This window comes from Dendrobates tinctorius, unplaced genomic scaffold, assembly GCF_039654945.1.
Source record: "Dendrobates tinctorius isolate UK_male_01 unplaced genomic scaffold, ASM3965494v1 ptg000083l, whole genome shotgun sequence".
Classification (NCBI taxonomy): Eukaryota; Metazoa; Chordata; class Amphibia; order Anura; family Dendrobatidae; genus Dendrobates; species Dendrobates tinctorius.
Genome location: NW_027361751.1, coordinates 15,197,466 through 15,269,554, shown reverse-complemented (window position 1 = coordinate 15,269,554; position 72,089 = coordinate 15,197,466).

Sequence of the window (72,089 nt, the reverse complement as noted above, 5' to 3'; positions counted from 1 at the left end):
ACGGGAAGGGCAGTCTCCAATGAAGGAAACCACCTATGCCAAAACATGGTATCCATCCACAGACAGCTGTTTCGGGGTATTGCCCCTCATCAGTGTGGAGTAGGAAACTGGCTAGTAGGAGCAATGCCTAGTGGAAGACTATGAAAAAGGAGGATGATTGACCTCATGGAGATCAACATCCGACACTGCGGAGACACCATCACGTGTTTCTCATAGTCTTCCACTAGTCTTCCACTAGGCATTGCTCCTACTAGCCAGTTGCCTACTCCACACTGATGAGGGGCAATACCCCGAAACAGCTGTCTGTGAATGGATACCATGTTTTGGCATAGGTGGTTTCCTTCATTGGAGACTGCCCTTCCTGTGGCTGTTCCTTCCCGGTGAAAGACCTGGCTAGTCATTGCTTGCGTTGAGAAACATGTGATGGTGTCTCCGCGGCTTCTGTTTTTGCATGGTTTACATATTTCCCATAAGGGATGGGGGCAGTGCTCTAGAATCACTGCGTTGAGAAACACGTGATGGTGTCTCCGCAGTGTCGGATGTTGATCTCCATGAGGTCAATCATCCTCCTTTTTCAGTGTGTTTGTGCAGACATGGAGAATGGTCACATCTGCTGATGTGACTGTTCTCCATGTCAGATCGTCGAGGGACACTCGTTTAATGGACTGCGACGGAACGGTAGGTATCTAATTGGTTTGTTTTTTTTACTTTTGTATAGGTGATCGAGGGCGTCGCAATGGATTGAACGTGCAATAAAATATTTGTCAAAAAACATGTTTTTTATTTCATTAAATTTTTCTTTAAAAATGTGTCTGTGTTTTTTTTTTCTATTCTTTAATATTGGATTAATAATGGATCGGCGTCTAATTGACGCCTCTCCATTATTAACCGGGCTTAATGACACCGATGAAAGGTGACATTAACCCCTTTATTACCCCACATCCCGCCACCGCGGTGCGGGAGTGGGAAGAGAGGGACTAAGTGCCGGAATTGGCGCATCTTCTTGATGCGCCGCTTCTGGGGCGGCTGCGGGCTGATATTTGTAGCTAGGGGGGAGGCAATATCCATGGCCTCTACCTAGGCTATGAATATCAGCCCGCAGCTGTCTGCGTAGCCTTTCTGGCCCTGAAATGTAGGGGGACCCCACGTCAAATTATTTTTGGGGGTCCCCTGCATTTTAGAGCCAGAAAGCTTACGCAGACAGCTGCGGGCTGATATTACGGAAGAGGCCATGTTTATTAACCCCTACCCTGCCTCCATTTACAATCCCGCAGTTGTCTGCTTAGCCTTTCTGGCCCTAAAATAGAGGGGGACCCCACGTCAAATTTTTTTGGGGGGTCCCCTGCATTTTACAGCCAGAAAGGTTACGCAGACAGCTGCGGGATGATATAACGGAAGAGGCTGTGTTTATTAACCCCCACCCTGGCTACATGTATCATCCCGCAGTAGTCTGCTTGGCCTTTCTGGCCCTAAAATATAGGGGTAACCCACGTCAAATTTTATTTTGGGGGTCCCCTGCATTTTACAGCCAGAAAGGTTACGCAGACAGCTGCGGGATGATATAACGGAAGAGGCTGTGTTTATTAACCCCCACCATGGCTACATGTATCATCCCGCAGTAGTCTGCTTGGCCTTTCTGGCCGTAAAATATAGGGGTACCCCACGTCAAATTTTATTTTGGGGGTCCCCTGCATTTTACAGCCAGAAAGGTTACGCAGACAGCTGCGGGATGATATAACGGAAGAGGCTGTGTTTATTAACCCCCACCCTGGCTACATGTATCATCCCGCAGTAGTCTGCTTGGCCTTTCTGGCCCTAAAATATAGGGGTACCCCACGTCAAATTTTATTTTGGGGGTGCCCTGCATTTTACAGCCAGAAAGGTTACGCAAACAGCTGCGGGATGATATAGAATCATAGAATCATAGAATCTTAGAGTTGGAAGGGACCTCCTGGGCCATCTGGTCCAACCCCCTGCTCAAAGCAGGATTCGCTAAATCATCCCAGTCAGATGTCTGTCCAGCCTCTGTTTGAAGACTTCCATTGAAGGAGAACTCACCACTTCTCGTGGCAGCTTGTTCCACTCATTGATCACTCTAACTGTCAAAAAGTTTTTTCTAATATCTAATCTGTGTCTCCTCCCATTCAGTTTCATCCCATTGCTTGTAGTCTTTCCTTGTGCAAATGAGAATAAAGTTGATCCTTCTACAATGTGACAGCCCTTTAGATATTTGTAGACAGCTATTAAGTCTCCTCTCAGTCTTCTCTTTTGCAAACTAAACAATCCCAAATCCTGCAACCTTTCCTCAAAAGACAGGGTTTGCAGACCGGTCACCATTCTGGTTGCTCTTTTCTGAACTTGCTCCAGTTTGTTGATGTCTTTTTTAAAATGTAGTGCCCAAAACTGGACACAATGTTCCAGATGAGGTCTGACCAAAGAGGAGTAGAGGGAAATAATGACTTCACGTGATCTAGACTGTATGCTTCTGTTAATACATCCTAGAATTGCATTTGCTTTTGCTGCTGCATCACACTGTTGACTCATATTCAGTCTGTGATCTATTAGTATACCCAAGTCTTTTTCACATGTGCTGTTGCTTAGCCCTATTCCTCCCATTCTGTATATGCTTTTTTCATTTTTATTGCCCAGATGTAGTACTTTGCATTTTTCCTTGTTAAAAACCATTCTGTTAGTTGCTGCTCACTGCTCCAGTTTATTTATGTCTTTTTGAATCCTCTCTCTCTCTTCTCTAGTATTAGCTATCCCTCCTAGCTTTGTGTCATCAGCAAATTTAATCAGTTTACCCTCAATTCCTTCATCTAAATCATTGATAAAGAAGTTGAACAATACAGGGCCCAGCACAGAGCCCTGTGGTACCCCACTTGAGACATTCTTCCAACTGGATGTGCAGTCATTTACGACCACTCTTTGGGTCCGATCACTAAGCCAGTTATGAATCCACCTAACAGTTGCCTTGTCCATTCCATACTTAGTCATTTTTTCAATAAGGATTGTATGAGATACTTTGTCAAATGCTTTGCTGAAGTCAAGATATACTATATCTACAGCATTTCCTTGCTCCACCCAATCAGTGATTCTGTCATAGAAGGAAATTAAGTTAGTCTGACATGACTTATTAGTTGCAAACCCATGCTGACTCTGTTTAATCACTTCATTCTTATCCAGGTACTGACATACATGTTGTTTAATAATTTGTTCAAAGATCTTTCCTGGTATAGAAGTCAGACTCACCGGCCTATAGTTGCCTGGGTCCACAGTCTTCCCCTTTTTGAAGATAGGAACAACATTTGCTCTTCTCCAGTCTTCTGGGACTTCTCCTGTTCTCCAAGAATTTTCAAAGATTCTGGAGAGGGGTTCAAAAATTTCTTCTGCTATCTCCTTCAGTACTCTGGGGTGTAATTCATCTGGACCTGGAGACTTGAATTCATTTAGGTTAGCTAAGTGTTTCCTTACTATCTTTCTGTTTATAGATATCCTGGATTCTTCTATTCCCTTAATAGGACAGTGAAGAACAGTTGATGTTACATTTCCTTTCTGAGAGAAAACAGATGCAAAATAGGAATTTAAAAGTTCGGCCTTCTCAACATCCTGTCTTACCATTTCATCATTTTCATCCTGTAAAAATCCTATAGCATCTTTGACTTTTCTTTTACTTTTGACGTATCCCCAAAATCCTTTATTATTGCTTTTGACATCTCTTGCAAGCCTCAATTCATTGTCAGCTTTAGATAATCTGATTTGTGCCCTGTAGGTTCTGCAGACAGCATTATACTCTTCTTTAGATATGCCTCCCTCTTTCCATTTTATAAACATTTTTTTCTTCTTTTTTAGCATGTGCTTAAGTTCTGTGTTCATCCATCCTGGCTTCCTTAAATGCTTCCTATTCTTCCCTCTTTTCGGAATTGTTAACAATTGTGCTTTGAGAATTTCATTTTTCAAGATTTCTCATCCTTCCTGGACATTTTTGTCTTTAAGGATATCCAGCCATTGGATCCCTCCAATTCTCTTTCTGAATCCCTTAAAATCTGCCTTTCTGAAATCTAACCTTGACGTCTGAGTCTTCACAGGTCTTCCTCCTCTAGTTATCCAAAATTCTAAAATAGCATGGTCGCTACCTCCTAGGATCCCAGCCACTTTTACCTCCTCAACCATTTCCTCCCTGTTTATAAGGATTAGATCCAAGGTAGCGGTTCCCCTTGTTTTCTCCCCTACCTTTTGAAAGATAAAGTTGTCAGCAAGAGAGGATAAGAATTTCCTTGACCTGTTAGTTTTGCCTGAGGGAAATTCCCAACAAATGTCTGGATAGTTGAAATCTCCCATGACAACTATGTCATATTTTTTGGAGAACTTGGCCATTTGATGCATAAAGAGTTCATCCATATCTTCAGCTTGCACAGGCGGCCTGTAGTAAATGCATACAATGGTGTCCTTTCCATTGTTCTGTCCTTGTATTCTTACCCAAACAGTTTCCACAGAACTCCCAGTCTCTGAAGCTTCAATCTCTGTGCAGATATATACGTTTCTAACATACAATGCGACACCTCCTCCTCGTTTATCAAGTCTGTTTCTTGCAAATAAGTTGTATCCTTCCAGTCTTGTATTCCAATCATGTGTATTGTCCCACCAAGTTTCAGTGATTCCAATGACATCATATTTCTTTTCCTGTGTTAGTAGTTCCAATTCTCCTTGTTTGTTGCCCATGCTTTGTGCATTAGTATAGAAACATTTTAGTTTGTGATTGGTTTCTCTTTCTCCAATATTTTTATTATTTAGATTCTTTTGTCTTTGTTCTTCCTTTCCACTTCTAATAGCAGAGTTCTCAATATCATTTGTCAGGTCTATGGCTTTTTCTGGTCTTTTGCTTCCCTTCCCATGTTGTTCTAGTTTAAAGCTCTCCTTACAAGTGTAGCAAGGCGACTTCCAAATACATGTTTTCCAGTCTTCGTAAGGTGCACCCCATCTCTAGCAAGTAGTCCATTGTAAAGGTAATTCACTCCGTGATCCATAAATCCAAATCATTGCTGACGGCACCATCGACGTAGCCAGTTGTTCACCTGCAGAATCTTATTCCACCTCCTTGTTCCATGGCCATCCACTGGGAGGATGGAAGAGAAGACCATCTGCGCTCCCAGTTCTTTCACTTTCTTGCCTAAGTCTTCAAAGTCTCTGCAGATGGTTTCCAGGTCATTTCTTGCGGTGTAATTTGTCCCCACATGTAGTAGCAGGAATGGGTAGTCATCTGTAGGTCTGAAGAGTCCTGATATCCTGTCAGACACATCTTTAATTTTTGCACCTGGAAGACAGCACATTTCTCTTGAAGTTATATCCGGTCTGCAGATAGCGGTCTCTGTTCCTCTCAACAGGGAATCCCCCATGACCACCACTCTCCGTTTCTTCTTCACAACATTTTTCTTTCTCCATCCAGGAGGACTCTGAGGGCGTACAAGGTTGCTGTTTGTGGGCAAAATCTTATCCTGATGTATTTCTTCATCGTTTTCCTGCGTGAGAGCCTAGTACTGGTTCTTGAGAAGTATGGGTGCTGACTGCCTCCTGATCCTCCTGCTTCTCTGGGTCACATGTCTCCATTCCTCTGTTTCTTCAGGTGCACTTCGAATTTCTTCTCTTTCTGTAACATGAAGAGATAATTCTGCTCTGTCTAAGAACTCTTCACCTTCCTTAATGATCTTCAACGTAGCTAACCTCTCTTCGAGATTTTGCAACTTTTCTTCCAACAGAGACACAAGCTTGCATTTGTGGCATGTGAAGTTTGGCTTTTCCACTGGTAAGTCTGTGAACATGTAGCAAGAAATGCAGCTCACCAAATGGCTCCTGGCTAGAGTTGAGCGACTTTTGGTTTTTTAGGGTCTCGTTTCGTGAAACCCGACTTTTCCAAAAGTCGGGTCGAGCAAGATCGTCCGATTATAGGGAAAAGTCGGGGTCGTACCGAAACACGAAACCCAATGTATGTCAATGGGGAATAAAAGTCGGCAGTGAGAGGAGGACAGGAAACACACCAACAGTGCCCATTTGAATGCCAAAAGCATCAATTCTTCTTACTTAAGCTTGTCAACCTTAATTAACTTCATAATATAAGTTACGCACTGAAAAATGGGGGTTATTTGGCTACAGTTGTGGGGGGGGAGGGCTGGCTCTAGGTTTTCATGTGCCCTGGGCGAAAGAGCGCCCCTTTAACACATACCACAACTCATCATGCTCCGATACGGCAGAGAAATAGCGGTATAGTGCAATGAAAAATACTTCACTTTTTACATCTCATGACGAGGCCCATCTATTTCTCCATACAGAATCATTGGTCCCATATAATGTTTGAAACAGTATATGATGAGCTCCACATAATGCTACAGTATATGTTGGTCCCCATGGATGAAGCTCCACTGTCTTATGGGCCCAAATAATGCTCCAAACATAATGGGCCCCATTTCTAATGCTCTAGTGTATAATGGGCCCTGTAAATGCTGCTCCAGTGTCTGATGTCCACCTTTGGAATGTTCCAGTGTATGGTGGGCCCCATCTATCATTCTCCAGAGTATAGTGCTCCCCAAAAATTGCTGTCCCAACATTGAAAACAATCAAATAAGTCTCCTCGCTAGGGAATCCCTGTACTTGTCTGGACTCCTCGTCGTCCCCATCTTCCATCTCACTGCACAGTATTTCAACTTTGCAAGTGCTGTGATCCTGAGCAAGCAGGGGGGGCCCACTCGTTGGCGACGGCACTGGCACAGGGCCCCTGATAGTACGGTGGTGTGTCTGATGGCGGGTGGGCCGAACCTGCACTTTCATCTGCAGCTTCCTCTTTGTCACCGTGTAAGATGGAACTGTATATGGGAAGGGTAACCTGAGTTTCATCAGGGTCAGATTCAGGCCGTGTAGCGTGCGAGGGGAATGTAGTGGTCTGGGTCAATGTACCAGCAGATTCATCGAGCAATGGCTGGGCATCAGTGCACTTGTGTCGCCCCCAGGAGTACGGTCGCCACAGTGGCATTACCTTCTTCCTAGGGAGTGTGATGTCATGCTTAGGAGCAACGAACGATCTCTCTAGCAGGTTAACTGATTGGGCGGCGTTATTCGCACGAGTCATGACCCTCCAAACAGCGTTCATGAAGGCAGTGTTTGTTTTACGTGGGCAGTATGGTTGCAAAGCTGATCCTTAAAGGAATGTCCAGAAGGGCACCACCAGGAGTGGAGCCTACGGTTAAATTCGACTCCACCTGGGAAACCTCAACCATACCAGCTACAGAACAGATGCACACATTGCAAGCTTAATTCCGTTAACGAACGAGACTCCGTCATGCCCCGCGGTCCGAGTGCGGCTTACTAGAGGGACACGTGAGGCTCTGGCACATGAGATTGGCCAATAACTGGTGTGTCATGCCCTTACATGTCCGTGGCTGCATGTGCTCTACACTGAAAAGGCCAGCGTTTGTCGCTTACAGGTGCAGATAACCCGCTGAACAACGTTAGTGATGGGGATCACTGATTACAATTATTACCCGCGAACAATGATTTCCCAGTAAGTGCAGGTCAACCGCAGTTCCGGAATTAGGCCTAACCGTCATTCCTGAAAAAATGAAAAACTTACGTATGCAAACCACAGGTGCTGTAGCTTGCTTAACAGCTCGCCAGCCGTTCTCACGCCCAGTATGGATTACACGTGATTGCACAAAGGTTAGAAAGGGTACCGTATCCCCAAATAACATGTATGGATAGCGTACACATTCAAAATATATGTCTATACATCAGGAGGCAGGCTCAGACGGTGTTAGGCCCAGTATGGATTGCACGTGATTGCACAAAGGTTAGAAAGGGTACCGTATCCCCAGATAACATGTATGGATAGCGTACACATTCAAAATATATGTCTATACATCAGGAGGCAGGCTCAGACGTGTTAGACCCAGTATGGATTGCACGTGATTGCACAAAGGTTAGAAAGGGTACCGTATCCCCAGATAACATGTATGGATAGTGTACACATTCAAAATATATGTCTATACATCAGGAGTTAAACTAAATAGCAAAGCCATTGAAGAAGAAGACTCAGGTCTTCAAAAATTCATTTATAACAACAAGCAAAAAGGCAGCAACACTTACCTGCCCAGGTCTAGAACAAATGCACTGCAGGGTGCAGCCAGCCCATATAGCAAGATGTCAGCAACACAGGTGCAAAATACCAGATTAACAGCCACTCTCCACATACCCATTCCTGGAGGGGGTGACTGCCCAGTATACAATTGCACAATGAGGGTCCGCATAGGGTACCGTTCACACAAAGGGAATGCATGGTGTCTGGTTCACAGCCTATTAGTAACGCCCCTACTATTCGATTAGGCGGGCTGGCCAGCACCCTCTCATTGCATCCCAGTGTGAACACCCCTCATACGAGACCAAACGTGTCTGGGCTCGGCTGCACCCCGAATCATATAGTGCAAAAAATTTTTTACCAATTAGTGAGGTATTAGCTGATATTTTGGCCAAAATACTTGAGCCCGTAAACTGCGCCAAAGTTCCTCACGCTTACGGGTCCCTACACTAAACTAAATAGCAAAGCCATTGAAGAAGAAGACTCAGGTCTTCAAAAATTCATTTATAACAACAAGCAAAAAGGCAGCAACACTTACCTGCCCAGGTCTAGAACAAATGCACTGCAGGGTGCAGCCAGCCCATATAGCAAGATGTCAGCAACACAGGTGCAAAATACCAGATTAACAGCCACTCTCCACATACCCATTCCTGGAGGGGGTGACTGCCCAGTATACAATTGCACAATGAGGGTCCGCATAGGGTACCGTTCACACAAAGGGAATGCATGGTGTCTGGTTCACAGCCTATTAGTAACGCCCCTACTATTCGATTAGGCGGGCTGGCCAGCACCCTCTCATTGCATCCCAGTGTGAACACCCCTCATACGAGACCAAACGTGTCTGGGCTCGGCTGCACCCCGAATCATATAGTGCAAAAAATTTTTTACCAATTAGTGAGGTATTAGCTGATATTTTGGCCAAAATACTTGAGCCCGTAAACTGCGCCAAAGTTCCTCACGCTTACGGGTCCCTACACTAAACTAAATAGCAAAGCCATTGAAGAAGAAGACTCAGGTCTTCAAAAATTCATTTATAACAACAAGCAAGCGTGAGGAACTTTGGCGCAGTTTACGGGCTCAAGTATTTTGGCCAAAATATCAGCTAATACCTCACTAATTGGTAAAAAATTTTTTGCACTATATGATTCGGGGTGCAGCCGAGCCCAGACACGTTTGGTCTCGTATGAGGGGTGTTCACACTGGGATGCAATGAGAGGGTGCTGGCCAGCCCGCCTAATCGAATAGTAGGGGCGTTACTAATAGGCTGTGAACCAGACACCATGCATTCCCTTTGTGTGAACGGTACCCTATGCGGACCCTCATTGTGCAATTGTATACTGGGCAGTCACCCCCTCCAGGAATGGGTATGTGGAGAGTGGCTGTTAATCTGGTATTTTGCACCTGTGTTGCTGACATCTTGCTATATGGGCTGGCTGCACCCTGCAGTGCATTTGTTCTAGACCTGGGCAGGTAAGTGTTGCTGCCTTTTTGCTTGTTGTTATAAATGAATTTTTGAAGACCTGAGTCTTCTTCTTCAATGGCTTTGCTATTTAGTTTAGTGTAGGGACCCGTAAGCGTGAGGAACTTTGGCGCAGTTTACGGGCTCAAGTATTTTGGCCAAAATATCAGCTAATACCTCACTAATTGGTAAAAAATTTTTTGCACTATATGATTCGGGGTGCAGCCGAGCCCAGACACGTTTGGTCTCGTATGAGGGGTGTTCACACTGGGATGCAATGAGAGGGTGCTGGCCAGCCCGCCTAATCGAATAGTAGGGGCGTTACTAATAGGCTGTGAACCAGACACCATGCATTCCCTTTGTGTGAACGGTACCCTATGCGGACCCTCATTGTGCAATTGTATACTGGGCAGTCACCCCCTCCAGGAATGGGTATGTGGAGAGTGGCTGTTAATCTGGTATTTTGCACCTGTGTTGCTGACATCTTGCTATATGGGCTGGCTGCACCCTGCAGTGCATTTGTTCTAGACCTGGGCAGGTAAGTGTTGCTGCCTTTTTGCTTGTTGTTATAAATGAATTTTTGAAGACCTGAGTCTTCTTCTTCAATGGCTTTGCTATTTAGTTTAGTGTAGGGACCCGTAAGCGTGAGGAACTTTGGCGCAGTTTACGGGCTCAAGTATTTTGGCCAAAATATCAGCTAATACCTCACTAATTGGTAAAAAATTTTTTGCACTATATGATTCGGGGTGCAGCCGAGCCCAGACACGTTTGGTCTCGTATGAGGGGTGTTCACACTGGGATGCAATGAGAGGGTGCTGGCCAGCCCGCCTAATCGAATAGTAGGGGCGTTACTAATAGGCTGTGAACCAGACACCATGCATTCCCTTTGTGTGAACGGTACCCTATGCGGACCCTCATTGTGCAATTGTATACTGGGCAGTCACCCCCTCCAGGAATGGGTATGTGGAGAGTGGCTGTTAATCTGGTATTTTGCACCTGTGTTGCTGACATCTTGCTATATGGGCTGGCTGCACCCTGCAGTGCATTTGTTCTAGACCTGGGCAGGTAAGTGTTGCTGCCTTTTTGCTTGTTGTTATAAATGAATTTTTGAAGACCTGAGTCTTCTTCTTCAATGGCTTTGCTATTTAGTTTAGTGTAGGGACCCGTAAGCGTGAGGAACTTTGGCGCAGTTTACGGGCTCAAGTATTTTGGCCAAAATATCAGCTAATACCTCACTAATTGGTAAAAAATTTTTTGCACTATATGATTCGGGGTGCAGCCGAGCCCAGACACGTTTGGTCTCGTATGAGGGGTGTTCACACTGGGATGCAATGAGAGGGTGCTGGCCAGCCCGCCTAATCGAATAGTAGGGGCGTTACTAATAGGCTGTGAACCAGACACCATGCATTCCCTTTGTGTGAACGGTACCCTATGCGGACCCTCATTGTGCAATTGTATACTGGGCAGTCACCCCCTCCAGGAATGGGTATGTGGAGAGTGGCTGTTAATCTGGTATTTTGCACCTGTGTTGCTGACATCTTGCTATATGGGCTGGCTGCACCCTGCAGTGCATTTGTTCTAGACCTGGGCAGGTAAGTGTTGCTGCCTTTTTGCTTGTTGTTATCTATACATCAGGAGGCAGGCTCAGACGGTGTTAGGCCCAGTATGGATTGCACGTGATTGCACAAAGGTGAGAAAGGGTACAGTACCCCCAGATAACATGTATGGATAGCGTACACATTCAAAATACTGTATATGTCTATACATCAGGAGGCAGGCTCAAACGGTGTCAGGCACAGTATGGATTTGACGGCCCAGACTACACAGCGGAGGAGCAGGGAGAGGTAAAGATTGCAAATGCTGGGGCCCTGCCCAAGCAAGGGGGGCCCACTCGTGGGCGTCGGTACTGGCACTGGGCCCCTCATAGTACGGCGGTGTGTCTGACGGCGGGTGTGCACCACCACCATCAGAGACACTTGATTGCACTATGAGGGACCCTGTGCCAGTGCCCGCGCCCAAGAGTCGGCCTACCCACCTGTCCAGGGCAACGGCACTCGCACGGTGTCGTGCGCTAGGTGGTGACCCCGGCCATGGGGGGGGAGGCAGCACAGTTAGGGAGTTTTAGAAAGTGGCATATGTTGATGTTGGACATTCAGCTGATGCAAAAGGTGAAATAGGTCAAGTCCCAGGAAGAGGTGGACCAAAGCAAGCCATTTTTCTGTCACCCTATGTGTCATCAGGGGAAGGTGGGACAATATCCTTGGAAACCCATGCGTGGTTCATTTTAATGAAGGTTAGATCATCCACATTTTGGGTTGACAGACGGGTCCTTTTTTCTGTCAGGATTGATCCAGCTGCACTGAAGACTCTTTCCGATAGCACACTTGCAGCTGGGCAAGCGAGCTCCTGTAAGGCATATTGTGCCAATTCAGGCCAGGTGTCCAGTTTAGCGGCCCAATAGTCAAAGGGGAATGACCTGTGTGGGAGAACATCGATATGGGAGGAAAAGTAGTTTGTAACCATAGTTGACAACTGCTGTCTCCTGTCACTTTCCATCGATGCAGTATTACCAGTTGTGTGAGCGGTACTTGAAAAATCAGTCCACAACATTGTCATGAAACCCCTGTCTCCAACGCCACTTCTGCTGTGTGCACCACGAACACCTCTGCCAAGCTGACCCCGGCCCGTACGGCTCGTGTGAGAACCATCACCGCTGCTGTGTGCTGGGAATGCCTCAAGCAACCGATTTACCAGAGTTGCTTGTTTATTAGCCAATATTAGGTCAAGGTTCTCCTGTGGCATGATGTTTTGTAATTTGCCTTTATAGCGTGGATCCAGGATGCTGGCCAACCAGTAGTCGTCATCGTTCATCATTTTGGCAATGCGGGGGTCCCTTTTTAGGATCTGCAAGGCATAATCTGACATGTGGGCCAATGTTCCCGGTGTCAATGATGCACTGCGAGTGCTGGTTGGAGGAGCACTTTCTGGCAAATCCACATCCCTCCAGTCACGCACAAACCCTGTACCAGACCTTGCCACGCCAACATTTTCACTTGCCCCACGAGATGCATCCTCCTCCCCTAAGTAATCATCCCCATCATCCGCCTCCTCCTCCTCCTCTTCTTCCTCCACCTCGTCCAGGAGAGGTCCCTGAGCAGACAATGGCTGAATGTCATCAAGGATTCCCTCCTCCTCTTCCTCCTCATCAACATTGGCTGCAGAAGCCTGCTCCTTAAGGTGCGTCAAAGTTTGCATGAGCAGACACAGAAGTGGGATGCTCATGCTTAGGATGGCGTCGTCTGCGCTTACCAGCCGTGTGCATTCCTCAAAACACTGAAGGACTTTACAGAGGTCTTTCAGCTTCGACCACTGCACACCTGTCAACTCCATGTCTGCTCTCAAAGTGCCTGGCTGTGTATCCTCCCACAGCCGCTCCACCATGTGCAGGGTGGAGTTCCACCTTGTTGCAATGTCGATAATGAGACGGTGGTTGGGAAGGTGGAGCAACCGCTGCAGCTTCTGCATACGAACGGAGTGTACAGGCGACCGGCGGATGTGCGCGCACAGTCTTCGCACCTTCTGGAGCAGGGCTGTTAACTCCGGATAATTTTTGAGGAAGCACTGCACCACCAGGTTCAAGGTGTGAGCCAAGCAAGGTATGTGGCTGAGTTTTGAAAGGGCTATGGCTGCCACAAAATTACGGCCGTTATCACTAACTACCTTGCCTGCCTCAAGATGTACACTGCCCAGCCATGACTCAGTTTGTCGCTTCAAGTACTCGGCCAGCACCTCGGCGGTGTGTCTGTCGTCCAAACACATCATCTGCAACACAGCCTGCTGACGCTTTCCACTAGCTGCTCGATAGGGGGACACCTCGTGTGCAACAGTGGCAGCTGCAGATGGAGTGCTCGTACGACTGCGCTCTGTGGACGAGCTTTTGCTTCTGGAGGAGGAGGAGGAGGAGGAGGGTCGAACGCCTACAGCCAACTGTTTCCTATACCGTGGGCTAGGCAGCACTGTCCCACCACCGCTGTCCCCTGTGGACCCTGCATCCACCACATTAACCCAGTGCGCAGTGATGGACACGTAACGGCCCTGGCCATGCCGACTGGACCATGCATCAGTTGTGAGGTGCACCTTTCCGCTCACTGACTGCTTGAGTGCATGGACAATGCGGTCTTTCACATGATGGTGGAGGGCTGGGATGGCTTTGCGAGAGAAGAAGTGGCGACTGGGTAGGTCATAGCGTGGTACTGCATAGGCCATGAGTTCGTGGAAAGCTGCGCTTTCCACCAGCCGAAAGGGCATAATCTCAAACGAGATTAGTTTGGCAATGTGGGCGTTCAAACCCAGTGTACGCGGATGAGAGACTGAGTACTTTCTTGACCTACTCATAGTGTCTGGGAGGGTGAGCTGGACTTGAGAGCTGCATATGGTGGAAGTAGCGGTGGACAGGGCGGACTGAGAGAGGGTTGATGATGGTGATGGAGTTGGTGTTCTTTCTGATGGCCTAGAATCAGTCTTTTGTTGATATAACAGTGGGATTCCCTGACTGCTGTGGCCTTGCAACGACACCTCAACATTTGCTGCTGTGCTAACCGGTGGGCTTACAGTGGGGGAAACAATGTAGCGTTGCTGACTACCTTCGTTGTGATCAGTTGCACATGTGGCACTTGAGGTTTGGTGTTGTGTCCACGCTTGCAAGTGCATGGTGTTTAAATGTCTAAGCATGCAACTGGTATTCAAATTTTTCAGATTTTTCCCTCGGCTAAAGGTCTTTGTGCACTTCTTACAGATAACCTTGGCCTGATCATGAGGATTTTGTTCAAAAAAGTGCCACACTGCACTCTTCCTACTTTGGCAGACATTTTGCGGCCTAGCACGCTGTGATCTTTTGACCCTCTGGACAAGCTGTCCAGAAACTCTTTTGATTTTTGGAACCTGTCTTTGGAGTGCTCCGGGCCTGCCAGATAACAGCTGTTGCGATGTCGATGTCTGCTGTGGATGCTCCTCATCTGAGCTATTGGAAGCAGCACCCTCTTCCCCCAATGGATGCCAATCTGGGTCAACAACTGGGTCATCCATCACCTCCTCTTCAATGTCATGTGCACCTTCCTCTGTGTCACCGTGTATGGTGGTATAGTGTGCGGGAAGGGGCACCTGAGTCTCATCAGGGTCAGAATCTGGCTCTGTACACTGCGAGGACAATGTAGTGCTCTGAGTGAATGTACCAGCAGAATCATCCATCAGCGGCTGTGCATCAGTGCACTCCATGTCAGATTCATCTTGGCCTGGGTAATTCACCATTTGACTTGATAATCCAGGCATGGTATGTGAAAACAGCTCCATGGAGTAATCAGTAGTATGGCCTGCGTCATCCTTCAATCTTGGTTGGGGTGAAGGACACAAGGAAAGGTGTGGTTCATGAACATGAGCCTCCAATGACGACTCAGTGCTTTTACTTTTTACAACTGAAGAAGAGGAGGCGATAGAGCTGGAGGCTGAGTCAGCAATGTAAGACAAAACTTTTTCCTGATGCTCTGGCTTTAAAAGCGGTTTGCCAACTCCTAGAAAACTAAGCCTTCGAAGCCTTATGGAGCCAGACGATGACGCAGGCTCAACACCTCCTGCATTCGGTCCTATTTTGCTCTTGCCACTACCATCAGATCCACCACCAACACCATCATTACCAGCTGCCAACCCCCGCCCAATTCCACGGCCTCTTCCACCAGCCTTCCTCATTTTTGGTAGAAATGTAGACAAAATCCAACAAACTATATAGTAATGTAAAACAAGGTACAAGGTGTCTATAGGACAGGGGAGATTTTGAATTTCTGCTCACACTAGTGGACACTGGACACTTTTGGATTGTGTGAGGCCCACTGAATATCTGAGCGCTATGTCACAGGCTCGATGGCACAACTGTGACCAAAGTGACTAGAGGATAAGTGAGATTTTGAATTTCTGCAGACACTTGTGGACACTGGACACTTTTGGATTGTGTGAGGCCCACTGAATATCTGAGCGCTATGTCACAGGCTCGATGGCACAGCTGTGACCAAAGTGACTAGAGGATAAGTGAGATTTTGAATTTCTGCAGACACTTGTGGACACTGGACACTTTTGGATTGTGTGAGGCCCACTGAATATCTGAGCGCTATGTCACAGGCTCGATGGCACAGCTGTGACCAAAGTGACTAGAGGATAAGTGAGATTTTGAATTTCTGCAGACACTTGTGGACACTGGACACTTTTGGATTGTGTGAGGCCCACTGAATATCTGAGCGCTATGTCACAGGCTCGATGGCACAGCTGTGACCAAAGTGACTAGAGGATAAGTGAGATTTTGAATTTCTGCTCACACTAGTGGACACTGGACACTTTTGGATTGTGTGAGGCCCACTGAATATCTGAGCGCTATGTCACAGGCTCGATGGCACAGCTGTGACCAAAGTGACTAGAGGATAAGTGAGATTTTGAATTTCTGCAGACACTTGTGGACACTGGACACTTTTGGATTGTGTGAGGCCCACTGAATATCTGAGCGCTATGTCACAGGCTCGATGGCACAGCTGTGACCAAAGTGACTAGAGGATAAGTGAGATTTTGAATTTCTGCAGACACTTGTGGACACTGGACACTTTTGGATTGTGTGAGGCCCACTGAATATCTGAGCGCTATGTCACAGGCTCGATGGCACAGCTGTGACCAAAGTGACTAGAGGATAAGTGAGATTTTGAATTTCTGCAGACACTTGTGGACACTGGACACTTTTGGATTGTGTGAGGCCCACTGAATATCTGAGCGCTATGTCACAGGCTCGATGGCACAGCTGTGACCAAAGTGACTAGAGGATAAGTGAGATTTTGAATTTCTGCAGACACTTGTGGACACTGGACACTTTTGGATTGTGTGAGGCCCACTGAATATCTGAGCGCTATGTCACAGGCTCGATGGCACAGCTGTGACCAAAGTGACTAGAGGATAAGTGAGATTTTGAATTTCTGCAGACACTTGTGGACACTGGACACTTTTGGATTGTGTGAGGCCCACTGAATATCTGAGCGCTATGTCTCAGGCTCGATGGCACAGCTGTGACCAAAGTGACTAGAGGATAAGTGAGATTTTGAATTTCTGCTCACACTAGTGGACACTGGACACTTTTGGATTGTGAGAGGCCCACTGAATATTTGAGCGCTATGTCACAGGCTCGATGGCACAGCTGTGACCAAAGTGACTAGAGGATAAGGGAGATTTTGAATTTCTGCAGACACTTGTGGACACTGGACACTTTTGGATTGTGTGAGGCCCACTGAATATCTGAGCGCTATGTCACAGGCTCGATGGCACAGCTGTGACCAAAGTGACTAGAGGATAAGTGAGATTTTGAATTTCTGCAGACACTTGTGGACACTGGACACTTTTGGATTGTGTGAGGCCCACTGAATATCTGAGCGCTATGTCACAGGCTCGATGGCACAGCTGTGACCAAAGTGACTAGAGGATAAGTGAGATTTTGAATTTCTGCAGACACTGGACACTTTTGGACTGTGTGAGGCCCACTGAATATCTGAGCGCTATGTCACAGGCTCGATGGCACAGTTGTGACCAAAGTGACTAGAGGATAAGGGAGATTTTGAATTTCTGCAGACACTTGTGGACACTGGACACTTTTGGATTGTGTGAGGTCCACTGAATATCACAGCGCTATGTCACAGGCAGAAATTGGCTAGTGTATCACAAACTACAAGGTGTATGTAGAATTGGGCAGAGTAGGAATCTCCCTAGAGTGCAGGTCTGTAAGAACGGAACATGTCCTCGACTTATTCTCACAGAGTGACACAGATAGCTTCACTGTGGCTGTGATAACAGCCGTTACACGGTACTGTGTGAGGAGCGTACACCGCTGTATGGTGTGAAAAAATGCATGCTCAGTACCTCAGCAGGACAAAAAAAAAAAATTGGGATTGCTTTTAAAAAAGCAGTTTGCAGCTCAGTACCTTAGCAGGACAAAAAAAAAAATTGGGATTGCTTTTAAAAAAGCAGTTTGCAGAGCAGTGGGTAAACAGCAATGCAGCTGTCAGGAAGCCTTAGAAGGCAGCCCAACAACCAACACCACTGATACACCACAATATAGCCTCCCCTTGCACTGCACACACAGTGACTGGTGTGTTGTACAGGCACCATCGCTAGCAGCAGAAGCAGTTTTTTTTTCTTCTTCCCTGCCTAACACTCTCCCTACAGAATCAGCAGCAACCTCTCCCTATGCTAAGATCGGCAGAAGTAAGATGGCGGTCGGCGTGCACGCCCTTTTATACCCCCTGTGACGCCCACCAAAGCAAGCCATCACTTGCATGCCCTTCTGAAAGATGGTGGTGACCCGTGCCTATGTCATCACATTGCCCACAGTGTCCGTGGATCCTGATTGGCTGAAAAAGAGCGCAAAACAAACTTTTGAAACGCGACTTTGGCGCGTAAGTCGCCGACCTCGTGGCCGACCTCATCCTAGGGTCGGGTTTCGTTTCATGAAGCCCGACTTTGCCAAAAGTCGGCGACTTTTGAAATTTTTAGACCCGTTTCGCTCAACTCTACTCCTGGCCTCTTCCATATTGAGATTTCTTAAAAACGATGAAAGATGAGCCAAAATTTGCGCGACTCTTCCCCTGGTTTTCCGATTTCCTCTTTTCAGCTGCAACGGCCAAAACCCAGTGATCGTTGAGTGATTGTTGATATAACGGAAGAGGCCGTGTTTATTAACCCCTACCCTGGATACATGTACCATCCCTTTCTGGCCCTTAAATATAGGGGGGACGTTGCGGCTACAGTCAAGTTTTGAGGCAGAAAGGATACGCAGACAACTGCGGGCTGATATTCGTAGCCTACTAAAAGACCATGGGTATTAACCCCTTCACATTCTACAAATATCAATCCACTGCTGTCTGGCTAGTCTTTATAGCCATACAATATCGGTCCTCAACACATAAATTATTTGGTTAACATTTTACTAATCTTAAAAAAAAAATTTTGGCCACCTAACTAAAAAATAACATGATTTGACAAAAATCAGTTAAAATTAACATCATGTAAGGGGATTAGGTTTAGCTTGGGTTAGGGATGTGATTAAGGTTAGGCCATGGGTAGGGCTTATATGGCAAATTATGCTTTTACAACTGTAAATGATATACTACCTAATTCCATTTTCGCTTTGTTTGTAGGTCCGTGATTTCCCAGCGCTTTGGGACCCCACAGACAGTCTGTACAAAGACCGTGGCCACAGGGATCGATGCTGGGCTAAAATTTTCTGTGAATTGTACCCTGAGTGGCATGCCATGCCAAAAGCAGCCCAGACTACAATTGGTAAGGAACTGTTCCTGGAACCTTTTTTTGCTAACGTGTTAATAAAGCAATAAAGATTGTAAAAATTGTGTGTTGACTTTATTTTTCAGACAATGATGTGAAACAACGATGGTGTTCTGTTCGGGACCGATTCAACAAATTTCTTGCAAGCTGTCAAAAAAGTGGAGCATCCCCAACCAGCTGAACATTTCCATACTTTGCCGAACTTCAATTTCTGATCTCCAGCAGGACATTGCGGAGGTAAGTTCAACAAAAAATAAGAATTGTTAAAAACATTATCATTCAAACAGTTAGCTTGATTAACATGACTTCTGGGTTATTCAAAGTAGCCATCTTTTACTTTTATTAATGCTTTGCACACTCCTGGTTCTATTTACTCCTTGGAATTGGTCTTCCACCAGCCTTGATTGAGTTGCCAGAGATGCTTAGCACTTGTTGGCCCTTTTGGCTTCAGCCTGGAGGTGTCTTTGTGGTCATTGTCCTGTTCCAAAATAAATTATGGTAAAACTAAACGGAAACCGGATGGAATAGCAAGCCGCTGCAAGATGCTGTGGTAGCCATGCTGGTTCAGTATGACATAAATTTTGAATACATTCCCAAAAGTGTCACCAGCAAAGCGCCCCCACACCATCACACCTCCTCCTCCATGCTACATGGTGTAAACCAAGCATGTCAACTCCATCCGTTCACCTTAGTAAATACCTTTTAGGCCTTCATAGTGATTCTACAATTTTTTGTTGTGCTGAAAAAATACAAAAATCGTGGAATGAGAAGATGTGGGCCAACTTTTGGTCTGTAATGTACATCTTCACTATGCGTAATAAAGCGCTTGTGAAGCTAAACAAAATTATGACATGCGGCGCAGCTTATCCCAATACTGCATGTTTAGCTGCCATTCCTTGGCGCTGATTGACAGCAAAGATAAGTTGCACAGTGTATATATGTAGTGTCGGTAGTGGGCCGAGCTGGGGGATGATAGGGGGTGGTCCCACTTCTTACCGCGCAGAGATGATAACAGAGACACGATGGAGGCAGATTCTGGGTGCAACAGGTCCAAGTTTATTCACGCTGGCCGTCCGACTGACGGCACACCTCGCGGCCCTCCGTTTCCAGAGCCGCTTCTCACACCGTACACTAGGGACGTGTCTGCACACACCGTCCCCTCCTTTACTGTCGACGCTCCTGACAGGTCCGTCACTGTGGCCGCTTTAGGCCCGTAAACCAACAGCGCTTCTACTGCTCAGTCGTCGTGTTACATACGGTGTCCTTCACCCAGAGCCTCGTCTCTGCTGCGGTCCTTTCCTGTCAGGACCACCCCCCTGACGTTTCCTCTCCTCAGTCCCCTTGGTCGGATTCTCCTCAGGGCACACAGACTGGCGTAGTCCTCCTGTCACCTGAGCTCCCCCTGGGGACTGGAATCTTCTGGAACCCTCCCTCAGTATTTATAACTCCCCCGGTTCCTTGAAACTGTCACTCTAACTGTCACCACGCCCCCCATGACCAACGGTTTCTAAAGCCCTAAGCTGCTGTAAAGTCCTTTGCTCACACTCCACCCTGCCATCTAATGGTCATCCCAAGGTACTGCACGTCCACTACACTTTCCTAGTTGTTTCCCCACTGTAATCACTGACTCCTACCTACACTGTGCAAACCTATCTTTCTTCACTCTGACTAGTCCGTCCGTCCGTCAGGTCACCTTCCCTACACTCCCCCTTCCTTTGTCCATTGTCGTCCTCGACAATCGTCATCCCTGCCTTCGTCGTTCTGAATCTACACCTACATTCTGTTGTCGGACCAGAAGTTGAGCCAAACCCACTATCTGCAGGGGCCGAACCATATTGGGAGCACTATGCTCTGAGCAGCCTACTGCTACTCACCAGAGCGCACGCCACATGACAACGTCTTTCAAATTGGGCAAGGTACACCCGTATTCTCTCTACGGCGTGTATCTTTCCCCTACTCTCCCCTACTGTTACCTTTCACTATCCGGTACGCCATGATCGAGGCCACTCACCTACCAGATCATTGCCGGCGCCCGCCTTTCCTTCTTCAGGGGTGTCCGTGGTGTTGGGGACCTAACCTAGGACGGCTGTCACTTTCACATCTTCCAACTCATTTTCCCTTCTTTCAATTACATGTCATGGTCGGCATCCCAGTCTCCCAGACCTCAACTCTTAGATCCCTACCGGATCTCACACTTTCCTTTGGTCCCGCAGACCTTCCCTTACCCGGACCTGTTGCATTTTACTTTGGCATATCATACATTACACAACTTTATAATAGCACAAGTACCCATTTTTTATAATTTTTTTTTTCATTTTCTTTTGCTTTAAAACTCAACGTTCAACAATAAACATCGCCAGTACTCCTTTTCCCTCCCCCTTCCTTGGACATGAACACTCCCTCTTGTCTTCGTATCCCCGTTCTGTCAAGTTTCCAAATCAGTAAAATAACATCCTGTAAGAGGAACATTCAAAAAAAAAACAGCTTAATCACATAAAACATTTTTTCTTTAAAACTAGACTCTGACAGTCCAGGCCATCTCCTGATGGCCGGTAGCAAGGGGCCCACAGCCGTGGAACTCCTGGGGTGAAGGGAGTGTCCAATACAGTCCTCTTTATGGGGGTTCGCGTTCCTCAGGTACCGCCAGTACTGCCACCGCATAATACCCGCGGGGGCAGTATTCTTTATAATAAGAGACAAAGTCCCCTATTTCCAGGGCACGGCCGTGGCGTATGGAGGCTACGTTCACGTATACCTTCTGGCCAGTCTGATCACGTATGAAACCATACCCCCGGTCCACATTGGTGTACACCAGCCGCCCCCGGGATCTTTCCACCGCCATGCCAGCCTCCCCTTTTGAATGAAGCAGGCTCCATACTTCCTGCTCTCGAACCTTCTTTTGTTTTACCACCTCCGCAACCCAAACGGAGGGTACCGCGCCAGTCCCAGAGTCCGGTGGGCGGGACCTTGCCGAGAAAGGGCGCGGGGCAGAGGCGGCCGATGATATCTGTGGCTCAGCAGCCGCTGGGGCCGGGTAGCGGATGGGAGCAGCCGTGATTCCGGAGGGCTGGTCCACAGGGCCCGTTAAACAGACCCCAGCCGGTTCCAATACTGGCATTACCGCGGCCGCAGGGTAGGCCGCATCCACAACTTCCAGCAAAGCCGGAGTAACGGCCGGTTCGGGTGATGAGTCTGACACCGGCCGAGGGAGCGCAACCGCGCCTTCTGTAAATAAGCTCCGCCCTGGCGACTCTGGGCGGGAAGGCTCGGGGACGGGAGCGAGGGCCTTGCTCAATTCCGCGTATAGCTTAGGGCCCTCCGCAGCCGGGCCTTCCGATACACTGGAGGCTGCGTGTTGTGGCAAAATGATAGGGGCCGCTTGTGAAGCTGCCGGCAGGGCCGGGGGAACTCTCACCTTCCCCGGCGCCGCGGCCTCCGTCACACCACCGCACGGCTCATCCCGCAGCCTCCGCTCTCCAACTTGCTGCTCAGCGGGCCTAGCTTCCAGACTCAGGGGCTCCGCGGGGAGACTCTCCGCCGGTATCAATGGCGGCCGCTCCTTCTGGCTCCGCACGGGCTCCGCACAGACTCCTCTTCTTGCCCATGGACCCGAAGATCACGTCTTCTGTCTCAGCTCGTTCTCCTGCCGCCACTGCCATTCTAGGCGGCCAATGCCCCGACACCCGCAGCGTCTCAATACCGTCCAGTGGGCAGCAATCGAATGGCGCCAAACAGCCGCTCCCAGGCTTTTCTTTGGTGTCACTCCCTCTGTGGGGTGGGGCGCTGGCAGGCCTCTCCACCCACCTGTCAGGGTCCAATATATGGAAACGTCGGCCTCCGGGCACATACTGCTGTCCACGGGGGTATGTTGGAGGGGGTCCCAGTCCATTCAACACGACTGCAAACACCCGGACCTCTCCCCTGCGCTGTAGTAATGCCGCCATACTGCACAGTACCTGGTACCGCCCCGGATCCTCTGCTGGCCACACAGATCCGCCACAGTGCTTCCCATTTGTATTCCACAGGTAGGTCATTTGTAATCCACAGGTAATTGTAATCCAAACAGAGTAGTCCAAGTCCTTTTCCATTCTTTGAGGCAGGTCTGCCGCAGAAGATGATGTATTAGCGGCGGCGATCCTGCCGACTACGCCAAATGTAGTGTCGGTAGTGGGCCGAGCTGGGGGATGATAGGGGGTGGTCCCACTTATTACCGCGCAGAGATGATAACAGAGACACGATGGAGGCAGATTCTGGGTGCAACAGGTCCAAGTTTATTCACGCTGGCCGTCCGACTGACGGCACACCTCGCGGCCCTCCGTTTCCAGAGCCGCTTCTCACACCGTACACTAGGGACGTGTCTGCACACACCGTCCCCTCCTTTACTGTCGACGCTCCTGACAGGTCAGTCACTGTGGCCGCCTTAGGCCCGTAAACCAACAGCGCTTCTACTGCTCAGTCGTCGTGTTACATACGGTGTCCTTCACCCTGAGCCTCGTCTCTGCTGCGGTCCTTTCCTGTCAGGACCACCCCCCTGACGTTTCCTCTCCTCAGTCCCCTTGGTCGGATTCTCCTCAGGGCACGCAGACTGGCGTAGTCCTCCTGTCACCTGAGCTCCCCCTGGGGACTGGAATCTTCTGAAACCCTCCCTCAGTATTTATAACTCCCCCGGTTCCTTGAAACTGTCACTCTAACTGTCACCACGCCCCCCATGACCAACGGTTTCTAAAGCCCTAAGCTGCTGTAAAGTCCTTTGCTCACACTCCACCCTGCCATCTAATGGTCGTCCCAAGGTACTGCACGTCCACTACACTTTCCTAGTTGTTTCCCCACTGTAATCACTGACTCCTACCTACACTGTGCAAACCTATCTTTCTTCACTCTGACTAGTCCGTCCGTCCGTCAGGTCACCTTCCCTACATATATAGCATGCATTGATTACGAATGTGTACAATACAAACATGTGTTATCATCATGCTATGCAAAATGGGGCACTGCAGTTTTCCTAAAATGTTTTTGGAGTTGGCCAAACAGTTAGTCATAAAAAACATATTTAATTTTTAATCCTATTTTTTTTATTTTTTCTCTCAACAGCACTCAAGGGAACATACTTCCACAAGTCGAAGATTCAGAAGATGGAGCAGGGTCCGGTGAAGCAGGTGACATCTCGGCACCATGTAGTGACACCCCTTCTGATGGAGCCCCATCTTCATCAGCTGCAGGAACATCTGTTTCTGCAGCTGATGAACCATCGGGTTCCTCAGAAGCTTGTGTAGCCACTAATACTGCCTTTCCGGTGTCTGGAGAGCTGACCAAGAAAAAAAACAAAAAAAAAAACAAATTGACACCACCTTGAAGGCAACATCTGATACACTGGATTTGATTCGAAAAACGACCACCGAGGACGAGTTTGATTTCTTTGGGATGACAATAGCCAGTAAAACTCGAGCAGTGACACCGGAGAGGCAGTCTATATTAATGACCATGGTGCAGATGTCACTCACTGCTTTACAGGACTCTCCTCCCATAGCTTCGTATAACAATATCTTAATGGGCATTTTTAACCTGTTCCGACCAACAATACCCACCCAACAGCAGCGGCCAATGGAATACAGTTCAACTATTAACAACCAAAATTACTATAACCACTGTGACTCAGGCAGCTCCCAGGCCAACTATCCCTATACCCCTGATTACCAGTATCTGACATAATTGTTTAATGGACACCATAATATTGTTTAAATTAACTAGACATGGTGTCCGTTTCTTACGCCTTGGCCGCTTCCACAGAATAATCGCAAAAAAGTTTGTGTTGGCTCAAAATGTCTGGTTTGTTGTTGTTCAAATCAAATTATATTTTGGTGTATTTCTGGTTTTTATATGCCAACAATGACCTTGAATTTATATATTTTTTTCTAAATAAAAAAACCATTTATTTCCAATGTGGTTGGACAGCCGACAGAACAAGATGAATTTGTCCGGAAATCTGAAATGATATGATGACAAAAATGGTTATTTGCTGTTGATAATATTTTAAGAGACGGATTAAAGATATTTTGAACTTACCGCCTCAAATCTTGGTAAAGGACATAAAAATGGCCCTTCTCCTGTCGCTCAGCTACAAGCGGGTGCACCCACATTCTTCTGTTTCGGTTCCTCCTTCGTCGCTCCTGCAACTACAATAGAAATAAATGTTAAAAAAAAAAATAAAAAGAGGCGATGTGCACATGTAGCGTAATAGCTGGGCAAAGTTCACTACAATTTATTAAACTCACACCGCTGCCTATTCTGCATCTGTCCTAAAAGCCAGCATGTTCCCAAAAATAAAACATAATCTCCCACACTATACAAAACGGCACTCACGGCATGTTCGGCTCCCAATTATTTTTGAAAAAGTGATCGGAGATGACGTGACGGTTGCCAGAACACGATGTCATCAGACCTAATTAGCACATACCATTATGGCAACGGAACGGAAGATGCCGTGAGCGTGGTGACTGGCTGAAAGGACTCCGTTGTCTGCCGGAGGATGAGTATATCACTATGGTTTTTTTTAAATATATTGGTTACCAGATTACTTTATCCTGGTCTGGAACACAGTACCCACTACTCCAGACCATGGGTACCATCCGCACATAAAGCAGTAAATTAACAAGTGATCGTTTCCACTCCTATGGCAACGTTATTGCCACCATTACGGTTAAAAAATTATGATGCTGCATATTTTGCCACTATGAAGGGAATACCATAGGAGTGCATAGGAGGCATTTTTTTAAACAGGTTGTGTGGAAAATTAAAATACATGTAGTGTCTAGGGCGTCAGGGCGCACACATGCGCAAGGCACAAAACCGCTGATGAACGCATGCAAGCCCGCCATGTTAAAGATAGAGTACCATTGCACGTGCGACCTATAGCGCAGGATGTGCTGCGCGATAAAACGTAATGTGAAACCAGCCTTACCTCCTCTCTGTGGCGATTAATGTTTTGCAGCATAAACCACATCAAAAGGATTCGATATGGCCTGCGGAGCAGGCATCGCTGTGTGATCTGGTTCTCGGGCATTGGGGCAGTATGCTGGGCGCTTGAATGCTGGATGTTTGTGCTACTCATACTTGCTTTTGGATAGCAAAATGGAGAATGGTGGGGGTTGGCCAAGGAAATGACATCACCTTCCTTTTTTTTTCCTCATTCAATTTGCTGTAACTTTATGTATGTTATTTGCTGGGAAAACCGCTGACAAAACTGCATCAAAAACCGCACTAAAAACCGCAGGAAAACCGCACAAAAAACGCACCAAAATCTCAAAAATCCCATTAAAAACCGCACTTGCGTTTTCTGCCAAGAACTGCGGTTTATTGGTGAAAAAAAACGCACCAGAATCCACAGCGTGTGCACATACCCTTAAGCTGAATAAATTGATACCTTTGGTGAAGGTCTCCCATCTGTGGTTCTTGTTTAATCAGGATTTGAAGTTTTCGTCTAATGATATTTCAGTGCACAAGGGCGGAAGTGTGGGTAGGGTCAACTTCTCCTGCTCCATCCCCTCCACATGCCACCGGTGCTTCAATGGCTGGTCATTGATTTTTCAGTGACCGGCCTCTAGTTTGAAATTTCACACTGCCGCCATTACTGGCGTGGACACAGTTTGCACAGCTTGAAGATGTCATTGTAGGGATCTCGATCTGCGCATGCGCTGCCTCAGGCGCCATTTTATTGATGACCAGAAAACCAGCCATGAAAAAAAACTGCGCACATGCCACCCAAGTCAACAACAGTGGCGGTGAGGAATTACACAAAGGAGGCAGGTCACTAAAATATCAGTGATCTGCCATTAATGCACAGGAGGCAGGTGATAGGGTGAAAGCAGGAGGAGAAGACCTTACCCACAGTCCTGCCCTTGTGCACAGAAATATGATTAGTAAAAAACTTCAGCCATTGATTAAACAGGAACCACAATGCAGATTCCTTCACTAAAGGTATTCATTTAATCAGTATAACAGCCCCATTAAGGAAATACCTTTACTTTAAATTGCTAAATCCTCCTGACAGGTTCTCTTTAAGTGTTCTATTCTTAAAGACTGTCCATGAGTTTCCCTGATCATTTACAAATGGAGGAGGTGAAAACTTTGTTTAGGGTGATATTTTCATTGATCTCCCTCAGATTTTTAAAGCACCACTCCAGTGTTTTTTTTTCAACTCTGATGTGGTGCTTCTAGTCTAAGGTCCCTTCCCCTCGTCTTATACTCACCTGCCACTGTATTCACTTTTTTTAAGTACTGCTTTGGTCCCACGGTGCCATCGTATGACCATAGCTACAGATTGCCCGGGAGTCAGAAGTTACGTCACAAGCTTTCAATGCAAGTTCACGAGATCCAGAACGAAACAGTAATAAACCTGCATCGAAAAATTACCCGGGCTCGCCCAGCAAACTCTGCAGTGATCCAGCAGGTCACAAACTGTCGGAGACTGACGGGAGCGGCGGTGATATATGGTAAAGTATAATACTCGAGTCAGGTACCTTAGATTATTAGAAACACCACTCTAGTGCTTCAATTAAAAACAACCACTGGAATGGTGCTTTTAAATAACCCAATACAATGCAGTGGATGTCTTCTCCCAGTTACCTTTTCCCAATTAGTGACTAACAATAAAATAATAGCACAGGAAGAAATATTTGTAGGAGTTTCCATATCCTGCTCACAAATGTTGCCCTGCTTTAAGGTGGCCACACACTTTAATAACTGATGGCTAAATGCTCTTTTGTCTTTGAGATATTCCTAACGTGGTCCCCATACACATGTATACTTGGTTCAGTTGAGATTGCATCTGCTTTCATTCGGGATAGTGGAGTAAACAGACTCCTATTGTGGCCTCTTTTCCTCCTCTGGTACAATAGTATTGGGAGCTAAATTTCAACTTGCTCAATCCTTTTGACTCTCCTTCTGGAGAGTCTGGAGGTCGGTACCACTGAAAATTGTCAGGCTCGGAGGATAATGACGTATTGTGTATGGCCAACCATAGGGTATTTTTATACTAATTAAATAATGTAATATTTGTAAGCCCCCCCATACCCTCTTAGATGGCTATTGACTGACCAATGATTTGGCTGATCGTTTAGCTGTCTCTCCCATCCCCAGGAGAGCTACTATACTCTCTACAAGAGAGCCCCTTCCAGACATCTCTGAGTGCAGTTTATGTCAGGGAGCGCAAAAGGAATGGTATTAAAAATGAGTGCATCAGGCAAAATTAGAATTCACCTGTTTGCTCTGATTTTGCCAAGAAATTCAATTTGCGGAAAAGTTATTATATGTCGATTATTATTATTATTATTTATTATTATCTTCTTTGGTGCTGCCTATGAGTTATTAGTGGAGAAGATGACTGTTTTATTACAGTGTTTGGTGAGTTCTTTATTAGCACTAAATGTAAATAAGACCCCAGATCATAAACAGGGTATTGTATGTAGCAGCATGCTGCATCTTTAGAATCATTCCGTAGCGCATAATGCATTCATCAGATAGACGCCTTATTTCTTATAATGGACAGTAATCAGATACTTCGATTCATAATTCTCAAAAATATAAGCCGATCTGTGTCTTGTATTGGATTCTAGCACCTGAATGTGACCAAGTGATGCAAAAACTATTCTACTCCATGGCATCTGGTGAAATGGGCTGGAGAGCAGAGCTGACAGGTGGCCGTTTTACAATGAACTCCCTCCACAATAGACACCCTGTACGATAGACTCAGCATGAATGGTAGTGGGAAAACCTCATTACTGTGACACACGGTCTATATTGATGTATGCAGACTGAGCATGGCACGCTTCCCACGTAGGTTGTAGCACAGGCCTTTCTATTAGCAATAGATTTATTGCCAGTACACAATGGGATTGCGATCAATTCAGCTCTTCTCATCATTTATGTTCTGCTTTACTGTCATTCCTTTTACAGGTTTGAATTCTTAATAGTAAAATATTAAAAAGTGCAGAAAAAACTATTTACAATGATATATCAGTAGGCAGTTTAGATAGTAGAAGTTACATAACCTGAAAGGTCACTCATACAGTTGTGACCAAAAGTATTGACACCCCTGCAATTCTGTCAGATAATACTCAGTTTCTTCCTGAAAATGATTGCAAACACAAATTCTTTGGTATTATCTTCATTTAATTTGTCTTAAATGAAAAAACACAAAAGAGAATGAAGTAAAAAGCAAAACATTGATCATTTCACACAAAACTCTAAAAATGGGCCATACAAAAGTATTGGCACCCTCAGCCTAATACTTGGTTGCACAACCTTTAGCCAAAATAACTGCGACCAACCGCTTCCGGTAACCATCAATGAGTTTCTTACAATGCTCTGCTGGAATTTTAGACCATTCTTCTTTGGCAAACTGCTCCAGGTCCCGGATATTTGAAGGGTGCCTTCTCCAAACTGCCATTTTTAGATCTCTCCACTGGTGTTCTATGGGATTCATGTCTGGACTCATTGCTGGCCACCTTAGAAGTCTCCAGTGCGTTCTCTCAAACCATTTTCTAGTGCTTTTTGAAGTGTGTTTTGAGTCATTGTCCTGCTGGAAGACCCATGACCTCTGAGGGAGACCCAGCTTTCTCACACTGGGCCCTACATTATGCTGCAAAATTTGTTGGTAGTCTTCTGACTTCATAATGCCATGCACACGGTCAAGCAGTCCAGTGCCAGAGGCAGCAAAGCAACCCCAAAACATCAGGGAACCTCCGCCATGTTTGACTGTAGGGACCGTGTTCTTTTCTTTGAATGCCTCTTTTTTTCTCCTGTAAACTCTATGTTGATGCCTTTGCCCAAAAAGCTCTACTTTTGTCTCATCTGACCAGAGAACATGCATCCAAAAACGTTTTAGGCTTTTTCAGGTAAGTTTTGGCAAACTCCAGCCTGGCTTTTTTATGTCTCGGGGTAAGAAATGGGGTCTTCCTGGGTCTCCTACCATACAGTCCCTTTTCATTCAGACGCCGACGGATCGTACGGGTTGACACTGTTGTACCCTCGGACTGCAGGGCAGCTTGAACTTGTTTGGATGTTAGTCGAGGTTCTTTATCCAACATCCGCACAATCTTGCGTTGAAATCTCTTGTCAATTTTTCCTTTCCGTCCACATCTAGGGAGGTTAGCCACAGTGCCATGGGCTTTAAACTTCTTGATGACACTGCGCACGGTAGACACAGGAACATTCAGGTCTTTGGAGATGGACTTGTAGCCTTGAGATTGCTCATGCTTCCTCACAATTTGGTTTCTGAAGTCCTCAGACAGTTCTTTGGTCTTCTTTCTTTTCTCCATGCTCAATGTGGTACACACAAGGACACAGGACAGAGGTTGAGTCAACTTTAATCCATGTCAACTGGCTGCAAGTGTGATTTAGTTATTGCCAACACCTGTTAGCTGCCACAGGTAAGTTACAGGTGCTGTTAATTACACAAATTAGAGAAGCATCACATGATTTTTCAAACAGTGCCAATACTTTTGTCCACCCTCTTTTTTATGTTTGGTGTGGAATTATATCCAATTTCGCTTTAGAACAATTCTTTTCATGTTTTTTCATTTAAGACAAATTAAATGAAGATAATAATACCAAAGGATTTGTGTTTGCAATCATTTTCAGGAAGAAACTGAGTATTATCTGACAGAATTGCAGGGGTGTCAATACTTTTGGCCAAAACTGTAGGTACCTAGGTGTCATATAATTGTCATGGTCAATTCCACAACAGTATGCATTTCATTACTATTTTCAAGATGTCTGCACTTCACCATTACAGTGATATCGACACAATGTCTACAGTTTTGTAAGAAAAATCTACAGAGCCCCGTTAAAATGTACATTTTTTGTCATGTAAAAACTTATGCCAAGAATCATTTCAAATCTTTTCCACCTTTAATGTCTGTATGCTTTGACTGAATCCCCAGTTCCAGCTGTAAAAAAAACAACACCAAAACTTAATGCTGTTTCCACCAGGCTTTTCTGTGGGTATTGTGTTCTTTTGGTGATACGCAGTGTTGGGTTTGCACCAAACATACCTTTTGGAATTATTGTCAAAAACTTCAGTCTTGGTCTCATCAGACCAAAACACATTTTCCCATATGATGTTATCAAACCTACTATAGGTTTTGGCAAAATATAGCCAGGCTTGGATGTTTTTCTTCGTAAGAAAAGGCTTCCATCTTGCCACCATACCCTACAGGCCAGACATACTGTATGAAGAATATGGGACACCCTTGTCACATACAGTATAGTGCAGCTCCTTTTATGTTGCTATAAGTCTCTTAATAGCCTTCTGAACCAATTTTCTTCTTGTCCTTTAATCAATTTTTGAGGGACATCCAGTTCTAGGTAAGGTCACTATTGTGCCAAAATTAAGCCACTTTTTGATGACGTCTTCACATTGCTCAATGGTACATCTAATGCCTTGAAATTTGTTTTGTACCCTTATCCTGACTGAAAACTTTTAACAATGAGATCCCTTTGGTGTGTTATAATCTGTTTACAGACCATGGGATTTGCTGTAAAATGCAACTAGGAAATGTCAGGAAAATTCTTGTAGATCAGCTAACAGTATACGTAATTAAGCAGAATCTCTGTAAATGATGACAGTTGTATACTGATTACTATGTAACATGAATAAAAATGTGATTGGCTAATTATGAACACATCCACATCCCCAATCATAAGAGGGTATTCACATTTAAGCAATCACTGTTAGGCGACAGGATTCTTCCGCTGCACGGGATAGATGCCAAACCTTGTCTGCCTCTGTGATCTCCCATCCTTGCTCGGCTGCTGTGGGTGCTGCTCAACATAGACATCAATCCCAGCTTCTTGCTCTGGCCCGTGCTATGCGCTTGGTTACTGCTAGCTCTCCAGTCAAGTCCTTAGTGACCAGTGATATTCGGGTGCAGCCTGGCACTTCGGAGTCTGTCTGAGTGGACATGAGCCTAGTGTAGAAAAGGCTCTCAGAGGCACATGTCGGTGCACTAGTGTCATTTGTGATTGTGTGTGTGAGTGGATATGCTACCATTCTGTTTGCATGTGTGCCTCTCTTATAACAGTGACTGTGTATCTAGGCAGGCAGTATAGGGTGGGAAGGCAGCGTAGGGTGGGAAACTCCCGCTTGGCTTAGCATCTGTCTCCCGTCGTGTGTGCGGTTAGCACAGCTGAGTTACAGGGCAAGCTCAACCACTAGCCTAGACTTCCCTGGGGGGAGCTATTGGGACCCCACCTAGCATCATATTTGCTTTATCCCTGTAACGTTTAACATTGTATTTCACTAAGTTCTCTTTTGTTCAGTACCGCTCAGTGAAGTAACGGAGCTGGGTACCCAGTGTTTCGTTCACATGGTGTGCCTTTAAGCACAGTGTTCTAGCAATCGCTCGCTGTCTTGGTTCGTCATTACTCTCTAGCAGCAGTTTTACACCTCTGCACGGTGGACCCCGGGTTGCGATTACACTTTATAATTTATTTTAATTTAGTGCAATCCGCCAACCCTAACAGTACACTAGCGCCAGGGTCTAACTAGTAATGGGGGATGAGCAGCAGCTCCCATGGAATATCCAGCAGCTGGAGGGCAGGTTGTCCGTGATTGAGCGGGCAACTTCAGCTGTGGATCTATCCACAGTAGCGGCACAGGCAGCCAGTGAAGCCACTACCAGGGTTTCTGCTGTGACTCCTGTTCCGTCCTTCCCACATTTCCCGCTTCTCGATAAGTTCTCTGGGGACAGCAAGGCTTGAAAGGGATTTGTGAACCAGTGCTCGATTTAGCTGGAGCTACTGGCCTCACGTTTCTCATCTGAATGGGCCAAGGTGGGATTTGTGGTGTCTTTATTGACTGACAGGGCATTGGAGTGGGCTGCGCCGCTATGGGAACGTAAGGACCTGGTGGTCCGGAGCGCCTCTCGTTTTTTGGATTCTCTGAAACAGGTCTTTCTTGGATCTCAGTTTACCCATGACGCTGCACTCCAACTCCTTGGTTTAACTCAGGGCTCTTATCCGACCAGCCAGATCGCGTCCGAGTTGGAGGGGCCTTGCACACCACGTCAAGGATGCTTTGGCCACTAGCGACATCCCAAATACACTGGAGGGTTTAATATCCCTATCCACTCGCATTGATCTTCGGTACGCTGAGCGAAGATTGGAGTGAGCCCAGTGTAGACAAAGGATTCGGTTAGCTCCAAACTTTACCAATTCTTTGGGATCTCCGACTCGGACAAGCGATCTGGTGGAGCCTATGGAGGTCTCTCGGGCGGAAGCTAAATCCTGTCCTGTGTGTTCATGGCCAACTTGCTTTGTTTGTAGGCAGGCTGGTCATTGCGCCAATATATGTGCCAGGCGTCGGGGAGATCGGCCGTTTCTAGTAGCTATCAGAGAAGGTTCACTAGACATGACAGATGTGCCCTCCAAATTAACCTTTAAGGTGACCATGTCCTATGGGTCGGTTTCTCACACTACCAAGGATTGCGTGGATTCCGGGGTGGAGGGCAATTTTCTGTCTTCCACCTTCGCCCAACGGCACTCAATTCCCCTAATGATGCTCTCTAAGCCAATTACCATCTGAGTGGTTAACGGGTCTGTCCTTCCTACCCAGTTCACTCATCAAATGATATCCCTTACCCTAATGATGTCTCCAAATCATCAGGAGATAATTTATTTTTTAGTCATCTCTGAGGGCATGTATGACATGCTTCTGGGTATACCCTGGTTGCGTCGTCACTCTCCTCATATTAACTGGGTTACCGGGAGCATACAGGGCTGGGAAGATTCATGTGAGGGTTGGTGTCTAGAGGCCCAAGTTCAGGTTGGGTCATCTGAGGTCACTATAGATCTAACCCCTCTTCCGAAGCAATACTGGCAGTTTGCCGACGTGTTTTCCAAACGAGCCGCAGAGACACTTCCTTATCATCGCCCGTATGACTGCCCCATACAACTCATTCCGGGAGCTGAACCTCCTCGTGGGCGAGTCTACCCATTGTCTCTCCCGGAGACTGAGGCTATGTCTGAATATATCAAGGAGAATTTGGTGAGGGGGTTCATCAGGAAATCGGTGTCTCTGGCTGGGGCTGGTTTCTTTTCCTTCCAGAAAAAGAGTGGGGAATTACGTCCCTGTGTTGATTATAGGGATTTGAATGCCATTACAATCAATAATAAGCAGCCTTTGCTGCTCATCTCTGAGCTTTTTGATAGGCTGCGGGGTGCTAGGATATTAACCAAGCTAGACTTGCGTGGGGCCTATTATCTTATCCGCATACACGAAGGGGACGAATAGAAAACCACTTTTAATACTTGGGACCGTCACAATGAGTAACTTGTAATGCCTTTCAGTCTCTATAATGCACCCGCAGTCTTTCAGGATTTTGTAAATTACATCTTCTGGGAAAAGTTATCCACATCCGAAGTAGTTTACCTGGATGACATCATAGAGATGTGGCCAGAGTCTTTGAGCTCTTGCGTGCCAACTCTCTACGCCAAGCTAGAGAAGTGTGTGTTTGAGCATGAGTCCCTACAATTCTTAGGTTATATTATTTCGGCCAAGGGTGTGGTTATGGATCCTATCAACTGGAGTCGGTATTGAACTGGCAGGAACCATATTCCCTTAAAGCGGTGCAGCGCGTTTTGGGATTTATTAACTACTACCGCCAGTTCATTCCCCACTTCTCTACCCTAGCAGCTCCACTAGTTGCCCTCACTAAGAAGAGAGCTAATCCAAAACAGTGGTCTGGGGGAGTTTCTAAGGCCTTTGCCTCCCTGAAATCCCATTTTGCCAGGGCCCCAATTCTACATCGCCCCAATGTGGACAAGCTCTTCATCCTGGAGGTGATGCCTCTTCTGTTGGTGCTGGTGCATTCCGGTTTTAGAAGGATGCCCAAGGTCGGGGACATCCATGTTTCTTTTTCTCCAAGATCTTTTCACCAGCAAAGAGGAATTATGCCATTGGGGACAGGGAGCTGCTAGCAATGAAGTTGGCCTGCTCAGATTGGAGACATCTTTTGGAGGGAGCTCGGCATCCCTTTAAGGTTTTCATGGACCAAAAAACCTTCTTTATCTGCAGATGGCTCAAGGGCTGAACTCTCGCCAGGCCAGATGGACCATGTTCTTCTCCCGGTTTAACTTCTCCATCTATTTTCTGTCCGGGGAGAAGAACCTATGTGCTGATGCGCTGTCCCATTCAGTAGTCTCGACCGAGGATGGGGACAAGCCACGTCTTATTGTCCCATCAGAGAGTCTTCGGACGGTGGCACCAGTGTCGGTAAAGCAGGTACCTCCAGGCAAATCCTATGTTCCTCCGGAGGGCCTCTTGTGGGCACACACATCCAAATCGGGTGGTCATTTTGGCACCAAGAGGACTACTGAGCTTTTGGTGAAGTCATATTGGTGGCCTCGAATGGCCTGTGACTTAAAGGATTATGTGCAAGCCTGTGTCTCTTGTGCAAGGACCAGTCATCCAGGCAGAGACCTGCGGGCTTGCTTTATCCTTTGCCAGTAGCAGATAGACCCTGGGAGATGGTCAGGATGGACTTCATTGTGGATCTGCCAAAGTCCCGTAATAATACAGTTATCTGGGTCGTCACCAACTATTTCTCTAAAATGGTGCACGCTTACCTTCTGCACGAGTTTTGGCGGTATTGTTTATAAAATGCATTTTCTGTCTACATGGGATGCCTGACAAGATTGTCAGTGACTTGGGTCTCCAGTTCGCATCTCTGTTCTGGAGGGAGCTCTGTAGTCTACTTAGTATTGAGCTTAAATTGTCTTCTGCGTACCATCCAAAGAAGGTGGAGAGGATCAATCAGATGCTGGTCATGTATCTCCGGCATTTTGTGTCCGCCAGGCATAATGATTGGTCATCCCTGCTGCCATGGGCGGAGTTTGCATTAGACAAAGCCGTCTCCGATTCTACGGGGCAGACTCCTTTCATCCTGAATTACGGTCAGCATCCGCATGTCCCTGTGCCCATGACTGTTTCGTCTTCCAATCCAAGGGTGGTAGACTGGGCTGTGGAGGCTCGTGACATCTGGGGTCACATGCAGGATGCAATTAAACTGTTGAAGGAGAGGATGAGGGCATCCGCTGACGTGCATCGTTGTCCCAATCCAGTCTTTGTCCCGGGAGATTTAGTGTGGCTCTCAGCTCGTAACATCAAGCTGCGTGTAGAGTCCACTAAATTTGCTCTTCGCTATTTAGGTCCCTTCAAGGTCCTTGAGCAGGTAAATCCTATAGTTTATCGCCTCAGGTCTTCCACCACACCTGAGGATCTCCAACACTTTTCATGTGTTTCTCCTTAAACCCGAGTACATGGTCCGGTTTTCTGGGACCCCTGCTGGGGGTTCGGATACGTCCTCGGCCGATTTTGAGGTCAATGCCATTGTCGAGGCTAAGGTGGTGCGCGGTAAAAAATTCTTTCTGGTTGACTGGAGAGGTCATGGACCGGAGGATAGGACCTGAATCCTATTGAGCACATTCGTGCCCCCCAGCTTATTGCGGCCTTTGAGCGTAGCGAGGCTTGCCAGGGGTGGGACGCTAGTGGGGGGTAATGTTAGGCATCGGGATTCATCCCAAGCCTTGTCTGCCTCTGCGGTCTCCCATTCTGCTTCAGCCGCTGCTCAGCATAGAAGTCGGTCCCAGCGTCTTGCTCAGGCCCATGATATGCGCTTGGTTACTGCTGGCTCCCCAGTCAAGTCCTTAGTGACCAGTGATATTCGGGTGCAGCCTGGCACTTCGGAGTCTACGTCCGGAGATCACCGTACTGAGCATGTCCGTGAGGGGGTACCTTCTCATTGGTGGTCGGTCATCAGTTACTCTGGTGATGTGGCAGCTCCGGATTGGTCCACGGGCAAGGTCCTGTCTGAGTGGACATGAGCCTAGTGTAGAAAAGGTGTCATTTGTAATTGTGTGTGTGTGAGTGGATACGTTACCGCTCTGTTTGCACGTGTGCCGCTCTTATAACGGTGACTGTGTGTCTAGTCAGGCAGTGTTGGGTGGGAAATTCCCGCTTGGCTTAGCATCTGTCTCGGGTCGTGTGTGCGGCTAGCACAGCTAAGTTACAGAACAAGCTCGATCACGAGCCTAGACTTCCCTGGGGGAGCGATAGGGTCCCACACCTAGTGTTATATTTGCTTTATCCCTGTGACGTTTAACAGGGTATTTCACTAAGTGCTCTTTTGTTCAGTACAGCTCAGTGAAGTAACGGAGCTGAGTACTCAGTGTCTCATTCACATGGTGTGGTGTTAAACACAGTGTGTTCTAGCAATCGCTCGCTGTCTTGGTTCCATCATTACTTTCTAGCAGCAGTTTTACACTTCTTCATGGTGGAGACCCTGGTTTGCGATTGCACTTTATAATTTATTTTAATTTAGTGCGATCAACCAACCCTAACAATCACATTATTTATTTTCAAAAAAGGTCACAATTGACGAATCAGTAAAAAAACATTTGGAATTGCAAAATTCTGACCACAAAGCTGAAAACAAAAAGAAACAAGAGAGGTAGTTGTGGGCGAGCTATTGCTCCTGCTTGCTCCTGCACCCTACAGACAAAACGTGTCACCGTCCCGGTCTGCTACTGTGTTTGGGGTGTATCATACTGCTGGCCCGCAGGACTCCATTGGATCCAGGCCTTCCTCTTTTGGACTTGCGGAAGCAAACAATCCAAGAGACACGCGATTCATCAAAACAGTCAAACTTTTACTTGACAACTGGCAGTCTTTACAAACAGGCATAAAGGATAAGGCCCAATGGGTTGTAGTCTTTCTCACAGGTACCGGACTCAATTTCAGCTCTGGTTCTCGGTATGGGTGAAATATTTCTCATGCTATCTTCCTTAGCACTAGAAATCCTTCTTCACCACTAGCAGTGCACCCGGATTGCATCACCTCCAGCCTCTTAGAGTTAGAGTCCATCTTTTCATGTAGCTTCACAGGATGAGTGAGCCCAAGGACCCTGAAGTCCATATTGATGTTACTAGACCGATAGAAGAATTCCCACAGAATGATACTTTGGCAATCTACTGCCACGAGTATTAGGCTCACATTGTCCCTAGCAGCCGATTGCCTGTGACCACCACTTCTCACTTCTCAATACTCCTCTCTACTGAGCTGTCACTTCCTGAACTTGGCAATAACTCTCAGTTCCCTCTCTCAAAACTGGACCGGTTGTTACGGTTAACACTATCTAATCTAGACTGCAGCCCCAGTGGGTTTTACCCTTGACAATATGCATTGATAAAAAATACATTTGACCATTTGGGGTACTAAGGAGTAGAGCATCACATCCACCACTCCTACATAGATATCAAATATAAACAGGTGCAAATAGAATAATGAATTAAGTGCAAAACACACAAAACTACAAAAAAAACAGGTGCAAAGGCAATATTGAATGGGGCCATAATCAGAGAACTTATGTCTACTATAGGCAGCAGAAGAAATTGCAACAACATGACAAGTGACAGACTCAATTCTGCTATATTTGAAAACTTGATAGAAATATCCAGTGTTTCTTTTGTTCCATTGTTCTAATAGAAACTGTGCTAAAATAAAGCTTTCAAAAGTCTCAAACTCACCAGCAATTTGGAGAATTTTGTCTGCTTGTTTTTGGCCTAAAACTGTGACTTCGGCAGTTCAAGATAGTAACAAGGTCCTATTTTGAGTTTTTGCCAAATTCATGAATCACATGCTCCATTTTGTTGAATATGGCACCAAAAACGGCAACTAATATCTCAAGGCATAAAAAGAAAATTGACTTGTAGGGGAGCACAAACAAAATTGTATATAATATTAAGGCAAATAATTAAAAAGAAGAGATCACAGGGTGAACTACTGAATCACTACTAAAATATTGCAAAGTAATAAATGTACACACCATCATAGTGCTACATAGTGGTGTCCATAGTACTGGTGTCAGAACAGCTCACCCAGTTTCATGAACAGATCCTTTGGCAACATGCGCTAAGAAGGCATGTAATAAACGTGCAGGTGCTGGTATGTCACCACGGAACCGAGACAGATCAAAATTTAAAGGGTTTTATTTACAGGGATATGATACTCCTAGCAGGGAGAAAGCAGTGGGGGTTAAACTGGTTTTAAAGCAGTATATCAAACAGTCAAAAAGAATAACAGTTAGAAATGGGTATTCTTGGAACTTATCAGTCTGCTGAGCACTTGCTTGTAGGGTCGTCTTCTCCCTCGTTGGCGCCGTCAGCAGCGACACTTGTCATCTCTCTAGTCGCTGTAGGCTCTGCAGTCTCTAAGGACCCACAACAGGGGTCTCGGGGGTTAATGAAGAAAGGCAGGGGGAACACAAGGCATTCCGGGTCCCCCTGCTTTGAGTCTATGTTTCAAAACTAGCAGTCTCTCCGCAGGTACGGTGCTCTGTGTCTCTATAAGTCTCTCAACAGGAGTCAGGGGCTCTGCACCAACACCGCAGGTACCGGGGCTATGCACGGGGGTCATTGTCTCTGCATGGGGGTCACAGAGCACCTCTCCAGTCACTGCAGGCTCTGGTCTCATGTACTCACAAGATGCAGTCTCTCTGCACAGCCCCCTGGATTTGTCCTCTGAACAGGAGTTCTCTCTTCTCCCCTACATGCAGCTGCAACCTGCCCTGTCCCCTGCACATGCTGCTCTGAGCTTTGCGCGCTCTCAGGCTGCCCTCCTTCCTGTTCCTCTCTCCTCCCAGCAGTCAAATGACCCAGCATGTCCAGGGCAGAAAGTCTTCCCTCTAGCAAGCTTGCTGTCTGGCCAAGTGGTTCCAGATTAGGAGCGGAGAAGGCAACCCCCCTCTGAGTCTTCTTGTGCTTCACCCCCTTACAGGCATATATCCTATTTTCACTGGATCCAAAATAGCAAATTCCACAAAACTAAATAAATTTTACTGGACATATTACTGGCCCTGGCAAGGAAACAATGCATATTCCTTGCTTCATCTGTTTGTTCGCGGCTTCCAGTAACCTCGCTACCTGTCTGTGGTTTCCAGGACTTTACTTGTTCGTCTGCAACTTCCAGTAAACTTGCTACTTCTCAGTAACCTCTAGGACTTCACATGTTTGTCTGTGGCTTCCAGCAACCCTGCTTTATGTCCCCCTGCAGTTTCCAGGATGTCTCCTGTCCATTTGCAGCTTCCAGGACATTAGTAAGACTTTTATTGTGCCTATGCTACATATCCGCCTGCGGCCTCCAGGATGTCTTCTGTTTGCTAGCGGCTTCCAGGATTTTATTAAGACTTTTAGTATACCTTTGCAATGTGTCCACCTGCGGCTTTCAGAATGCACCTGTTTGCATCACCGACGCCCGTCTGCCCACCAGGATCTTGAGCTTAATCGATCCACCTCACCTAGTGAGCCCGCATTATGTAACATCACTTTTACCAAGGAGTGAAGGTGCATATGCTCGACCACTGTTCCATTCATTGCATATGGGTCTGTGAAGCGCTGTATTCGGCGTTCTACAGCAGTTCCACAGGGAATAAATGCAATAGAGGTCAATCATCCGCACCTCCTCTTCATGATATTGGGCATAAATGTTCCTCGTTATGGTGATCAATGGAGGTTCCAGGTAATGTTTTTACCTTTATGATGACCTAATTTTTCCTCAGTCTCTTAAATTGTCTGATACAACTCCTCATAGTTTTTTCCAGCTCCTTCCTTACTATGATGAGCGGTAACTTTAGAGTGCGCTTATTTCATAGAATCATAGAATCATAGAATTGTAGAGTTGGAAGGGACCTCCTGGGCCATCTGGTCCAACCCCCTGCTCAAAGCAGGATTCGCTAAATCATTTATTTTTGGCTCACACCTGTAAACAGATGTTACTGGGACGAAGGTGGAAATGAATGAAGTGGGTGACACTGGACTGAGTAGAGTCAACAACCAATAACTTTGCCCAGAAGTTCTGCACCTCTCCTCTTGTGTGTGGTGATTTCCTTTTCTCGTGTTGAGATTTCAGGCTGGTTGGTATGATGAATCTTCTCAGGTGCACTGCCATGCCCGCGCTCCCACTGCCAGAACACCATGTGTGAACATCATTTGTGATTCCTTTGAGTTTCAGTCAAGAATACAAAACGGGTATCGATGCTGACATGATCTGTTCATGCTTAGGATTATGTGCCACAGCTAATTCTCTCCCTTGCTGGCAGAACAGTAAGAATATCTGCTGGATGCTGGAGCCTGATGGACAGTTACAGCCGAGAACACACATTATGATGAACTGGATATTATTTTGACATGTTGCTTCTCACTGGAAACATTATATTGTCAGTCTGAAAAGATAACCTCTATATGGGATTTATTTTTTACCAAAGTAAGTGAATCAAATACATATTCATACAAATTTCCAGAATTTGAATTTGCCAGAATCCACATTTTTCAATTTGCACATTTTTTTCAAAGTCAAATATGTTAAAAAAATACATGACAAAAAAAATAGTTATTTTCTGATTATACATTCCCTTTACGCCCATCTGTGATATGTGTACAAAATGTATTTTTTTTATATTCATCTCTTGAGTCATTAATTGATTTTTTTTTGTAAATCAGTTCACAGAAAAGAATAGTTTTGTTCCAAATCTGAAGTATCCATGGAAATGTTCTTCATTAATGACTGTTGCATTTTACGAGAAAAAAACACAAGTGCAGTATTTAATGGACTGTGTAGTCACTAAATTGAGAATCAAGAGCTTGCCTTGGATTTCTATATTTCATATCTATAAAAAAGGTAAAAATCAAAACTAACAATCACTTAGAACAAGATACATGTGTGGTAATGTATGCATTTTCATTCCTTTAAATAAGTATTATAATGGCTGTTTTTACACTTTTATCCAAAGTTATAACATAAAGCTACTAGGCCCCAATGCAAAAAGGTGTGTATGTCCCAGAAGTGCACTAGATCAGAATGTTATACAGCGGGAGAAATAAGTTTTGACCACGTCACCAATTTTTATAAGCAAATATATTTCTAAATGTGTTATTCACATGAAATTCTTACAAGATATCAGAAACAATCCATCCAATCCACACAAGCAAAGAAATCAAACCATAGCTGTCCATAAATTAAGATATGTGTAATAATGAGAAATGACACAGGGAAAAAGTATTGAACACTCTTACTGAAATTTGCTTAATACTTCGTACAAAAGCCTTTGATGGTGATGACAGCTTCAAGACGCCTCCTGTAGAGAGAAACTAGTCGCATGCATTGCTCAGGTGTGATTTTGGACCATTCCTCCACACAAACAGTCTTCACATCCTGAAAGTTCCGTGTCTCCTTCTATGAACTCTGAGCTTTATTTCCTTCCATGCATTTTCTATTGGATTCAGCTCCAGTGATTGACTGGGCCAATCTAACAGCTGTATTTTATTTCTCTGAAACCAATTGTTAGTTTCCTTGGCTGTTTGGTTAATTGTCTTGCTGAAATGTCCACCCATGTTTCATCTCCATCATCCTGGTAGATGGCAGCTGATTTTTATCAAGACTGTCTCTATACATTTGTCCATTCATCCTTCCTTCAATTACATGAATTTTGACAGTGCTGTATGCTGAAAACAGCCCAATACCGTGATGCTCCTACCTCCTCCTTCATGATATAATGGGGTGATATGTAGTGCCTTTTGGCCTCCAAACATGGTGTGGTCTCAACTGACCAGACTATATTCTATCATTTCTTTGTCTGTGTGGATTGGATGGGTAGTTCTGACATCTGATAAAAATTTCATGTCAATAGCTACTTTAGAAACATATTAACCGTATATACTCGTGTATAAGCTGAGATTTTCAGCCCATTTTTTGGGGCTGAAAGTCCCCCCTCTCGGCTTATTACGCGAGTCTTATAGCCAGGGGGTATGTGGGGAAGGGGGAGTGGGGGTGTCAGATCATAGTGACCCCCCCTGGCGCGTCTTTGCATCCCCCCTGCTTGTGCCACAGTCTCCTTTCCTTCCTACAGCAGTCACATGGTACCGCTCATTAAAGTCATGAATATGCACATATTTATGACTTTAATGAGCGGTACCACATGGCCGCTGAAGGAAGGAAGGGAGACCATGGGAGAACGGGGCTGCAGAGACGCACCAGGGGGAGGTACTGTAAGTATATGCTATATTCACCCGGTTCCAACGCTGCAGGCAGCAGAGGGCGCGATGACATAGTCAATTTTAGGTTTAGGATCCCATCACATAAAATGATGCTTGTTGTGACTGGAGGACTCACATGAATTAGCCAATTTGTATGTTAAGTGTATATATGTATTATAACGTTCCACACTATCTGTGGACGGGAATTACTCACTTTGCAGGTCTTGGAGGTAAACTCTGGCACACTCAGGGTTAAAACGAGTCTATTCGGCTTATTGTTCACCAGTATGCAGCAGCCATTACACTGTCTGTTACACATTCAGATTTACCAAAATAAACACAGTCTCTCACTGACCCCGGTCAGCATAACACGGACTCCGTTCCGTTACCTGTTGGCCACGCAGGTTCTCGGATCCCTCTTATCCGCAGAGGTATACCATAAACATCAATACACAGTCTCTTTCTTACCCCGGTCAGCATAACACGGACTCCGTTCTGTTACCTGTAGGCCACGCAGGTTCTCGGATCCCTCTTATCCACAGAGGTATCCCATAAATATCTCTCACTGATCCCGGTCAGCATATCTCACGGTTTTTAAGACCGTCTACTCCTCTGGCTCAGACTCGCCAACACTGCTTCCCCAGGCTATGCGACGTCCAGCCTGGAAACATGGGAGCTCTGTCCAGGTTGACAGACTCCCAACACACTCTCACATGTGCAACACACCTTCCTTAGATAGCTATAACCACTCCCAGTTACCTATCACATGACTAATCACATGATCATGACCTTATTACAGGTCCTCAAAATTCACATCCACACACATACCTTCAGGCAAAGCGGGGTACAGTGAGCCCCTCTCACCACAGAGCGAGGTAAATGGGTAGCATGACCCTCCCAACTCTCAGAGCTAACCATAGCCCGGACCCAAATGTGAACAAAAACTACTTAGAACGTATGTACTTAAGAAAAAAACACTCCGGGCTACATCACAGGGAGCTGCTATCCCTGTGATACATACCTCCCATTAACTATACGGCCATTAGTATCGCTACAATATATATATATATATATATATATATATATATACATTACAGACCAAAAGTTTGGACACACCTTCTCATTCAAAGAGTTTTCTTTATTTTCATGACTATTCATTCTGAAGGCATCAAAACTATGAATTAACACATGTGGAAATATATATGTCATGTCCTCACTAAATGAACGGGATTCACATAGCTTAACAAGAAGCCAAACCGATATACCGGGGTCCAATAAGGGAGACTGTAGTTGAATCTGTGATTTATTGAACGTAGATATAGATGTGTATGGTAAAACTACAAATAGAAACAGATACATAGACTCAGTATAGGATTCATGGAAATATACATTATAAATAGCATACAATCTGAGCTAATAGCTGAGCAGGGGTTGTAACTAAGCTACCTAATATAAGACAGAATATACAGGGAGAATAATTACATACCACCGATGCTAACGCAGGGGGAAAGAAAGCGATGAGGTGCTTCCAATCTGCAGGCTTGAAAGAAATGGCCGACTGAAGGAAAGAAGGGGGACGGGATAGACCATGATCCCTTGCAAAGTTACCCAGAATACATTAGGTATTGGAGGGAAATAATACAGGAAGTACAATACATAATATTATGCAGTAATATCTTTTGGCCACTAGATGGAACTAAGGAAACAAGAAACATTATCTAAGGAAAAACTGAATATCCTGTACATACAGCAATATGGTTATATGTTATCAGAACAGATGATTAAGAGTCATTTCTTATGTTGGAGTCAGAACACTCCCCGTCTGGCATTGAACGGATGCCACCATTACTATCCTCTGAACACAACAATAGGACCAGCTCAGTCACTGGTCTGGAGAATGTCTTAGGTCCATCTCCTTTGGCCATCCTGAATTCGACTTTGCGGACATGGCCATCTTTACTGGGAAACGTAGTAGTCACTAGACCAAGTGGCCACTGGTTCCGATGGGCCTGGCAGTCTTTAACAAGGACGAGGTCACCAATCCGAAGATTAGGCCTGGTAGATTTCCACTTTGTCCGTGGCTGCAAGGTAGACAAATATTGTTTGCGCCACCTGTCCCAGAATGTATTGGCAAGACTTTGTACCTGCCTCCATTGGCGCTTGTAGAGGTCTTTAGCGTCGAATCCTCATGGAGTGGCACTGGATAGTCCTGTTTTCATGGTTAGAAGAGTAGCTGGAGTAATTGTATGGAGTGTGGACACCTGAGGGCGGATTTCAGCATCTGAGTCCTCTCCTAACAGTTCAAAGGTGTCTGGACAATGCTCCTCCGTGTACAATAGTTTTGGTCCTGAGAGCCATATTGTGCTCTCTAGTCAACTTGCGTCAACTGCTCTAGTTGCATGATCTGCAGGGTTTTGATCCGTGGGGATGTAGTGCCACTGCTTTGGATGAACTGATCTCCTAATTCGTAGCATTCGGTTGTTGACATAAACGTAGAATCGCCTGGTTTCGTTGTGAATGTATCCCAGGACTACCTTGCTGTCTGAGTAGAACTTGGCTTGTGTCAGGTCGATATCCATCTCGGATGTGACGAACTCTGCTAACTCGACGGCTAAGACTGCAGCACAAAGTTCTAACCTTGGTATGGCGTGCTCTGATGTGGCTCTGACATTTGGAGTCCACAGTTTTGAGATAGGCAACAGCAGCAATTGCTTTGACAGAAGCATCTGCAAATACATACAGTCTTTGGCTCTGTATATCTGTAGACGGCACAGGGGTGTATGGCCTTGGCACATATAGGTTGGAGAGAGCTGCTAAAGAGTTCTTCCATGCTTCCCACTGGATTCTCTTGTCAGGTGGCAGAGGTGCATCCCAGTCAGAAGTCTCCTTAGTTAAGTCTCTTAGTATGGCTTGCCTTGTATAGTAACAGGAGCTGCGAAACCTAAGGGATCATACAGGCTGTTGATGGTAGACAGGACACCTCTGCATGTGAAAGGCCTTTCTTCCTGGTTGACCTGAAAGGTAAAGGTGTCTGACTGTAGATTCCAGAGAAGCCCGAGGCTGCGTTGCATTGGTGTGGGGTCTGACCCTAGGTCCAGGTCTCTGAGACCATTACACAAGTCTTGTGAATGGTATGTGGGTCGCCCTCCCAGGGCCATGGGATACTCGGTACCAGGCCGGTGTCAGCGGGATGTGTCACAGCAGCGGCGACCCGGTCCGTGGCTCTGGGCGCCCAAATCAATGGAGGAATGTAAATGGTGGAATGTAGTTAGATGAATAGTTCGTGACGCCACCTGTGGTGTTCGGCAAGTAGGATGTTAGGCCGACGCTGCATGCAGATCCTCTGGGGTTGGTGGTGTGTTGCAGCCTAGAAGGTGTAGCTCCCCACAGGTGAAGCTGTAGCCCCAGGGCAGCATGGAAGCAATGGAAGAGGAGAGGTGCAGGCGGTGTGGAGAATGGTGCCCAGCTATAGCGGTGCTGAATGTGTTAGTGCACAAATGAATGGAGGACACCGGGGCTTGTAGTCCCAAAGCTTTACTCACAGTCCGTTGTACACACACAGATGCCTGCCTCCGGGCTGTGTCCTCCGGGTCAGAGACTCAATCAACCTCCGGGCAAGTTAGGATTCTCCCCTCCAACACTCCGCCAACATGTACCTTTCTGAATGACTTCTCTATAGCGCCTTTTAAGTGTGAAGATCTCCTAGTACTGAGTTACACTGGAGTTCCTCCTGTCAGATGTTCCCAAGAGCTCTACTTGTACGGCAGACAGCTGTAGCCTGCTTTGGGGACTCCCTTCTCCTGAGTCCCGGCTCTCTATCCAATTGCTGTTGTGCCCCAAGTCTTAGATGGGAGTAGTGCATTTACAGCCAACTACTCCACCGGTGTCTGCTGCAGAACCATTAGTGTCCATACAACCTCGGGGACCGGGCCCCAGCCTTGTTCTGAGAACCTATAGGCAGGGTTCCTCTTCTAACCCACGTCCTCTCTGTTCTCTCTACTCCTTCGTTCCATACTTGTCTTTCTTTCTTATGGAAGCTTAGATTTCAGTTCTACATCTTACTCCTTCTTTTCCGTTCCCATGCCAGCTGGCTCAGATCACTGAGGCAGCTGCAGCACTCCTTCCTCCATCCCTTCTTCCAGGGATCCTCACTCCTGTCTGAGTGACTTCCTACCCGACTGACCTTCTCTCAGACTGACCTGTTGTGAGTTCATTTTCCCCTTCACTACTGAGGCCCGATGAACTCCCTCTTCTGGTAAAGAAAGGTAGTGAGCCTGATTATCAAACACCTGAGCCTAATGATGATGACTGGCTGAGTGGAGTTACTGACTGGATATAAGGCCGCCGACGCCCTTCTGCCCTGCGGGTGATTTCTCTGTGGGATCCATGGAGACCAGTCTGAATTCCTGCTCTTCTAAAGCTAAGTTTTCTGCTCAGCTTTTTGCATTTGTGCTTTGACTTTGTTTTGCTTTGTTTTTCTGGATTTCTGCCATTCCCTGCTGGGGTGAGCTGAATTCCTTTAGCTCTGACTTCTGAAAATACCTGAGTGCTGATTTAGTTTTTGAAGCCTAGCTGCTTCAGGGTCTTTTTCCATATCAGCTTGTTGGCTTATGTTTTTGATAGGGTTTTGGCAGATTGCAGACAGCAACCTTCCTTTCCTGTTCTGTTTAGTTAGCTTGGGCCCCATCGTTTGCTCAGCCTATCTTTCTATCTGTGTGAGTGTTTTTTCATCTTGCTTCACCGTCATTATATGTTGGGGGCTGTCTTTTACTTTGGGGTCTGCTCTGGGGCAGTTTAGATTTCCTTTTCTGTCTTTAGGCTATTTAGCTCTCCGGCTGTGATCGAGGGGTCTAGGGCACCGTAGGAACCCCCCACGGCTACTGCTAGTTGTGTTGATAGGTTCAGGGGTCTGCAGTCTGATAGTTGCCAACTTCTCTGGTTTTCTGGACGTAGCTTCTATTTTTGTGTCTGCCTCCTACGGTGACTCAATCATAACACTGACCTGTCCTCCTACACTTTCCCACTCTTTTATGCATCTTAACTCCACCCACCTCCCAGCACGTCGAGTGTTCCAAGCAGGGAACCACCAAAGGTGCTCTGCTACCCTCTGAGCAAGGAACCGCAATGTGGTTATGCAGAACTACCCTGTTGTGCGGGGTGCGAGCGTTGGAGTGTGGAAAGGAGTTCCCACCTTACCCGGATGGTGGCGCACAACACCTTAGGAGAAGGTGCAGTACCTCTGTGGCGACTGAGCCTCAGGGGCGCCACATACCCCCCGTTAAACACAGCACGTCCGCGGGCTGCAAGATAAACAAAGTTAGCAGTACAGGAACATACAAATTTTTCAATGCTGAATAACATCTCTTATACTATAACTTCCCGATATGAGAGGCACTGTTTCTTAAACGTTGCAAACAATTCCTAATTACCTATCTAAAATTCTAAGTCAAAAGTGCAAATCTTTACTTAATTTCAAAGTGCTGTCATCTGTTACTCATTATCACTTCAGCATTCTTCATCAATACATTTATGTCTTTTCACTGTCCCTTCTAGACTCTGGACAACAACCGTAAATACCTGGTTCGTCACCTAAATTTTTAATTCTTTATTCAAATTTCTCATCTTTACGTATCAAAACATTCTTACTTCAATATAAAAGCCATTGACTATCATAAGACACATTATCAAATATTTCACAGTAAAACTTTTCAAAAATTCTTGTAAGTGCTGGACACCGCTCCCAGCCGGGATCTCTTGCAGTGTCTGTTGAGGTAGACTCTTTCTTCGAAAAGTGTCCTTATGTAAAACAAGTTCATGATCACGGAAGTTCAAATTGGAAAACGCTGCCAATCAAAAACCAGGCAACAAAAGTGCAAACAGGGAAAACATGATGAACAAAAGAAGGCACAATGGTGCAAATAAACCCTCCTGGGTAACGAGATTTATTAATGCTGGTACCCTCCTGGGGTTCTGAAAGCTGAAATAGAACTGCTACCAGACGAAAAGAACGCATCTACAGTCCTCAAATAAATATTCCTTCTCCAGTAGGGTGAAGCTTGTGGCTTTCTGTCGAGATGCTGCTGCTTGGGGTACCCCAGAGGTGGGGACTGGTACCGGTGGGGATACACTCACTTTCTCCTTCCGATATGTGGACAATAAGTCTTCCGGTATGCGGCGTACATTTAAAGCATACCAACCGCGTAGGCCCTCATGCCATGTATAGGTGACATATTCCCCTGGCTGCAGGTCTCGCACTGAGTGTCCCTTCCGGAGGTGAGACTCCATGTCCCTCCGGCTGAAAAACAAGTCAGAGATCCTCTGGGGGTCGGCGATGAACCCAAACCCCCGTTCACGGTTCACGTTGAGAACCTGTCCCCATCCAGCCGAGTCCCGGGGACCATAGCGACCCGCACGGGCCTTCTCCTTCCTATCCAGATCCGTGCCTAGTGCTGCTAGCCGGCGCTGCTCCCTCTCCCGGTGTTCAGCTGCCAGTTGCCAGATGGTCTGCTGTTATGAATGAGTCACCGTAGGAGGCAAAAACAGAAATGCTAGCTAAGTCCAGAAAACCAGAGAAGTTGGCAGCTATCGGATTGCAGACCCCTGAACCTATCAACAACAACTAGCAGTAGCCGTGGGGTGTTCCTACGATGCCCTAGACCCCTCGATCACAGCCAGAGAACTGCCTAGCCTAAAGACAGAAAGGGAAATCTAAACTGCCCCAGAGCAGACCCCAAAGCAATAGGCAGCCCCCAACATATAATGACGGTGAAGCAAGATGAAAAAACACTAACACAGATAGAAAGATAGACTGAGCAAATGATGGGGCCCAAGCTAACTAGATAGGACAGGATAGGAAAGCTGCTGTCTGCAATCCGCGTAAAACCCTATCAAAATAAGAGCCAACAGACTGACAGGGAAAAAGGCCCTGAAGACGCTAGGCTTCAAAAAGACTATGTCAGTACACGGGTATTTTCTGAAGACAGAGCAAACTGGCAAAAAAGGAATTCAGCTCACCCCAGCAGGGAATGGCAGAATCCAGAAAAGCAAGGCAAACTAAAACCAAAACACAAATGCAAAATGGCAAAGCAGAAAACTTAGCTTTTGAAGAGCAGGAATCAGACTGGTCTCCTAGAATTCCACAGAGAAATCACCAGCGAGGCAGAAGGGTGTCGGCTGCCTTATATCCAGTCAGAGATTCCCGTCGCCCGGTCATCCTCTCCCAGCTCAGGTGCTTGGTAATCAGCCTCACTACCTTCCTTCACCAGAAGAGGGAGTTCATCAGACCTCAATGGTGAAGGGGAAAATGAACTCATAACAGTACCTCCCCCTTGAGGAGGGGTCACCGAACCCTCATCCACGCCACCAGGGCGATCAGGGTGAGCCTGATGAAAGGCACGCACCAATCTTTTGGCATGAATATCAGAGGCAGAGACCCAGGAATTATCCTCCTGACCATAACCCTTCCACTTAACCAAATACTGGAGTCTCTGTCTAGCCAGTCAGGAATCCAGTATCTTCTCTACCTCATTTTCCATGTTACCTTCAACCAATACAGGGTCCGGAGGTGCCACCCCAGGAACTACTGGTTCAACAAACCTCTTCAACAAGGACTTATGAAACACATTATGGATTTTAAATGTGACAGGAAGAGCCAACCGAAAAGAGACCGGACTAATGATCTCCAAAATCTTGTAAGGCCCAATAAATCTAGGCTTAAACTTAGGAGAAGCTACCTTCATAGCGATATTTTTTGATGATAACCAAACCATATCACCCACCTTAAACTGGGGACCAACGGTCCTATGTCGGTTGGAAAACCGCTGGGCCTTTTCCTGGGAGAGAGATAACTTATCCACCACTTGGTCCCAGATCTGGTGCATTCTCTCCACCACAGTGTCAACACCTGGGCAGGCAGAAGGCTCCACCTGCCCTGAAGAAAATCGAGGATGAAACCCAAAGTTACAAAAAAAAGGTGACATCAAAGTGGCAGAACTAGCTCTATTATTTAAAGCAAATTCAGCCAAGGGCAAAAATGAAACCCAATCATCCTGATCAGCGGAAATAAAACATCTCAAATACGACTCCAAGGTCTGGTTTGTTCTCTCCGTCTGCCCATTGGTCTGAGGGTGAAACGCAGAGGAGAAGGACAACTGAATTCCCAGCTTGGAACAGAACGTCCTCCAAAATCTAGACACAAACTGAACTCCCCTGTCAGATACAATGTTCTCAGGAATCCCGTGCAAGGGAACCACCTGTTGCAAAAACAGGGGCACCAACTCAGAAGAAGATGGCAACTTAGGGAGTGGTTCAAGATGAACCATCTTAGAGAACCTATCACAAATCATCCAAATAACAGTCATTCTCTGAGAGACAGGCATATCAGAGATGAAATCCATTGAAATATGGGTCCATGGCCTCCTGGGGACCGGCAAATGCATCAACAACCCACTAGAGCGAGAATAAGGTTTAGACCGGGAGCAAGTCCCACAGGACTGCACAAAATTCCTGACATCACGAAACAAGGCGGGCCACCAAAAAGACCAACTCACCAGATCTCTAGTACCAAAAATACCTGGATGACCAGCCAATGCAGAGCAATGAACTTCAGACATCACTCTCTTCTTCCACTGGTCAGGAACATACAACTTTCCACTGGGACAACGCTCAGGTTTGTCCTCCTGGAACTCTTCCAGAGCACGTCTCAAATCGGGCGAGATGGCAGAAAGAACTACCCCTTCGCCTAAGATGGTAGCAGGCTTGGTCACCACAGGAGAATCAGCAAAGAAGCTCCTAGAAAGAGCGTCAGCTTTGACATTCTTAGTGCCAGGAAGAAAAGAGACCACAAAATCAAAACGTGTAAAAAACAAGGCCCATCTAGCCTGTCTAGGGTTCAAGCGTTTGGCCGACTCCAGGTAAATTAAATTCTTGTGGTCAGTGAGGACCACGACTTGATGTTTAGCTCCCTCCAACCAATGTCTCTACTCCTCAAATGCCCATATCATGGCCAACAGTTCCCGATTCCCCACATCATAGTTACGTTCAGATGGGGAGAACTTTCGGGAAAAGAAAGCACAGGGATTCATTTTAGATGTTACAGGATCCTTTTGGGACAAAACAGCTCCTGCACCAATCTCAGAAGCGTCCACCTCTACCTGAAATGGGAGTGAGACATCAGGTTGCCGCAAAACCGGGGCAGAAGTGAATCTTCGCTTCAGCTTCTGAGAGGAAGAAACAGCCTCCGGAGACCAATTCAACACATCAGCACCCTTCTTAGTCAGATCAGTCAATGGCTTGGCAATACTAGAATATTTTGCTATAAATTTCCGATAAAAATTAGCAAAACCCAAAAACTTCTGAAGGGCCTTCAAAGAAGTGGGCTGAACCCAATCATAAATGGCCTGTACCTTGGACGGATCCATTTCAATAGTAGGCGGAGACAAAATAAATCCCAAAAATGAAATCCTCTGTACCCCAAAAAGGCATTTCGATCCTTTGACATACAGGGAATTCTCCCTCAAGATCCGGAACACCGTCCAAACATGTTCCACATGTCCACATGAGAATCCCAATCCTTGGAGAAGATCAAAATATCATCCAGATAGATAATCAAAAATTTATCCACAAAGTCTCGGAAAATGTCGTTCATGAAGCACTGGAAGACAGAAGGGGCATTAGTGAGCCCAAAAGGCATCACCAGGTACTCAAAATGTCCCTCTGGAGTATTAAACGCAGTCTTCCATTCATCCCCATGCTTAATGCGGATAAGATTATACGCCCCCCTGAGGTCAAGCTTGGTAAACCAGCAAGCACCTTTAACTCTGGAGAATAGATCCGAAATCAGGGGTAACGGATACTGATATTTAATAGTAATTTTGTTGAGGACACGATAATCAATACAAGGCCTTAATGAACCATCCTTTTTGGCCACGAAAAAATACCCAGCACCTAATGGTGAAGAGGATGGTCTAATATGACCCTTCTCCAACGCCTCCTTAATATAAGATCGCATAGCCTCGTGCTCGGGTACAGATAAATTGAAGAGCCGACCCTTGGGAAATTTACACCCCGGGCTCAGTTCAATTGCACAGTCATAACTCCTATGAGGAGGCAAAGACGCAGACTCATTCTCACTAAATACATCATAAAAGTCTGCCAAATAGTCAGGAACATCATGCGACTGAGGAGAGGTGGAAAAAACCGGAGCCTCACTAAGGACACACCGACAACCCCAACTCACCACAGACACTCATTTCCAGTCCAAAACTGGATTATGAATTTGCAACCAGGGAAACCCAAGAACAATGGTATCATGCAAATTATGCAACACCAAAAATCTGCAATTTTCTTGATGGTCTGGGGCGACCCGCATTACCACCTGGGTCCAAAACTGAGGTTTATGTTTCGCCAAAGGAGTAGCTTCAATCCCCCTCAAAGGGATAGGCATCCGCAGAGGTGTCATAGGAAATCCACAACGTTTAGCAAAATCCAAGTCCATTAGGTTCAGGGCTGCTCCCGAATCCACAAAAGCCTTGGCGGAAAATGTGGACAGGGAGCAGATCAGAGTAATTGCCAGAAGAAACTTAGGTTGAACACCACCCACAGAAAACGTGTGTGCAAAACGTTTCTCTTGTTTGGGACAGACAGAAATAATATGCATCTCCACAAAAAAAACACAGCTTATTACGCTTTCTGAACTCCTGACGTTGCTCGCTGGACAAAACTCTATCACATTGCATAGGTTCAGACACTTGTTCAACAGGTGGCAACACCTCTCGTGCAGTCCTGCGTTCACGTAAACGCCGATCAACCTGAATGGCTAATGACATAGAATCGTCCAGACCAGAGGGAACAGGAAATCCCACCATAGTATCTTTTACGGCTTCTGACAAACCCTTCCGAAAGAGAGCTGCCAAGGCATTATCATTCCAGGCAGTAAGGACCGCCCACTTTCGGAATTTTTGACAGTACAATTCTGCAGAATCTCGACCATGGCTCAATGCCAACAGGGTCTTTTCAGCCTGATCAATAGCATTAGGTTCGTCATACAACAACTCCAAGGCTTGAAAAAATGCGTTCACATTAGTCAGACTAGGATCATCAGGTTTCAAAGAAAACGCCCAATCCTGGGGATCGCCACGCAGCAAAGAGATGACAATTTTAACCTGCTGCGCGGAGCTCCCTGATGAGTTAGGCTTCAAGGCAAAAAATAATTTACAATTATTTTTGAAATTCAAAAATTTAGACCGATCCTCAAAAAACACATCAGAAGTAGGGATCTTTGGTTCAGCAGCATGTGAATGAGCATGGTAGGTGGAAATTCCCCGCACTTCCGCAGCGAGCTGCTCCACACGATCAGACAATTGCTTTATCTCCATTGAGAGAAAAAAAAAAATTCCCCCCTACAGCCTCAGAGATATAGAGGAAAAAATCTACACACCTTTTTTTTTTACTACTACTCGGGTATTTTCTGAAGACAGAGCAAACTGACAAAAAAGGAATTCAGCTCACCCCAGCAGGGAATGGCAGAATCCAGAAAAGCAAGGCAAACTAAAACCAAAACACAAATGCAAAAAGGCAAAGCAGAAAACTTAGCTTTTGAAGAGCAGGAATCAGACTGGTCTTCTAGAATTCCACAGAGAAATCACCAGCGAGGCAGAAGGGTGTCGGCTGCCTTATATCCAGTCAGAGATTCCCGTCGCCCAGTCATCCTCTCCCAGCTCAGGTGCTTGGTAATCAGCCTCACTACCTTCCTTCACCAGAAGAGGGAGTTCATCAGACCTCAATGGTGAAGGGGAAAATGAACTCATAATAGTCTGCTGACAATAGGCCTCAGCCTTCTCTTCCTCCTCCCGGGACCTGCTTTTACCCACTGGGGCCCGCGGCACCACCGTTAGGGGTTCAGACATTTCCCCCTTGGGACTAGTATCCCGGTCCCAGACAAGTTCCAGCACGACCTGTCCCGCCGCTACCACGGGCATACACCCCAGGGCCTCCCCAGGTACAGGGGCTGCAGTCATACCTGGGGCCTCCTGGCAGTGTTCCAGCTCCGGTGCAGGCTTGAGACGGTGGGCCGCTGCAGGGATATCCACCGGAATGGCTGATCTGGGTGCCGGCGGTGGTGGAGCAGATGGGGGCTCCGGGTCTGCAGGAGCCTCCGGTGGGACCTGCGCAGCCGCATCAGGTCCAGGCGAGAGCACGGCCTCGGCTCCCGGGGTCTCTGGTGACTCCTCCGGGCAGGCCGCGACCAGCTGTATGGACAGCGTGGAAGTGTAAACTGGCGCTGCCTGAGGACAGTCCGGTGTTGTGAGTTCATTTTTCCCTTCACCATTGAGGTCTGATGAACTCCCTCCTCTGGTGAAGGAAGGTAGTGAGGCTGATTACCAAACACATGGGCAGCTAGATGATGACTGGGTGGCTGGAATTGAGGACTGGATATAAGGCTGCTGACGCCCTTCTTCCTGGCTGGTGATTTTCCTGCTGGATTCTTGGAGACCAGTCTCATTCCTGCATCTCAAAGCTAAGTTTTTCTGCTCTGCTTTGTACTCTTCAGTTTTGTTTTTGTTTTGCCTTGTTTTTTCGGGAGTTCTGCCATCCCCGGCCGGGGGTGAGCTGAACTCCATTTCTGTCTCTGATCTGTTGATATTTTGCTCTGTCTTCAGAATATACCTGAGTGCTGATATAGTCTTTTGAAGCCTAGCGACTTCAGGGCCTGTTTTTCCTATCAGTCGGATGGCTCATTTTGATAGGGTGTTTGCGGATGGCAGACAGCAGCTTTCCTATCCTGTCCTATGTAGTTAGCTTGGGCCCCATCATTTGCTCAACCTATCTTTCTATCTGTGTTAGTGTTTTCATCTTGCTTCACCGTCATTATATGTTGGGGGCTGCCTATTGCTTTGGGGTCTGCTCTGGGGCAGTTTAGTTTTTCCCCTTTCTGTCTTTAGGCTATATAGTTCTCCGGCTGTGATCGAGGGGTCTAGGGCACCGTAGGAACCCCCCACGGCTACTGCTAGTTGTTGTGGATAGGTTCAGGGGTCTGCAATCCGATAGCTGCCAACCTCTCTGTTTTTTCTGGACTTAGCTGTATTTTGTTTTTTCCTCCTTCGGTGACTCATCATAACAGTCCGGTGCAGCGGTGGCAAGTACCGTTGGTGAAGGTACCATGTCCAGAGGTGCCGGTGGTGTAGGCCCCTCCTGGACGTGCAGCCTGCTCAGCCTCCATAAGGTCTCCTGCCTCAATTGCAGACGGCACGTCAGCCGGGCAATGTCATCCTCCAGCTGCTGGCGGCTCATCTCAGAGACGGGGTCGGAGTCTTCAGCCATGGCGCTAGGGAGATCCGATTCAACCTCCGCTCGCTCCGTAGGCCTCCTTCCCTCTCTCTCCAAAATGGCATTCTGGCGTTCTTCTCCCCGCCTCAGCCCCTTGCTGTCATATAGTAATTCAGGCAGGGGAGGCCCAAGACTCTTCGCGGTCTTTTCCTAGGACCTCCCATCTCTTCACGCCCTTCTTCTCCGCGCCAGCGGCCATCTTTAATATTCATGTCACAGTCTATTAAATTGGGTCTTCTGCACATTTTCAAAAGTTCAAAGCCCAACAAATCTCAGGCACACAGAACCCGATGGCATCGTGTCTCGTCATCCTGTTCGTGATGCCAAGTTGGGTCGCCCTCCCAGGGCCGTGGGGTACTCGGTACCGGGCCGGTGTCAGCGGGATGTGTCACAGCAGTGGCGACCCGGTCCATGGCTGTGGGCACCCAAATCAATGGGGGAATGTAAATGGTGGAATGTAGTTAGATGAATAGTTCGTGACGCCACCTGTGGTGTTCGGCAAGTAGGATGTTAGGATGTTAGGCCGACGCTGCATGCAGATCCTCTGGGGTTGGTGGTGTGTTGCAGCCTAGATGGTGTAGCTCCCCACAGGTGAAGCTGTAGCCCCAGGGCAGCGTGGAAGCAATGGAAGAGGAGAGGTGCAGGCGGTGTGGAGAATGGTGTCCAGCTATAGCGGTGCTGAATGTGTTAGTGCACAAATGAATGGAGGACACCGGGACTTGTAGTCCCAAAGCTTTTTTCACAGTCCGTTGTACACACACACAGGTGCCTGCCTCCGGGCTGTGTCCTCCAGGTCAGAGACTCAATCAACCTCCAGGCAAGTTAGGATTCTCCCCTCCAACACTCCGCCTACATGTACCTTTCTGAATGACTCCTCTATAGTGCCTTTAAGTGTGAAGATCTCCTAGTACTGAGTTACACTGGAGTTCCTCCTGTCAGATGTTCCCAAGAACTCTACTTGTACGGCAGACAGCTGTAGCCTGCTTTGGGGACTCCCTTCTCCTGAGTCCCGGCTCTCTATCCAATTGCTGTTGTGCCCCAAGTCTTAGATGGGAGTAGTGCATTTACAGCCAACTACTCCACCGGTGTCTGCTGCAGAACTATTAGTGTCCATACAACCTCGGGGACCGGGCCCCGGCCTTGCGCTGAGAACCTATAGGCAGGGTTCCTCTTCTAACCCACGTCCTCTCTGTTCTCTCTACTCCTTCGTTCCGTACTTGTCTTTCTTTCTTATGGAAGCTTAGATTTCATTTCTAGATCACTGAGGCAGCTGCAGCACTCCTTCCTCCATCCCTTCTTCCAGGGATCCTCACTCCTGTCTGAGTGACTTCCTACCCGACTGACCTTCTGTCAGACTGACCTGTCCTCCTACACTTTCCCACTCTTTTATGTATCTTAACTCCACCCACCTCCCAGCACGTCCAGTGTTCCAAGCAGGGAACCACCAAAGGTGCTCTGCTACCCTCTGAGCAAGGAGCCGCAATGTGGTTATGCAGAACTACCCTGTTGTGTGAGGTGCGAGCTTTGGAGTGTGGAAAGGAGTTCCCACCTTACCCGGATAGTGGGGCACTACACCTTAGGAGAAGGTGCAGTACCTCTGTGGCAACTGAGCCTCAGGGGCGCCACAAATGCTTTCATGAGTTCTTGGCTGTTTGAGGCTATTTTGTGAAGCCTGAGGTCAGAGCAAGCAAGCATCTCTTGGGCTCTTTTGAGAAGACTGATTTGTCTCATTTGAAGGCATGGCTTTCAGACAGTCATCAACATAAAAGTCTTTTTCTATAAATTGTCTGACATCTGACCCGTATTCTGATTCTCCTTCTAGAGCTCACCTTTTGAGTCCATAGATGGCGACTGCAGGAGAAGGGCTATTGCCAAAGATGTGCACTCTCATGCGATACTCTGTGACTTCTTTAGTAGCATCATTGTCTCTGTACCAGAAGAATCTTAGGAAGTTCCTGTCTCTCTCTCTCACAAGGAAACAATGGAAGATTTGCTGGATGTCCGCGATGAAGGCAATGGAATCCGTACGGAAGTGCATAAGTACTCCCAGCAGTTTGTTATTGAGATCTGGTCCTGTCAGTAGAACATCATTCAGGGAGACATCATCAAACTTAGCACTGGAGTCGAACACCACTCTAATCTGGCCTGGTTTCTTAGGATGGTATACTCCAAACATGGGTAAGAACCAGCATTCTTCAGAGTCTTTGAGAGTGGGAGCTAGTTCTGCATGGTAGTTCTCAAATATCTTCGACATGAAGGAGAAGTGATCTCTCATCTCTGGTTTCTTCTGCAGATTATGTTTGAGAGAGGAGAAACGTTTGAATGCCTGATCTCTGTTGTTTGGTAGACGTGGTCTGTGGGTTCTGAAGGGAAGAGGTGCGACCCAGCTGTTGGTCTCATCTTTTACGAGTCCCTTGTCCATTACCTCTAAGAACAACTTATCCTCTACTGACATTGCTACTTGGTTGTCTTCCTTAGTTCTCTGGAAGACTGTGCACCCCAGCTGATCCTCATAGCTTCCTGACACCATACTGCTGTCATGAGCAAAGTCTATTAGGTGATTGTGTAGTTGGATGCTGTGTGGTAGCTCCTTGACATGGAACTCGTTGTTGCAAGGTTGAAACAGAGATGGGCGTCCTTTCTCCAGTGTATTTGTTAGCATGCTTGTCACAGAAGATGGGGCGTTCATGTGTCCCAAGCATACGTTTCCTATTATGACCCATCCTAGGTCTAGCCTTTGGGCATAGGGAGCATTGTTGAGTCCATTGATATGACTTCTCACTTTATGAACCTGCAGGATGTCTCTTCCCAACAGCAGTATCATCTGTGCCTCTGGGTCGAGTTCCGGTATGATGTGTGCTATGCGTTTTAAGTGCGCATGATTGCCACATCTGGTGTAAGGATTTCAGACCTGTTGTCTGGGATCTGATTACACTCGATGATTGTAGGTAGTGGCAGGCAGAATTGTCTGTCTAAGGACTCAATTTGGTAGTCAGTGGCTTTCCTACCCGCTGTTGTCACAGTACCTGCACATGTCTTTAAAGAGTAAGGAGTGCTTGGTCCTTTAATGTTGAATAGGTCAAAGAATGTTGATCTAGCCAGGGATCGATTACTTTGATCATCCAAGATAGCATACAGTCTCACAGCTTTGTCTCTATGGCCCTTTGGGTACACTTTGACAAGGCATATTTTTGAACAAGACCTACTGTCTATTGGACCGTTAAAGAGTTCAGTACATTGTGAAGTGATCTCTGGCGTAGCTGTATCAGTGCTCTTTTCCTCCCCGCCATGCTCACTGTCAGCTGGCGTGTTTTGTGCACCCATGGAGCTGGGCCAGGGTGTAGTGCAGTGTTATGATCCGTGGTACCACATTCTGTGCATTTTACACTGACCTTACAATCCTTGGCGAGATGAGTGGTGGATGAGCACCTTACAATCCTTGGCGAGATGAGTGGTGGATGAGCAGCACTTGTAGCAGATACCGTTCTCTTTCAGGAAGCTTCTGCGATCCAGCATAGATTTTCCTCTGATGGCTCTGCATTTCAGGAGAGGATGAGGCTTCTGATGAAGCGGGCACTGCTTGTCAGGTTCTCGTACCTTTGTCTCTGATTGAGAGCAGCCAGCAGACCTGTAATTAGAACTTGGAGAAGAAACATTAGTCTTGTGCACTGCCACAGATGTTCTGCGTGGGTTTGCAGCTGGTGGTGGTGCGGCATATGACGTTGTAAAGTCAAAGCTGGGATCATTTCTGATTGCCGCTTGTTCGTGTATAAAGTCTACAAAAACAGAGAAGGGAGGGAATGAAACACTGTGTTTGTATTTGTACGTGGAGCCACGTGTGAGCCACCTCTCCTGTAGATTGTAAGGCAACTTTTGGACTACTGTATAGGGTAAACACCTTTGGCTGTGTCGAGGTATGCAATTCCTGGTAGGTCACCTTCACATTTGGCAATTAGGACCTCTTGTAGCAGGTCACCTAGCTCTCTAAGTTTTGGGAGACCTTTGTTAGATATTTTAGGAAAGTCATCGATTCATTTGTACAAGGCTTTCTCTATTACCTCTGCAGAGCCGTAACACTCATCTAGCCTCTTCCAGATCTCTTTAAGGCCTATTTGAGGTTAGTTTATATTAATGTCTCTGATGCTTACTGCATGCTTGACTGACTCTTCTCCCAGGTATTTGACTAAGAGGTCTATCTCTTCCCTGTTTTTTAACCCCAAGTCTCTGGTAACATTTTGGAAGGAAGCTTTTCAAGCTCTGTAACCTTCAGCGTGGTCAGTGAATTTCATGAGTCCCTTGGAAACTAGATCACGTCGTGTGAAGATCCTAGCAAGTTCTGACATAAACCGGTTGTCAGCAGAGTATACCAGTGATGGGTCACCCTGATAGTGATGTGAGGTGCATTCATACCTGTTAGTATCCTCAGGGTGGCGCCAGCCAGTGTCATATTGCTTCGGTCTGACATGCGGTGTGTCAGCAAGGTGATTCACGTTGGTTACCTGGTGAGGGGCAAGGAAGACAGGAGACTTACTTTGCTTCACATTTTCCTGGAGCTGAGCCTCATGATGACTCTCACTCATTTCACTGGATGTGTCGCGATCTTGGTTATAGTTTGGATCAGGAAGTTCATTAACATATTGAGATGTGCGTTGTGGCGAATCTTGCAGCGGCAACTTCAGACTTGACGTACTGCTGCGACTATGCAGCTCAGGGTTGTGTGCGGCTTCCAGTGCTTCCGCCTCTGCCAGTGCTGCAGCAGCCTCTCTTTTTACTGCTAGGTTTTCTAAGGCAGCATCGGCATGTGCCTTCTCTAACTGCGTCTTTCTCTCTTGCTCCTATCTTTCTAAGCATGACTTCTCTAACTCCATGCATGACTTCTCTTTCTCTTTGCGAGACTTTCTCTCTTGGTCTTCTAAGCGTGCTTTCTCTAATTTAAGTTGCATCTCTTCTTCAGCATAGCGTGCTCGCATTTTGGCGGCTTCCGCATTTGCGCGCGCAATGGCGACCGCGCTGCTGATGGATACAGTCTTTGAGGAGACGGATGTAGCAGATTTTGTCCTGTGTGATTTGTTGGACATGGTGTCTTGGGAGAAACGCTTGGCTGTGCAGAGATTGCTGTAGCTGTGTTAGTCTCTGTGTAGCCAGTGACATGAATCTCACTAGATGGATTTCTGCAGCATCACCAGTTTCTGCAAGCTGGATGAAGGGATGTCTTTTCCCTGAATTGCACTAGCTGGGTAGCGCTGTGTAACTGACCACTGCAGGATGGAAGGCTGTTCTCTCTGTATTCCCACTAGCTGGAGAGCCGGTGTTTTACTATCATGTCCTCACTAAATGAACGGGATTCATATAGCTTAACAAGCATCTAAACCGCTATACCGGGGTCCAATAAGGGAGACTGTAGTTGAATCTGTGATTTATTGAACGCAGATATAGATGTGTATGGTAAAACTACAAATAAAAACAGATACATAGAATCAGTATAGGATTCATGGAAATATACATTATACATAGCATACAATCTGAGCTAATATCTGAGCAGGGGTTGTAACTAAGCTAGCTAATATAAGACAGATGATACAGGGAGAATAATTACATACCACCGATGCTAACGCAGGGGGAAAGAAAGCGATGAGGTGCTTTCAATCTGCAGGCTTGAAAGAAATGGCTGACTGAAGGAATGAAGGGGGACGGGATAGACCATGATCCCTTGCAAAGTTACCCAGAATACATTAGGTATTGGAGGGAAATAATACAGGAAGTACAATACATAACATTATGCAGTAATATCTTTTGGCCACTAGATGGAACTAAGGAAACAAGAAACATTATCTAAGGAAAAACTGAATATCCTGTACATACAGCAATATGGTTATATGTTATCAGAACAGATGATTAAGAGTCATTTCTTCTGTTGGAGACAGAACAATATAATTAACATAAAAAAGTGAAACAGCTGAAAATATGTCTTATATTCTAGGTTCTTCAAAGTAGCCACCTTTTGCTTTGATTACTGCTTTTCACACTCTTGGCATTCTCTTGATGAGCTTTAAGAGGTAGTCACCGGAAATGGTTTTCATTTCACAGGTGTGCCCTGTCTGGTTTAATAAGTGGGTGTCATAATCCATGCTTGGATCTGTGGCAGATCTAGACTCACATATAACCTTTTTTTCCTTCAAGCATCTGGCTTAATGTTAGTTTTTGCCCCCGGTGGCTGCCGGTATTATTACATCCTTAGTGGCTGCTAATGGGTTTTGCCCCCGGTGGCCGCTGGGGTTATTACAACCTAGTTGCTGCTAATGGGTTTTGCCTCCGGTGGCCACTGGAGTTACTACACGTTAAATTAGCCAACAGGTGTTAACTCTCTCCTCCTTCCTATAAAAGGGTGTCAGGTGCTCTGGATCACTGTTGGTGATACTGGTCAATTCCTAACCAACCTTGGAGGAGAGAGGAGCTATTTGGAGCAGTGCTTTGAAGCTCATCCAGAGCTTTGGTGTTTCAACTGTTCAGTTGGAAGCTGTATCTGGGTGCCGTACTCTGTTGCCTCAGGAGCATTGGCAACAGAGAAAGCTAAGTTGTTTGTTTTTGCCTGTTTGTTATTTTCCCTAGTTTTATATTAGTACAGTGGTGGGACCAGTGTCCGCACTATCCAGTTCCCTAGTAAGGCATAGGTGCAGGGCTAGTGAGGGACTAGGTATCCTGGTTGGCGACAGGTGAAGAGCCTGTATAGGGAACATTAGGAGTGTTCAGGGACACATCCTCAGGAGAGTGCAGGAGGTGTCCACGTCCCCGTTCCCTATTGTAGGTCCCACTGTTGTAAATGTGTCCCTTGTTTGTCTTGTTGTTTCAGTTACCGACCTGCTGGTCGCAACACACAGGGCAAGTCACTACGTGAAAGTGTGATTTCTTGCCTTATAAAAGGGGTTGGGATCATCAGTTGTGTTGTGCAGAAGTCTGGTGGATATGCAGCTAATAATCCTACTGAATAGACTGTTAGAATTTGTATTATGGCAAGAAAAAAGCAGCTAAGTAAAGAAAAACGAGTGGCCATCATTACTTTAAGAAATGAAGGTCAGTCAGTCTGAAAAACTGGGAAAACTTTGAAATTGTCCCCAAGTGCAGTGGCAAAAACCATCAAGCGCTACAAAGAAATTGGCTCACATGAGGACCGCCCCAGGAAAGGAAGACCAAGAGTCACCTCTGCTGCGGAGGATAAGTTCATCCGAGTCACCAGCCTCAGAAATTGCAGGTTAACAGCAGCTCACGTTAGAGACCAGGTCAATGCCACACAGAGTTCAAGCAGCAGACACATCTCTACAACAACTGTTAACAGGAGACTTTGTGCAGCAGGCCTTCGTGGTAAAATAGCTGCTAGGAAACCACTGCTAATTACAGGCAACAAGCAGAAGAGACTTGTTTGGGCTAAAGAACACAAGGAATGGACATTAGACCAGTGGAAATCTGTGCTTTGGTCTGATGAGTCCAAATTTGAGATCTTTGGTTCCAACCACCGTGTCTTTGTGCGACGCAGAAAAGGTGAACGGAGGGACTCTACTTGCCTGTTTTCCACTGTGAAGCATGGAGAAGGAGGTGTGATGGTGTGGGGGTGCTTTGCTGGTGACACTGTTGGGGATTTATTCAAAATTGAAGGCATACTGAACCAGCATGGCTACCACAGCATCTTGCAGCGGCATGCTATTCCATCCGGTTTGCGTTTAGTTGGACCATCATTTATTTTTCAACAGGACAATGACCCCAAGCACACCTCCAGGCTGTGTAAGGGCTATTTGACCAAGAGGGAGAGTGATGGGGTGCTACGCCAGATGACCTGGCCTCCACAGTCACCAGACCTGAACCCAATCGAGATGGTTTGGGGTGAGCTGGACCGCAGAGTGAAGGCAAAAGGGCCAACAAGTGCTCAGCATCTCTGGGAACTCCTTCAAGACTGTTGGAAGACCATTTCCAGTGACTACCTCTTGAAGCTCATCAACAGAATGCCAAGAGTGTGCAAAGCAGTAATCAAAGCAAAAGGTGGCTACTTTGAAGAACCTAGAATATAAAACATATTTTCAGTTGTTTCACACTTTTTTATTAATTATATAATTCCACATGTGTTAATTCATAGCTTTGATGCCTTCAGAGTGAATCTACAATTTTCATAGTCATGGTTGTGATGGTGTGATAGGCTATGTGGATATCATTTTTTGTATATTCCTATTTTTCTATTTCAGTCATTTTCATAGTGTTTTTCTTATTACATTGTAAGTCTATAGCCTCAGTGTATCTGGCTCTTGATGACCCCCTGTAGTACATTAATCCCTAAGGCCCTTTGTTCTCCTCTGGGAGGCCTGGAAACTGGCCCCAACTTGTTTGACTACCTCTGGACAAGGAAGGGGGTGGGGGGAAGAACAGCAGCTGGACAAGTCTGTTCCTGCTTGGAGAGGATCGTGTACAGACAGCACTTCAGAGAGAGAAGGACCCATTTTATCCTCTGGTGCTAGAGTTTTGGAATCTCGTTTCCCTGGACATTTTATCCTGATACCGGACTGCATTCTTATTCTGAACTATCTTATCCTTTGTGTGGTGGACTGAATATGGACCTTTTCATATTTTTGCCTGAATAAAGGTCTTGGAATTGTTCACTCTTCGCTTGCTCTGTTGATTGTGTGATACCAGAGAAGGACCCCGTGACAATGAAAATAAAGAAAACTCTTTGAATGAGAAGGTGTGTCCAAACTATTGGTCAGTACTGTATACTGTATTTAAATGTGTATATATATATATATATATATACATATATATATACGCACCTTTGAAATTGTTCCAGAAAATGAAGTATTTCTCTCAGAAACGTAATGCAATTACATATGTTTTGCTATACACATGTTTATTTCCTTTGTGTGCATTGGAAAAAACACAAAAAGAGAAAAAAGTCAAATTGGACATAATTTCACACAAAACCTCAAAAATGGTCCGGACAAAACTGTTGGCACTTTTCCAAAATTGTATGTAAACTCACCTGTGGCAAGTAACAAGTGAGGGCAATATGAAAATCACACCTGAAACCAGATAGAAACGGGTGAAGTTGACTCAATCTTTGCATTGCGTGTCTGTTTGTGCCACACTAAGCATGGAGAACAAAAAGAGGAGAAGAAAACTATTTGAGGACTTGAGGACTAAAATTATTGAAAAATGGCACTGTAGCTAATCACACTGAACATGGACGGCAGATAAAAATTGTTGAAAGGTTGCAAGGCGGGACAGTCAGATGGTGGATAAGCCTCGACAATCAAGCTCCAAATAAATTTAAGCTGTCCTACAGGCTCAGGGTGCATCAGTGCCAGCATGAACTAATCGTCAACATTTGAATTCAATTAAATGCTATGGCAGGAGACCCAGGCGGACCCCATTTCTGACACAGAGACATAAAAAGGCTAGACTGCAATTGGCCAAAATGTACATGATTAGGACAAAATCCTTTTGGATAGATCAAACCAAAATAGAGCTTTTTGGTAACGAGCACCATTCTGCTGTTATCTAAAATGGAATGAGGGAATGAGGTCTGTAAAGAAAATAACGCAGTACCTATAGTCAAATATGGTGGAGTTTCAAGAAATTTTCAGGGTTGTTTTGCAGTCTCTGGCACAGGGGACTTGACTGTGTGAAAGACATCATGAAATCTGAAGATTACCAAAGGATTTTGAGTCGCAATGTAGTGCCCAGTGTCAGAAAGCTGGGTTTGTGTGCTAGGTCACTGATCTTGCAGCAGGTCAATGACCCCAAACATACTTCAAGAAGCACCCAGACATGGATGGAAACAAAGCACTGGAGAGTTCTGAAGTGGCCATCAATGAATATGGATTTAAATCCCATTGAAGAACTGTTGTGAGATTCTGTTGGGAGAAGGCTGCCTTAAAATATGAGAGACCTGGACCAGTTTAGAAAAGAAGAGTGGTCCAAAATTCCAATTGAGAGGTGTAAGAAATTTGTTGATGATCATAGGAAGCGATTGATATCAGTTATTTATTCCAAAGGGTGTGCAACCAAATATTAAGTTGAGGATGCCAACAATTTTATCCGGCCCATTTTTGAGGTTTTGTGTGAAATGATGTTCAATTTGCCTTTTTTTCTCTGCTTTTTTGTGCTCCTCCAACACACACAAAGTAAATAAACATGTGTATAACAAAACATATGTAATTGTAATAATTTTCTGGGAGAAATACTTCATTTTCTGGAACAATTTTAATGGTGCCAACACTTTCGGCCATGACTGTATATACAGGAAATAGCATTTAGTGAAAAAGATAAATAACTAAAAAAAATAACAATTGTGGAATTGCAGTTTTTTTTGCAATTTTGTTGTACTTGGATTTTTTTTTCTGTTTTCCAGTACACTATATGGCAAAATCAATGGTATGATTCAAAACTAAATCTCGTCACGCAAAAAACAATCCCTCATACAGCTATATTGACGAAAAGATAAAAATGATATTGCTCTGGGAAGGTTGAAGGATTGGTAATTGGCTGCAATTCTTCCATGAAGAACACTTCTAGCCACACTTTTCCGAACCGTAGATGGGCGTAGCTGGGCCCCACTGGTTGCTGCCAATTTTGAACTGATGATTTTGAAGGGAAGTAAGCAAGATGTGCCTTTCATCTGCTATACTAACTTTCCCTTGCCAACTACTGAGTCATTAACATTATCCATTTCTTGGTGTTTCTTCTAAAGAACTTTACCAGCACATCTTGAAACCTCTGCTTTGAAGACTTTGCCTAGAAGAGACTTTGCTGATGCAGTATAACTATATTGTTGCATCTTGTTGCTTTGCTCTGTCTTGCCATGGTGTATGACCTATGACATGAAATGACAAAAAAGGACACAGCACCACTCTGTAAGGGCCAAGATATATGCAAACACTGAATATATGAGATCTAAACTGCATTGTTGCTAAATAGAATATACTTACAAAAATGAAGGTTCTTAGCGCATATATTGGCCAATTCATGTATACCCAACATCCATGGCAAGGTGACCTTTCTCTGATGGGTACCTAACCTAGTACCTCTCAAACATGCCACTCTCAGGCTATAAGCCTACAATTTGAATGGGCAGGTAGGAACTAACACTAATTAAAAGCACCCTTGGGCTGATGGGAGACGTGCAGAGTCAGAAAAGGCGGCATTCACAACCTCCAACAGTAAACTGCAAAAAAAACTGACCAGCACCTCCATAAAGTGTGAACAGATGCAAACTGTATAGTGTATTCGCTGTTTACGTATCTCGGCCCTTAAAGAGTGCTGCTGTGTTCTTTTTTTGTATGTTGCGCAGTCACTGCACCTGTTTGACATGTTTGATAAGCAGCAGGTTAGGTACCTATCAGAGGAAGGTCACCTTTCCATGGTTGATGGGCATACATTAATTAGCCAATTTATGCACTAAGAACCTTCCTTTTTGTAAGTACATTCTATTTAGCTACAATACTGCTATGACATGAAATTGTCCTCCACAATCTTACTGTCATGGTTAGGACATGGTTAATGTCCTGTTCTGACAGGGTTAACATTGCCGGCCTCTCTTTGGATCTGGGAGGCGTATTTATGCTCACTCCATACTGGCATTCTCTGTCAGTTATACTGCTATTCTGGTGTGTCTGACCCCTGGTGTGTGTGTACTCTGCATTGTTTGTTTGCTTCCCGTGTATGACCCGGCTTGTTCCTTCATTCTGTACTCCGTCTCTCGTTTTTGGTACCATTGTCTTTTCTGGTTCTGACCTCCTGGCTTGGCTATCGTTACTCCGTTACAGTTTACCCCTATTGTACCGTCTAATACCTGTTCTGGTTTTCTGATCTATTGCTACGTCCTGACTATTCTTTCTGTCTAAGCCCTTTGGTACTGTCCTGCTATCTCGTGCTTTGACCCGGCTTGATCTGGTGTCTGTCTCTGTCTATGCTCCTTGGTAACATTGTCCTGTAGTTACCCTTCTAGGAGTTTCCCTGCAGCTCCTAGCTCTGTGGAGCTTAGGCCACGCCCCCAGCAGTCACGTGATTCAGGTCCTGGAGCATGCATTGTCACCACTGCTGCTCGCTCCGCAGGTATCTTTGTGCACAGTCTTTGTACTCAGGACACGCGCCCTGGCTCAGTGAGCAAGTGCAGTGCGGTGTTCCTGACACTTACCTTTGTAGCAGAGTTCTGGTGTTCCTCACCCAGTTGTAAGTTCTCTACTCAGCGGTTTATGTTTCAGTTAATGATTATGTTTCAACTTACATATGACAATGATAATCATTATTACATGTTTGGAATAATTGGTTGCACATACATCTGACTTTAATCCTACAAGATCCCTGACAATGAGCAAGAATAACTAGACGAATTGATGCTAATTTAATGCAAACATATTGATTTGATTTAAAATTCAGCAACTTTCATTCAATTTGCATTTTGTTAATTAGTAAAAATAAAATATTAACACTTCAATTTTTAAAAATATTCTTATAAAGATTTCCTTTGATATTTGTTCTACATATTGTCCGTAGAAAATGAAAAAAAACAAACATTTTATTTCTGATATGCATTGTAATATTTTTCCTTAAAGAGTGTAAGATGTAGAGTCTGTGTCTGCTCATTGTCGCAGGCACTGGTGCCCTGGTCTGACATCGCCCGCGATTGCTGCGCTCTCAGGGGTATTCTCTGTTTTTATTGTGAATGCTGTGCAATCTCCACTTTTGAGAAGGTTAGGTACCTATCAGAGGAAGGTCACCTTCCCATGGTTGATGGGCCTACATTAACCCCTTCATGATCAAGCCTATTTTGACCTTAATGACCTGGCCATTTTTTGCAATTCTGACCAGTGTCCCTTTATGAGGTAATAACTTTAGAACGCTTCAACGGATTTTAGCGATTCTGAGAATGTTTTTTTGTTACATATTGGGCTTCATGACAGTAGTAAATTTAGGTCGATAATTTTTGCGTTTATTTGTGAAAAAATTGGAAAATTTTGAAAGAGCGCCATTTGACTTTTTGAATGGAAAATAGGATCCAATCGTTAGCGGGCACCATGTCGCGTTTGGAGAGCCCTTGTGTGCCTAAACTTTACAGCTCCCCCACAAAGGACCCCTTTTTGGAAACTAGACCCCGTAAGGAACTTATCTAGATGCATAGTGAGCACTTTGAACCCCCAGGTGCTTCACAAATTGATCCGTAAAAATGAAAATGTACTTTTTTTTCACAAAAATTTTCTTTTAGCCTCAATTTTTTCATTTTCACATGGGCAACAGGATAAAATGGATGCTAAAAATTTTTTGGCAAGTTCTCCTGAGTACACCGATACCTCATATGTGGTCATAAACCACTGTTTGGGCGCATGGCAGAAAATTAGCTCCAATTGTTAGTGGACACCATGTCGCATATGGAAAGCCCCTGATGTGCCTAAACATTGAAGCTCCCCAAGTGACCCCATTTTGAAACCTAGACCCCCCAAGGCACTTATCTAGATGCGTGGTGAGCACTTTGAACCCCCAAGGGCTTCACAGAAGTTCATAACGCAGAGCCGTGATAATAAAAAATCATTTTTTTCCTCAATAAATGAATTTTAGCTCACAATTTTTTATTTTCACAAGGGTAACAGGAAAAATTGGACCCCAAAAATTGTTGTACCGTTTGTCCTGAGTACGCTGGTACCCCATATGTGGGGGGAATCACTGTTTGGGCACACGTCGGGGCTCGGAAGGGAAGTAGTGACGTTTTGAAATGTCGACTTGATGGAATGGTCTGTGGGCATCATGTTACGTTTGCAGAGCCCCTGATGTGCCTAAACAGTAGAAACCCCCCACAAGTGACCCCATTTTGGAAAATAGACCCCCCAAGGAACTTATCTAGATGTGTGGTGAGCACTTTGAACCCCCAAGTGCTTCACAGAAGTTTATAATGTAGAGCTGTAAAAATAAAAAATCATATTTTTTTTCACAAAAATGATCTTTTTGCCCCCATTTTTTTTTATTTTACCGAGGGTAGCAAGAGGAATTGGACCCCAAAAGTTGTTGTGCAATTTGTCCTGAGTATGCTGATACCCCATATGTGGGGATAAACCTCTGTTTGGGTGCACAGTAGAGCTCGGAAGGGAAAGAGCGCCGTTTGACTTTTTCAACGCAGAATTGGCTGGAATTGAGATCGGACACCATGTTGTGTTTGCAGAGCCCCTGATGTGCCTAAACAGTGGAAACCCCCCACAAGTGACACCATTTTGGAAACTAGACTCCTAAGGAACTTATCTAGATGTGTGGTGAGCACTTTGAACCCCAAAGTGCTTCACAGAAGTTTATAACACAGAGCCGTGAAAATAAAAAATCTTTTTTTTCCACAAATATCATTTTTTTAGCCCCCGATTTTTTATTTTCCCAAGGGTAACAGGAGAACTTAGACCACCAAAGTTGTTGTGCAATTTTTCCTGAGTACGCTGATACCCCATATGTTGGGGTAAACCACTGTTTGAATACATGTCGGGGCTCGGAAGGGAGGGAGCACTGTTTGACTTTTTGGACACAAAATTGGCTGGAATTAATGGTGGCGCCATGTCGCATTTGGAGCCCCCCTGGTGTGCCTAAATATTGGAAACCCCTTCATTCTATCTCAACCCTAACCCCAACACACCCCTAACCCTAATCCCAACCCTAACCCCAACATACCCCTGACCCTAATCCCAACCACAATCCTAACCACAAGCCTAACCCTAATCCCAACCCCAACACACCCTTAACCCTAATCTTAACCCTAATTCCAACCCTAACCCTAATTCCAACCACAACCCTAATCCCAACCCTAACCCTAAAGGAAAAATAAAAATATTTTCTTTATTTTATTATGTGTCCCTACCTATGGAGGTGATAAAGGGGGGCTTTATTTACATTTTTTGTATTTTGATCACTGTGATAGTTTATCACAGTGATCAAAATGTACCTGTAAAATGAATGAATGAATCCGCCGGCTGGCAGATTCGCGGGCGCAATGTGCATGCGCCCGCCATTTTGTAAGATGGCGGCGCCCATGGAATGAAGACGGTGGGACACCGGGAGGTACCAGGACTCAGGAGGTATAGGGGGATCAAAAGGCAGGGGGAAGTGGGAGGAAACGGAGGGGAAGCAAATACTGATGGCAGCGGGCGATCGCTGCCGCCAGTCGGTGGTGGCGGCACATCGCCGCCGTCAGTCGGTGTGGGGGGGTCGGATCACAGTCTCCAGCCATGCCCCATGCTATTGCAGCATCGGCCATGGCTGGATTGCAATATTTCACCAAATATCATTGGTGAAATATTACTATCGCTCTGATTGGCTGTTTCACTTTCAATACCCAATCAGAGCGATCGTAGCCACGGGGGGGCTAAGCCACCCTCCCATGTTGAAGTACAAAGCCCCCTGTACGTGTGGGTCAGGTGACCTTTCCGTGACCCCGGTCAACCGACCCGCATGAGGGCAATTAATTCATGACACCACATAGGCGTCACTGGTCGGATTGGCACAGTTTTTCATGACGCCTATGTGGCGTCATTGGTCGGAAAGGGGTTAATTAGCTAATTTATGCACTAAGAACCTTCCTTTTTGTAAGTACATTCTATTTAGCAACAATGCTGCTATGACATGAAATTGTCCTCCACAATCTTACCTTTGTAGCAGAGTTCTGGTGTTCCTCACCCAGTTGTAAGTTCCCTACTCAGCTGTTTCTGTTTCAGTTAATGATTATGTTTC